We start from the raw sequence: 71,463 nt of genomic DNA, 5'->3' as shown, positions 1-71,463 counted from the left end.
GATTTATTCGGTTTAATCGGTTATATACCAAACCATATCCAAATCCTATGGTTTTTTATAAAATTATATCCATTCGGTTTATATGGTATATACCAAAACCAAACTATATTGTCTATTTTGGTTCGGTTCGGTACGGTTCGGTTCGGTACGGTTCGGTTCGGTACGGTTCGGTTTTATCATATTGAACAACCCTAATTATGAGGAATTAACAGGGACTCACTTGAGCTGATCAGATACGCAGAAGGATAATGTCAAGCTTGGTTCTCAGTAAACGCAACAACATATATTGCAACACAACCACCAAATATTATTGTTTCACAAGCCATATGCTTACAAAACATATGTTTGGTGGATAGCTCTTGGACTTTAACATTGCAATTTATTGGTTGTGGATGGGTTTGGAAAGACGTGTCGGGATTAATCCAACTAATAGGTAGAGGAAATCAAAGATGAAGAGAGTCCTCTTTGAACTTGGAGGTCGAAACACTTGTTTGGCAATGAAACGTATGCCACATCACTCTACCTACCAAAATTTGGATACAACTGTAAAGACTTGATCGCCATGATTAGGGAGCCACAAGCGTGACCAAATTTATCAGCTGAGCTAAAGGAGATATAAGCCTTACAAATAAGATTTCATAGCTTCAATATTTCCTACATCCCTCAAGGCCAAAACGAATTTGATGATGCTTTAGTTAGGGTGCGATAGATTTTCATAGGGAACTCTGTTTTGTTGGTTGTTCTACTATGGTCTGACTCCTTAGACCACCTCTTGTTTGAGTAGTTTTTGTAAAGTAAAAAAAAATTATGACTTGCATGGTTCACTATGAAAATCACTCCATGAGCTGGACTTGTAAGACGTCTAGTAACTACACTTGCTTCTTCTTTTTGGCTGTGGTTTGGCCAATGAATTATAAATGAAACCATCTATTATTTCTTTTCTTACAGATTTACCAAACACTAAGACTGTATGTAACATCCCGAAATCCAAGCCAAAAAATATATTGGATTTAAAAATAAAGACCACTAAGTACATGATCCGTTAGGGTTAAATCTACGGGTATTTTTTTTAATAAATAGACCTCTACCACCTCTCTTCTCTCCCCTTTCAGTGCACCACCAGAGCCCAGCTGTTGGACTACCATTAGCAGCAGCTACCGGCCCTCCTCCTCTCTAGTCGAGCAGCAGCAGCTGTTGTTATTGTTCTTCGTTTTTCTTTGTTTCATTGTTCTTAATATCATTCTCTAGATCTACTTCCATGTGAGGTGGTTCGAAACCAATTTCTTTTCTTCATCTATTATACTATTTGATATATCATAATGGTTGTTAGGCTGATATATCAGAATGGTTGCTAAGTTGTTAGATCCATGTTTAATGGTACATAAGAACCCTCACACTATTTAAAGGACAATTTTTTTTTATGCGAGAGATTGATTGTTTATTGAGCATTTCGTGATTGATTGATGACATGATTGTGATGATGAACTACACTCTTTTTAGCTTTGTAGATGAATAGAATGAAATGGATCTTATGAATGAATGTTGTTGTTAATGACTGGTATTGTACGTGACACCCCGAATGGGTGACTTCTAGAATAAAAAGAATCAATAAGAATGAAAGTCGATAAGATTATTCGGGCGAAAAGAATGCTGTCAATAAGATTGAATTGTGTTTAGAATGCGTCAATGAGAATAAATGTGTTAGAATGCATCGATGAAAAAGGGTGGCAACGATAGAAAGGAAGCCGTGTTTTATAGTATGAGTTTAACAGCGCAAACCGACAAGTGGATACATGTCCACATGTAAATAGGTCTCAGAGGTCTTCGTCGCTTAACTATAATTCTATGCATGAAAAAATGAATGTTTGTTTCTATTAATGATGCTGTAAAGATTCATTTTTGATCGTGTGTAGCTAGTCCATTCTTGTTCTGCATTAGGTTGTATAGTGGCTCATGAGGAAAACTAGTCTATAATTACTTTAGTGAGTAATTTATTTACATTCCTTTGTATGTAATATTACAAGTATAAGTGGTGGATTTGGTTGAATTGATATATCTAAAACTGAAGAAAACACGTTTGGAATTCGTGAAACCATTGTCAAAACACTATGATTTGTCTTACAAAATAGACATGTGCCATAATTTTGCCTTTGAAAACTTCAGGTTGTTATTGGAAAAAAAATGTGTGTTACAAATCGACTCCTTAAACAAGGGAAAACCAAGAGTGACTTTTAGAATTGATTCCAAGAGCGGACGTCCAAATCTTTTGTTGGAAGTTGGCCTTCTTAACTCTTTTATACATTTTTGTTGATATATTTTAATATTTAGACAAAAATCTTGTTTTATCGACATCATCTAATAAATGTTTGAATCCTTGTCGTCTGTGTATACCTGTTCATTCACGATATGTTAAACAATTTAAATTCTAAAAATAAAACTGCATGTGCATTGTACTATTATTTTGCTACTTTTAGAGGATGTCGTATATGGCTCTGAAAATTAATACAGTTACCAAGAATCACATGCAATAAAAAGAGTGCTATGTGAAATTGCATATAACATGTAGCAATACTTTACTTATATGATTTAGCAAAAAAAAAAAATACTTTACTTATATTTTGTTGGTATTTAAAAGCCAAAAATACCGTATTATCAACATAACACTTTATTTGCCCGAGTGTTCAAAGGACGATATTTCAGGAATGCATCACCCCTGGAACCTATTAGATCGTACTCGTCATCTTATGGCTGGCGTAGTATTGTCTCAGCTAGATCTCTGGTTAGCAAAGGACTAATCAAAAGAGTAGGATCAGAATCATCTATTTCAGTATGGAATGACCCTTGGATCCCATCCACTCGTCCGAGACCAGCAAACAAAAATCAACATAACCACATTGGATTCTCTTATTGATGAAACATCGAGAACATGGAATTCACAGGTTATTATGACGTTGGTGGACCCACAAGATGTGCAAATTATTGAGAGTATACCTCTAAGCCGAATTCAGACAGCAGATCGGGATGGATGGCATTTCACGAAAAATGGGAGATACGCGGTTAAAACTGGTTATGAGGTGGAGCGAGTGTATCCAGATAGAGAGAGAACACTGCCAGAGTATGGTCCTTCAGTTTCGTTGTTGAAAGCACACTGCTGGAAAGTGCAATGCCCACCTAAGTTAAAACATTTTCTTTGGCAACTGGTAACAGGTTGCATAGCGGTAAAGAAAAATCTACGATCACGAGGAATCCAAAGGGACATGACTTGTGCACGATGTAGAGCACCTGAAGAATCCATAAACCATGTCTTCTTTGAATGTCCACCGGCAATTCAGGTCTGGGCGCTCTCACGGATCCCGCCAAATCCAGATATTTTTCCATGTCAATCTTTTTTTGCAAATATGGATCATTTATTTTAGAGAGTTTCTCCGGCAATGAAAGATCATCATTTTGCATGGATTCTACGGTATATATGGAAAGGAAGGAACAATAAGGTATTTAGTAATTTGGATATTGATCCCCGAGATACCCTTAAGTTGGCAGAAACAGAGTCGGTGCTCTGGGCCGAGGCGCAAATTGCCCATACACAGCAAGCTGCTCAGGCAAGATCGGTAGTGAATGCGACAGTACCAACTATTCCTGGTAGATGGTGTTATACAGATGGGTCATGGAAAGAAAATGATAGATACTCGGGACAAGGGTGGTACAGTACTTTGGAAGGTTTTGCTGGTTTGATGGGAGCGAGGAACACTACAGTGAGTCGATCACTCCTTCATTCGGAAATAAAGGCACTTATTTAGGGGATGAAATGTATGAGGAATTTAAGACAGTTTACAGTTACTTTTGCGACAGATTGTTCTCAATTGGTAAAGATGGTTTCTGAACCTGAAGAATGGCTTGCATTTGCAAGTTACTTGGAAGACATCAAGGTCATACAAAGCAGTTTCCACAGCTCAGAGCTCATCTATATACCAACGACGCATAATTCAAGGGCGGACAGTCTAGCACGCAGTGCAAGAAAGCAATCCTCTTTTGTTGTCCATATGGATGCGGAGCTACCAGTTTGGTTTACAGAATCTATATGAGTTTGTTTGTTGCTGATAAAAAAAAAAAAAAAAAACCATATTATCATTATTCTATCATAGTAGAGACATCTTTTGAGTAGTACACTACAACCTGAAACTTAAGAATGTAAGAAAAAATCTTCATATCGAAAAACAAATCTTCGAGAGTTCCGTTTCACGTCTTATCATCTTTTCCAAAAGTGATTTTGATAAAAAAAACAAACCTTTCATGTATAAGAATATTATTACTAGGCATGTAATATTAAAACTCTTTAAAAGTAAGTGGAAGATGAAAACACTTTGAGGAAAAAAGAATCGGAGAGAAACGAGACAAATAATAAACTAAAGAAAAAAGTATCAAATAATGCTCAAATAAAATAGTGAACAAGCATGTGGCTACATATTTTGTTCATCTGCACAAAAGTTAAGCATACACATCAAAAAAAATTCATATGTTTACAAAACCTATAAATATGTATATATATTTATATTAAGTACTAAACTCATACAGAAAAACCAAAATACATATGTTGACAAACAGAAAACAATTTTTTTTGATGAAAAAAACAGAAAACAAAATTTTCACAGCTTGAATAGTTATTTTTACACAAGATTTTGATTCACACAGTGGAATTATTTTCTGATTGCCAAATTTTATTCAACTGTATGCATAATTTATGTATTTCTAAAGTTTGTACATAAATAATGTTTACATATTTATGCAAGATTTATTTTTTAAAAAATTGATCCGTTTATTTAATATTTCTTGCATTAGTTTTAATTTGTGACTCGTTATTAATTAGTTTAATAAATTTTAGGAGAAATGTATAGATACTAATATATAGATACTAATATATATAATATTTGATTATATATAATAGAAATATTAAAATATTTAATAAAATGAATTTTATAAATATGTAAGAGTATATTTTAGTTATTCTATTTAAGAAATATTTTTAAAAATATTTGTTGGTAAATAAATTTGAAATAACGAAAAACATTAATAAATAAGATATTACGAAAAATTTAGTAAAATAATAAATAATACACTAGGTGACATAAATATTTTTCCCATACAGTATAACTTCCAAATATTTCAATATGTACATAAAGATTTGATGATATTACATAAATTTTCCAATTAATATATTCCAACATTTCGTTCATTATTATTGATTTTCTAAAAACTCAATTTACGGAATATATGATGTTACAATAACTTTTGTATCCTTTATAAAAAAATTAAGCAAGCTAAACTAGACATCAACTGAATGTTGTCTTATGTTAAAACAAAATGGACCATCATAGTAACGGAATAAGATCAAGTAGAGTTATCGGCAGTGTTTCGAAACCCGACCCAGACCCGCGACTGAACCGGTAAACCCGGTGACTCAGAAAAAATCTGGTTTGGATTTTGTGAAAACTCCAATATTTAGAAACTCGCAAAAACCCACTAAAACTCAGAATCTGATACCGGTTGAACCACCGGTTGAACCAATAAATAAATTTTACTTTTTTAAGTTTTTAATTATGTTTTTATATTATGTTTTATGTTTTAAGTTTCCAATTAAGAAGTTACGTGCTGGCAAAAAAAAGGTTAGGTTTTCTTTTTTCAGTTTTATATTTGTGATTTTTAGATCTCGACGAAAATTTCACTATGCCACTTGAAGTAAATGCAAGTGAACGATGGTAGTGAGAAGCAAAATTAGTTGATGTGATTTGATGTTAGTTTATTTCCGTTATTGATAATTTATTACAATGATCTTTTACTTTTAGTTTATTTTAGATTTGAAGTTCAATTTATTATTCATATTATACATTTAAATATTTATGAATTTTATGTCTTAACTCTTACCTTGTTAAAAAAATTTTTAAATAGTCTAAACTATTTTTTGATATTTTGTATGTCAAATGAAAATAAAAAATATAAAAACTAAAGTTAATTATCTTCTAAAATTTTTTAAACATGAAATATATACTTATCCAAACTATTATTTTATGTTTTAAGAAAAATTTAGAAAATATTAAATTTTAGTTTTTATATTTTTATTTTCATAGCAAATATAATATTATATAATAAAATTAATTAATTTATTAACCCGTGGTCGATCCAGTGACCCAGCCACCCGGTAAGTCATTCGGTTCAGTATTGCCGTTGTTGATAACATAATTAATCAATTAAAAATCATACATAGAATGTAAATTTATAGATTTTTTGGGGTTTTCTGTATTCTAAAACACGTTCTTACGTGGCAATGAATTTTTGATACTTAACAATATATGTGAATGTTTTAAAAGGATTTAGACAGATATAATTTTATATAAAAAATATATATAATATATACACATTAGTTTTAGAAAATTGAGAAAAAATATATTTCAGAAATAGCTTTTATGTATAAAATATAGTTTAATATATATAAATAGTTGCAAATGATATAAAATATATATTAAGATGATGAATTTATAAGTTTAAATTACTTAAAACAATCAAACTACTAGCTATAATTAGGGCTGAGACATTTATCCGAGATCCGGATTCGATCCGAGATTCGATCCGGATCCGATCCGAAAATTTGGATATCCGGAGGGGCCGAATCCGGATACGAATAATAAAATGTTGGATCCGTCAAAACCGGATCCGGATAATAAAATGTTGGATCCGTCAAAGCCGGATCCGGATATTTTAATTTTTTAGTCCGGATATCCGGACCCGTAAGTTTTATTAATAACTATTTCAAAAATAGTAATATCTATATATAAAAATTAATTTTATTTAATATATTTCATTTTTATAATAGTATATATAAATTTTATGTAAATTTTGTAATATTATACATAGAAATAATTAAAAACATTATATATATTTTTATTTTTAAATCATTGTTAATATTTTATATATATTAATATTATTTTTTATTTATTTTAAGGATCCAAATCCGGATCCGGATATCCGCCGGATATTACAATTTTTAGAAGGATATCCGACACCAGGATATCCGAGCACCCCGGATCCGGATAAGGATAGTAAAATTATGGATCCGCCGGATAAAGATCCGGATCCGGATACATTAAAATTGTCCGGATACCCGATTCGTCCCAGACCTAGCTATAATCATATAAATATATAAAATAAATAATAATTAATATAATTAATAATACTAATAAAATTTATAATAATATTAATAACTTAGGTTTTGAATATCTTCAATACTTAAAATCCGTCCAAGTGTCCGTGTACACTGTATAATATCCGCTTTAACACTTTTCATTTGAATTATATAAATCCTCATAAATCAAAACATAATATCTGGATGACAAAGGATTAACTGGTAGAACTATAAATAGCGGATAGTTTTTTAAGAAAGGGTTATGTAATTGATTGTGGATGCAAAAAGAAACAACATGCTGACCATTTTCGTATCTGCTGTAGAAGAAAACAATTAATTAGGTCGGAGTTGTGTTTGGACGTAGAAGGGAACGGCGGATGTCAATTATTCACATAATGTGGAAAGAGATTCGAATTATTTGATTAGACATGAAATGAAAAAGTAGTTTGGTGGTCAGAAAAAATAATTAAAGAGAGAAAAGAACAAACAAAAACAAATGAAAGAAGCTAAGGTCCAATGGGCGAGGAGAGGCTACCAAGGCACAGCAAAGGTCAAGTAGTTTCCAATAATCAAAAGTGTTCTGGGACTTCAATATTCTTAACATAAAAATAATTACAGAATTTTTTTTAAAAAGCAAAATTTTCAGTTGTCCTCCCCATGCACTGAGGAGCTACTTCACTATTTTTTCTTTCCTTCTTTCCTTTTGTAAGGAGGAAAGGAACAAAAAAAAAACACAATAACATAAAGAATCTTTTGTTGGGATGCTATCACCATCCTTGTAATTCTTCGATTGGATATCTAAATACATTCATATAAATTATTTTTTTCTGTTTTGTGATTAACAAGTAATTTTAAATATTAAAAACCAAAATATTATATCGGTTTATTTATATTAAAAACCAAAATACCATTTCTTAAAATCAATAGTATTACAGTAATATAAAATATGCATCTCCGGTATGCACACACCAAAACTCTTCTGGTTAAAGATAAAATGGTTCAAATGCTCCTGGAAATTTTTGTTTTTATTGGACCATTTGAATCTATATGCATTAAATATCAAAAATCTTTTTTAAAAAAATAAAAATAAAAATATCAGTTATCATAATTTGGAAAATACATATATTTTCAGTTTTTTAAAGGTTGCAGATGTTTTTCTAGGCTTTGATACAGTGAACTGTGTGTCTGTGTCTCAATTATTTTTGTTAACCATAGTAAATACGAATTGACTTGAATTTTTTTTTTTTTTGAATACGAAGATTCGAAGAAGTTCGGAGCTCAATCTTACAATCTTTATAAACCCACCACGTCTTATAATATTAACTGAAGATTTCTTCCTTTCTAGTTAGACTAACGATCTCGCGTAATTTGGAAAAAGTATCAGCTGAACATATCAAATCATGATGCACGTAAATGCAGCGGCAGGAAATAACCTGCCAACTTCTGCCTCAAAAAAAAAGATTAAAAATCACTTCAAACATCTTAGAAAGAATAGTTGACTTGTTAAAGAAGGAATCTAAACCCTACATCTACTATACTCCAAAACCTTCCGATTCTCTATTTAGAAATTTCACATGAAACTACGTACGCCTTATGAACAATTAATAAAGTTGACGAATTATTTGTGTAAAGAGAATATAATAATTGATGTATCGGACAAGAACATACGTAGCTAGTAGAGACTGCGAAAAAAACAATGGAACTAGTTGTCGTGGTCCTACATGGATATGCTTTCTGTGTAGTGATGATACTCACTTCAACTCTGGACGATTATCTTTTACTTCTTTTTTGTGGACTCTTATCTTATACTTGCGGACAGCTCCCAGTCAGTAATCTCACCTCTCACATCAATGTCCCGAATAGGATACACACTTTTTTTTTACTAAGAAGGATACAAAACTTATACATAGCATTTCGCAATTTGAAAGAGAATTTTACTTTTTGTATAATATTTGTTAGCGTTTACATATTTTAGAAAATTTTATCTTGTAGACTGTAAACGTTAACGTAAAAAACAATACCATCAACTTTTACGAATTTTGATTACTTGTTTTGGAAAGTGTCTACTGAGATCAAAATAAAATAAAATAAAAGTGTCTTCTAAGATATTGCAGAAGCAAGAAATCCCCTATATATTATTTGAGAAGCATTACAACTTCTTTTTGTAGTCACGTGTCATCACTAGAATGATTCTTAGAATCATTAGAGAAATATGTTGGTCCATCTAATTATATAATAAGTTTTTTATTAAACTAACAATAAATTCATCATTAATGTACTTTATTATTTCCTTAAATAAAATTTACGGAATTTCCTAATGTGGCTAAAGTATATATGGCAATTAATGATTTTGAATAATAAAGATTTGATAAAAAATAGTGTATCTTCTATCATATTTGTTTAATTTTAAGCTATTAAATAAATTAAATAACCACAATAACCATATAATAAAAATATAGATTTTTATGTATATGTTATATTTTGAATTTTTACAAACGGCTATAAATTACTAAAACTGTTAAAAGTCTTACATTCAAATTTTATGATCCATGGTTTAAAATTTTTGTTATGACAAAATACAAACGATTACAAAAATTATATAAGTAAAAAGTCTAATTTAATTAATTAATAAGATTAATATATATATCGTTTTAAATTAAACTATAAACCTTATAAAATACAATATTTTAGTTTCAAAATTTGCTTTGAACAATTTTTTTGAACGATCATTGACAACTTATTTTTTTTTAATTATAAATTACTAAAACTATTAATCCCACAATGAAAATTTTGTTATCAGTAATTTAAATTGTTTACTATAAAAGATACAAATGATCAAAAAACTATATGAGTATAAATCAGTATTTAATAGACATTAATATTAAAAATATACTAAAATATATTATCTATGTTAGTATCATTTAAATTTAATAACATATCCTATCAAATAAAAAAAAATTTGGATTAATACAATTGATTTATATGTTTGCACCAATTTAATTATATTTTTAATAGTTACTGACTTTTAATTATTTAATATATATTTATTATTTTATAATATGTAAAAATATTTAATACATAAAATAATTTATATATATAATGTTGATCCCGCGCAAAGCGCGGATCTTAACCTAGTTTATCATTATTTTCCGTGAATTCTCTGATTTAAGTCATTCAATTCGGCATAGTTATGACGATGAGTTAATTCTAACATATTTTATGTCATTCAACTCAGCGAATTATACCGGGATGCTGCTATATACTCCATTTGTTTTTAAAAGATGCATATTCTAGATTTTTCACATATATTAAGAAAACTCATTAAATATACATTGTTTTTTGTGAATAACAATTTTTCATAACTTTTAGCCAATAGAAATTCAATAAACACCATTATTTTTTTTGAAACTTACAATTTTTCATAAAATCATACATTGAAAAAGTAAAAAATGTATCTTTTTGAAACAATTTTTTTTTCCAGAACATACATCTTTTAGGAACGGAGGGAGTACTATTTTAACTCGGCCTCGAACGAACGTGACACGTGTGTATCATTCAATTCGGCGAGGTTGTTGTGATGCTGCTGCGTCTTTATAAATTTCCATCTCGTCGGACAGAAGTTATTTTGAAAATATATTGGAGCATTTATCGCTTAGATGAATCATAAACGAACATGTCAATTAAGTGTTTGATTAGGACATAGTCGACATGTTGTGAACACAAGTTTATCCAAAACATTTTTTGGTATTTGTCTTAGCTTAGCATGACACCTAACTTTTGTTTAGTAGAACATGCTTTATATTCACCGTCTGACTGAGTTTACTATATCAGATGTATAAGTCATTCAATTCGGCATAAATTTATAAATGGGTTAAACGTGGAAATGAATGTCACTCAACTCGAAAAGCTTACTGTGTCATTGTCAAGATTTTTTTTCAACTCGGCTTTCACGACTAGTAAGACTGTGAAATTGAGATGAGTTATTCATCTCGGCGAGTTTACCATGACATGAAAAATATCTTTAAACACGAGTTTTTAGCCAATGAAACAGCTTACATATTACTTTTTTTGCATAATTGAACTTGTTAAAGCTGCCTACGTACTCCCGAAAAGGATCAAACCTTATGTAGTTTTTTTTCCTTGAAATAACGTTTGAGGTTCATAGAGTTCTATGATCTCGTCTACCCAGTAAACTTTCTTAAGATTAATTAATATGTTTCTTGATTCTATCTATGATGATTTTCTTGGTGGCTTTTTCCTTTTCGTTCCCTTAAATATATTTTGGTATGAATGTCCTTAGGCGGATCTGCCATCTCTCGCAGAAACCGCAAAAAATGTTAGAAGTGAACTGAAAATCGTTGTCGGTGACAATATAGTAGCGAAGCCTGTGTCGGAATATGATGTATTTTCAGACAAAGTTATGTACTTTGGGATCAGTGATTTGAATAAATGTATTTTCCTCCACCCATTTTGTGTAGTCTGTAATCATAAGTAAGAAGTGTCGCTTCCATGAACTCAGCAGATGGTGAACAATATCCATTGCCCAATGCATGACAGGATACAAAGTGGTGATCATTCTTAGCAACTTGATAGGACAGTGAATGTTTGGAACATGTCTCTAGCATCTCTTTCACTTTGCTGCACACTCTTTGCAATCTGTTTCATTTTGCTGCACACTCTTTGCAATCTGCTACCGTCGTTGGCCAAAAATGTCCATGGCCTTTGATTTTTAGAGCAACTGCTCGTTCGCCGGAATGGTTCCCTTCTTCTCCTTCATGTGTCTAAGCCATGATTATTCTAGTTTCTTTGTTGTGGACGCATGGTAACATGAACTTATTAGCCGTCCATCCGTAAAGGTTTCCACCCATCGGGATGTAATGGATGCTTTGGTATTTGAGCATGCGTGCTTCCCATCTATCATCTGGTAACTTTCTGTCGGGGATCAGGTAGCTATGATGGGGGACAACATCTTCAGAAGCCAATGGATGCTCGGTATCTTTATCTTTTGAACCGGGACTGTCCTCTTTACTTGATCTTTAGGATTACTCCCCCAACGCAGTGATTACATCTGCACGTGTATTCTCTCCCTTGGTAACCTTTGTTAATTTGAAAAATCTGAATTCTTTAAGATCTTGGACGACTTTCATATAGGTGTCCATTCTTTTGTTCTTTGCATAGTAGTCTTTGCTATACTACACAATAGGCTTGGATATGTTTTTCTCTAGTTGTCTTTGCCATTAAGAGTCTGGTAATGAGAGCTTCATATTCAGCTTTGTATTCAACTTCGTTGTTAGATGCTGTGAATCTTAACCGGATTGACTAGTAAACCGGAGACTGTTGAGAAGGGGACCATATCTGTATGAATCGGAGAAGATTCAGATGAAGCTGGGGAAGGCCAAACCGAAAAGGTCTGGATTGTGAAGACTAATGAGCTCCATCCTGGAGAAGATGTGCAATAAACAGGCCGTTCACCTCTCTTTTGTTTTTATGCTTCTATTTAGTTTGTGTTTTAAACTTTCTCATTGAGATTTTTGCCATTGGCTGGCTTTAATATATTTCGTAAGTTTATGTTATCATCTCGTCAATAATAGTTTAACTTAGACGTATATTAAAATTATATAAAATTTAAAATTTTCATAATTAAATTAATTTATTAAAATTAGTTAGCACATAAAATTAATATACAATTTCACTTTTCTCCATTGTTTCATTATTTAAATACACTAATATTAATTCTAATACATTTATATTCGTTTTTTATTTTTCTAATAAATGTCTCCACTCTTTATAAAAAATAGTAATAACCTTGTAATTATTCTGTTATCATAGGAATATTGATTAAAGTTTTGCATATTAATTAAAGAAGTTCAAATAACTTACTGTCAGTAACTAACATATATATTTGTTGTGCCGGCCGAAGTTAAAGCATTTTCTATGGCAACTCCTTTCAGGTTGTATAGCGGTAATGAAGAATCTTCGGGGGAGAGGAGTACAAGGAGCTATTTGTTGTGCTCGATGTGGAGATCCAGAGGAATCAATAAATCATGTGTTTTTTGAATGCCCTCCAGCACGTCAAGTGTGGGCATTATCTAAGAAACCATCGAATCCGAACTATTTTCCTACTTGTTTGTTTTTTGGTAACATGGATCATCTCTTTTGGAGAGTTATTCCAAAGATGGATGACCACTAATTCGCATGGATATTATGGTATATATGGAAAGGTCAGAATAATAAAGTGTTTAGTAATCTTGATATTGATCCAAGTGAAACACTTAGATTAGCAGAACTGGAATCGGCACTTTGGGCTGAAGCACAGGTAATCACTCATTAAAGAAAGGAGAGGCAAGTACAGACCAGACCTACATTAGAAACTACATGACGATGGTGTTTCATAGATGGTTCGTGGAAAGAGAAGAAACTATTTTTGGGACAAGGATGGTATAGTACCTTACCGGGTTTTGATGGTTTATTAGGAGCAAAGAATGTAAGGGCGTGTCTATCACCTCTTCACTCGGAGGTGGAGGCGTTGATTTGGGCAATGGAATGTATGAAGAACTTACGATAGTTCCAGGTTACGTTTGCAACAGATTGTTCTCAATTGGTGAAGATGGTTTCGGAACCAGAAGAATTGCCAGCATTTGAAAGCTACCTGGAAGATATCAAGCTTTTACGAAGAAGCTTCCTCAACTTAGACATCATCTATGTACCCCGAACGGAGAACCTAATGGTGGATAGTTTGGCACGTAGTGCTAGGAAACAACTGTCTTTCGTCGTTTATATGGATGTGAAGTTGCCGATTTGGTTTAAAGGGTCAATATGAGTCTGTGAATGTCTTGCTGTTAAAAAAAAAAAAAGTAACTAACATATATAAATAAAAAATAATTATATTATGGAGAGTACAATAAGAATAAGAGTTTGAATAGAGAGAAAGAAAAATATGGAGGAGACACATGGGTGTACGAACTGCACCTTAGTTGCCATTCAACATTTTTTGTTTAGTTGTAAGTTAATTAACTTTATTTAATATTGCACTGCAAGTGTTCGAAATCTCTAAACAAATATCATGAACCTCTAGCTACAGTTGATACTCTTTAATATTTGAGTGTTCTTAGTTCTTGTTTTTATTTTTCTTTAAAATAAATTATTCTTTTATTTAAATATGTAAACATGATGCTTTTCGTTTTAAAATGGTTTCAATCATATAAATGTCTACAAAAATTTAGTCTTAGACAAAATAGAAATTCATAGGAAAACTATTCATCAAATTTTATGTCTTTTATTTTTAATTCTAAAATTTACGTGTACCAAACCAACCAAATTTTTTAGTTTTTAATTGAATTTTAGTTATGAATTTATTTCAGTTTGTCGGATTCAAAATTCAGTTATTGGCTTGGTTCGTCATTCCATTTATTTTGTATTTTGACATCTTAAGGTATATTTTTAATTTTTGAATGATTTAGATGGTATTGAACCTAAATCGCAAAAAAAAAATCGAACAGAAATTTATAAATATTTGAATGAGTCTTAAATCCCTAACTGCAAATTTGGTGTGTGTTTTACGTCTTCTTTCTTTTTCTTTGATTTATATTTTAGAAAATAAAATATATGGTTATAATTTAATGTGTTTGGATAATATAGTTGACAAATTTTATTTTGTGAGTTTGGATAGTTTCTTACTTACATATATACAAATAATTTATTTTTCAATATTTAAACTACTTATTCTTATATTATATTGTATTTAGTTGACAATGTGTATTTTTCAGAAATTCGAATAGATTTGAACCAAATCCGAACAGATACTAGAATATCCACTCCTAATCATATTGGCAATATACATGCAGATCAAAACTATATATTTTAATATATTTAATATAGAAACACATTTGTAGTTAAAATAAGTTAAATGGAAATTTTCATGCGGTCGTTATAGTGTGTATCGCTATTGTTTTCTTCTCTTTCCATTCAAAATCCTAGATATTACATTTGAACTCGAATGCTATTATAAATGATTTTTTTCTAATCCACTTATGTTTCACCCTCTAAAATAAAGATTGTTATTTTTTCTTTTATATTTAGAGAAAATATATTTATTATTTTAAAAGTATAATTGGAAAATCACATTTTATTTTAGTATAAAAATAAAAGAATACATTTAACGATGGTCTAACGTGTATGAAATTATTTGTTTTCACATTTTCTTTACTCAATAATTCTCTTGAGTATCCTTTAATTTCGATATCCTCATTCAATTGTCTTACATAATTTATCAAATCTTGTAAATGCGTCACCATCAACTTATGTTTTTATACTGAGAAAAATTATGACTTCTAATTTGAAATCTTTTTTACTTCGAGAGATACTAAATGTGATGAATCAAAAGAGTATTAACTCAGGCAGCAATTCCTCTCTTATTTCCTCTCAAAAAGCAATTCAATTCCTCTCTTCGAGAACGGTCATCTTAAGGATTAACTCAAAAAGTAATCCTTAAGGTGACCGTTCTCCTCTGGCGCGGTGCTCGACGAGCCGAAGCAGGTCGCACTTCCTCTCTCTTCCTTCGTTTTTCTCTTTGCCTCTTCCTTTGTTTTCCCCTCTCTGAGATGTCAAAACCCTAGAGACGCCATTGATATCTCGCTCTTATTCGGGGCCCCGGTGAACACTCGGCTTGATGGTGACTAACTCCGGTGTAGAGTCGAGGTCAGGGAGGCTTGGAAGCGGCGGAGGTCAAATTTTAGAGTGGTGATTTTTGAGATGAAAATTTTCAAATTACTTCTTGCCAATGCGGTTCCAATCTCAGCTCGTCTTCAACTTGGTCAGGGGTGGTTGCGACTTCGTTCTTAGATATGGAGTTTCCATGTCCACTCGATCGAGCTTCAAAGCATGTGGTGGATTTAGTTGTGGAGGAAAGTGTGAAGCCTATATATAGCTCCTTTCATGGATTAACATCAATCGAGAAGTGATGAACATGTGTAATCCGAGGTTGCTAATAACAACTCGTCAGTGTAGTCTATCAGATTTAAACATTTAAGTTGTATGTTTTACCGATTTTGTTTCTCTCGGTTGTAAATTGCTTCTATCCCCATTTTTGGATTGAAAGTAATAACAAGTAAATATTTTTAAAATGTGATGAATCAGTAGATGGTAAAACATTTTCCTTTAAAGTGTAAGAGCACCCCCATTAGTGAACTTATGGGGGGGGGTTCACACAGATTCCAAAAAAAAAAAATATTAAAATAATGAATAGTGATGAACTTGTCTCTCTCCACCTCTTTCCAATGAACCGGGTTCATCACTGTAGCGCGGGCCCCACGGCACGTGGCGGTCCGCGATTGATCCGATTAATTTTTTTTTTTTTTTTTTTAAACAAAAATCAAACAGAAAAAAAAATATAATAAAAAAATACTTTGTGAACCCCTTTCATGGGATTCAGTAACGGGGGTGCTCTAACATCTTGGAATTGAACTCAGATCCCATGATACTAAAGCAACACTAATCTAATTGGCCAGAGATTGGCCGCACTTGACTGCCAACTTTCACCTTTAACAGAGTTTTAATTAATAAGTTAAAGAGTTATGGACCCCGAGTATGAAACCAATTGAACCAACACATACATACACAATGAATTATTATAAAAATCATAAGAAAAATTAAAAAATTAAAGAAAATTATTCCAAAAAATATTTTTTTTTTTTTAACTCTAGTCTGACTTAAGTGTGAGACGTCCCACCATTGTCCCCTCCACTCCCACTCACAGCAACCTTAGCTTTTCCCATCATAATAAAAATCATCTTACACTATATCAATCCCACTTCTTTCCTCTCTTTTGTGCTCCCAAACCGAACAAAACATTCACAAACCCAATTAACTCATCTTTCTCCCATCTCTCATCTCTTCTTCTCTCTCATATCAAAAACCTACAAAAACTCTCGAGACAGATGCAGACAAAGCTGATCATAACTCTCAGTTCTTCCTTCAAATCCCAAGCCTTTGTCTCTTCATCATTTTAAGAGGTAGGAATATTCTTTGTTTTCTTTTGAAAATCTGAATCCCTCAATGTTCTTGGATTAACTTTTGTCTCAAAACTGTTGCATCTAAGGTTGATGAAGTTTTGATGATCAATCAACAATTATTAGTATGGTTTGTAACACTTTTATTAAAGGTTTGGGTCAGTAAAATATTGTCATTTAGTTCCAACTCGTTCTTTCTTTTCGTTTTGCACGAAACATTGAATACCCAAAAATATTACTTTTCTTTATCCCTCAATTTTTGTAAAAATAATCCTTCTATTTACACATCTTTTCATATCCAATTTAGAATTACAGTTAACGATGTAATTTAAAGTTTAAAGAAATTTCATTGGGTATTGTTTAGGTATTCCGTCCCACAAATGTCAGCTGATATTGGGAGAGGATCTTTAGAAAAAAAAAAACTGAATTCGGATAAGATCTTACTGAAAAAAACACACACACAGATAATGATTTAAATGATGGATCTTGCTTCATATGTAATTTGATTTTGCTGTCGGTGATATTTTCGCTACATATGTCTTTTTGTCTTTTTGTTTGTTGCTTAGTGTCTGTGCGTCTGTTTTCTGTTTGTCTAGTTGTGGATATGTCAGTGTTTTATTTTTCGATTTTGACTGTCAATGACGCAGAATCAAAAAAATAAAATAGAAAATCATTTGGATCTATTTCTGTTTAACATTTTACCCAATTATTTGGATTTTTTTATTTAGATTATAATCAAGCAAATGAAGTAGAAAACGATTTGGATAAAATTCAATCTACTAGCTTGTTTGAGTTACTGCTAAAAATGGAATTCGATTAATTATAAATTTTGATTTATTAAGAAATAGAAGAATATAATTGGTTTGGAGTTGACTGCACGATGGATGTGTCAGCACTAAATTTGGCACTTCTGATGTTGTCTACTCATTGACTCACTAGGACCATTTATAATCACACCAATGTTTCCTCCCACTTGTTTTTCTTGATTATTATTAATTTTATTACAATACTTTGAAGACGTTATCGACTTTGTTTGGCCAGAAGTGATCCATCTAAGTTCTTAAAGTTATTACTTCCTATATAATTCTCAATTATCACTCATCTAGACATTCTTAACATTCTTTCCAGATAAAATCATTGCAGAAAAAGATAAAACAACCGTCAGGTTCTGCCAAAATGATGAGACCGATCTTAGACCTCGAGATTGAAGCTTCATCGAAACATGATCATTCAGACAGTACCAGTAGCCAAGTTGCCTCGAACTTGTCTCCCGTTGGAGACGATTACAAGCCCATCTCTCTGGATCTTAGCCTCTGTTTCAATAACAACAACAACAACAACAACAACTTGGATCTTGAATCATCTTCTTTGACGCTGCCAATTTCGAGCACCAGCGAAATTAGCAATCCGGAGCAACAACAACCATCAGTATCGAAGAGGGTTTTCTCTTGCAACTATTGTCAACGGAAGTTTTACAGCTCTCAGGCTCTTGGCGGTCACCAAAACGCTCATAAACGCGAGAGAACGCTTGCCAAACGCGCTATGCGTATGGGTCTCGCTGGAGTTTTCCCTGGCAGAGGATCTAGTAGCTCCTACGCCGCTGCTGCCACAGCAGCTGCTCTCTCGTGCCTCCCGCTGCATGGAAGCGGAAACGGTAACATGACGTCGTTCAGGACTTTGGGAATCAGAGCGCATGCCTCCCCCCACGACCTCGGCATTACAAGGCCAACACAAGAAACAATCATTAGAAACATTGCCAGGTTTAACCAGGGGTATTTCAGTAATTTCGCACCTTTTCTCGTTGAGGACGACGAGGCCGAGCTGCTATGGCCGGGGAGCTTCAGGCAACGGGCGGATGTGGTTGCGGCTGCGGCTGAAGCAGGTAATGGTGATTTAGGTGAACGAAAAATGGATTACTTGGAGGTCAAACATGCAGTGGACATGAAGAGTTCTCTTCCAGATCTAACCTTGAAGCTTTGAGCTATCTTCCTTTTTCCTCTTTTTGAATTTGGATTCTTAATTTGCTTTCGCGAGATTTATAAGTCTATTATGTACAGTGAGCGTTTTACAAACCATTTCTAATATGTTTTCGCTATGTGGTCACTTTCAATTGATGGACTTATAAGGCAATTCTAGTGTTTGCTTATGTGTATTAACGAAAGGGGATATGTATTTGATATAAAGTATATAAGTGTGCACTTGTGAATAATCACTAGGTAAAAATCTATGAAACCTTTTATTTTAAGTATGATTATGAATTTGTTGATCAGTTTTGCTACGTCTCCTCTGGGTAACGATCCTATAACATTCGGAAATTGTGTTTTGCCTTTGTTTTAGAACTGGAAAATGTTTTTGTCTGTTGGCGAATGTAGGTTTGCGACCTATATTGTATGCTGTATCTGGAGTTGTAAGGTGTCTTTTTGAATTGTGTTCTCTTCCCAAAAAGAAATTTGTTGTCGATTGTGTAAATCAAATTAGATTATGTAAAATCATCTCTAATCCAAACCTATTTTTTCCTCTATAATTTCCACTAAAATAGATGGATTTCACTAAAATAGTGAAAAAGTAAAATCCATCTATTTTCTTCTCTATAATAAAATAAATATATTATAGAATAAATCATTCGAGCAAAATTTATTCTATAATAGAAGTACTCTGTTTTACTAGGAATTATAGAGGAAAAAATAAGTTTGGGTTGGAGATGTCCTAAACACGAAGAAGAATATATATATACATAGAACTTAACTTAATCTACATGGACCCCTAACATGTTAATTTACTTTTAAAATGAATAAGATTAATTAAGGCTCCGATTAGTAAAGACTTTCGCTTTAGACTTTAGCTTTAGAACTTTTGGCTGTAGAGATTTTGGCTTTAAAGATTATAGATGTTACTTTAAAAAATTTATAAGTTTGATTGGTATCGAAAGCTTTAATTGTTTTATTATTATAAAAATATATTAATATTTATGAACTATGTTCAAAAGATAATATAAAATCTGTAAAAATACAAAAATATTAAAATAAAATATGAAAGGAATATTTAGAAGAAAAAGTTCATATTTATTATTTTATTTATCGGTTTGATAATCAAAAACTGTATTAAGGAATTGAATATCATAAAAATAATTTGCAGAATTTTGAGTTTCCAATGCTTATTATATAAATCATCTTTAGATCATCAAAATTTAATTTTTCTTTTTCTTTTAACTCAAATTTGTTCTAAATTGGTTGTTGACATTCTGAAGTTTTGGTAATATTTAAGTTTAGTTTTTAGTTAATAAATATTAGAAAATAAGACTGATTTCTAATCAACATAAAGATATTTAAAATTATCTAACTGACTTGTAGGCTTTAGTTTATTTACTAGGAAAATTATAAATAGTAAAAAAAAATTATTACAAATTAATCATTCATTTTCTTACAGCATAGTCCATTTAAAAAAATTATCCAGATTTTATTGGATTTTATTGTAATTATTTAGATATTTCATTCTCTTTTAGTTGTTATTATCCAGCATAGGCCATGTGTTTTCCTATTCAAGTCATCTCCGTCATCGTCGTGAACTCAGATCCCTCGCCGCCGAATCCATTAATCTTTTATTTCAATCTGTCATGGATGATCTATCGATCGAATGTCAGCGAGCACTCGATCGATTCCGGTGACAAACTTTTCATTATTGCATCTTTGGTCTTTTAATTTATTACTTCTTTTAATTTGACCTAAACTTTCTAATATACCAGGTTTCTTTCTGATTTCCCTCAAACTTTTCAATTATGCACTATAGACCTCGATATATGAAAATTGACACATAAATGCTACTATATTTGTGTATTGTACAACAATTTTTTTTTCAATTCCACATCCAAAATACAATTACGTTCAATTAAAAAACTTTGTTGTACCAGTTATACCAATACTTATTTTTCTCATTGTTGTACTAGTTGTATCAGTTATATCAATCATACATAATCCATTTTTCTTCTAATTTTAGGCTTTATATGTTTTCATCATTCTCTCCATGAAGGTATATTTCTATTAATAACCTTAAATCTTTTTCAAGTATGTGCAACATCTCATACAAAATCATATATATCATCATCACTTTTCAATGCTTGTTTATGCAGATATATCTTGTTATGATAAACTGAGTGAACCTTGATAATTTGCAAAATAGAATAAAAAGCTGTTTGAAATCAAATATGGAGATACCACAAACACTGGTATGTCATTTTTTAAAACAATCAAATAAGCAAGTTTCACCATATTCTACTTGTATATGTGTATTTACAGTTGTTTTGTCTTTTATCTAATTTTCATCTCCGTATCGATAAAATGCACCTTGGGGAGATAAGCAGGGGCGAATTTAGAAGTCTTCTTAACTGGGTGCATCACTAGTAATAAAAAATTAAATATACATGACACGAGAATTGAACTTGTGATATTATGGGTGCACAGGTTTACTTTTACCATCTGAGCCACTGAAAATTTACTGTGTTTTACATGTAAAATGTTTAATATCAAAATAACTATGGGTGCACGTGCCACCACACTCCCTAAAGTAGCTTCGTCCCTGGAGATAAGCCCATCACCCAAAGTTAAAACAAGATAACTCAAATGTTATCACATTTAAATTAGTAATAACTACTACTGTAGTAACATCAGTTCTACCAGTCAGACTATAATTGTCATAGTCAAAACAACAAACATTTTTTTAGTCTATTCGTCTAATTTTTTTCTGCTGCATTTTTTCCTGGCTCGGCAATTACTATTTTCGGCTTCAAGATCAAGAAAATGAAAAAGATTATTTTTCGAAATCAGGACAACTATTACTTGTTGATCTAAATTGGGATTTGACCGATTCTGATTGGATATGTAAATAATTGAAAAGGAAGAAAATTATATTTTAAGAGAGGTCAAATTTAGATTTTTTTTGATGCTTCTAGGGCATTTCGAACCCTATTCTAAAACCCACTCCAAACTCCATTTTGGAGTAAAATCATCTACAATCCTACTCAAAAACCCACTCCAAAATAGAGTATATGATTACTCTAAATGTGGAGTAAACCAACTCATTACTCCAAAATGGAGTTGAACTTTTTTTATTTAAAATGGTCCTCTATATATTTAAATATTTTTTATTTTTAATAAAATGTTATTATAAATAAATATATAAATATTATTTTACTACATATATTATAAAAATTACTGCTAATATTTCTTAATTATATAAATATCCATCTAATGAACTATTTTATGCAACAAAATATATATAATATAAACCACAAAAGACCATATATATAAAAACTAAAAGATAAGCACCATACAAAAAATATATAATACTCCTTCCGTATCACTTTAAGTGGTGTTTTGAGAAAAAAAATTATTTCATTTTAAGTGATGTTTTCAAATTTCTATGCAAAAAGTAAATGCAATTTTATATTTTTGACTATTTGTATTTTGCAGTATGATTTTTAATTAGTTGAACTATATGTACTTATTGTTGTTTTTATACAAACGATCAAAATTGAATAGAATTTTGTAATTCATTAATCCGTGTGCAGGAACCTTAAAACTCATTTATTGTGGTACAGAGTGATTATAAAATATAAAATATCATACATAATAGGAAAATGAACTATTTTGTGAATAGTATAAATGAAAAGTGATATTATTAATTTTTTAATAAACATAAAATATAATATATTAAAATATTCTATTTTAGAATAGAAAAGGAAGAAATAGATCAGAGCAAAATTCAACTACTCAGCTCCACGTTGGAGTTACGGTAACAATCGTAGGTGTTTCCAGAATCATCTCGACACTCTTTTTTCTTCTTCCTTCAGCAGTCGATCACCGCAAAAACTCAAAATCAACAGGTAACAAAACAAATGTTCGGCGTCGTGTTCCCCAATCGAAGCTTCCCAATCGACATCTCAACCTTCACCCAAATCGACACTTTCCACTGGGTTCTCGACATGAACCACTTCGTCGGTAAGTTTCCTCATCATCATCCTCCTCTTCCCCTCCCCACAAAAAAAAAACCCTAACTAATCTAACCGACTCTCTTCAGGCGAAGCATTCGATCAAATCGGAGAGATGTGTATCTTCCTCCTCAACAACTTCACCCTCCCACCTGACAAAGCCTTAGCCGTCTACGTCCAGTCTCCCGGTTCCGCGTTCGCTTTCTGCGGCGCCGTAACCCTAGCTCGACCCTCTGCGGTCTTGTCTCTCCAGTGGCCGGAGGCGGGGAGCGCGGCTCAGATGCAGCTCACGGCGGGGGATTCCGCTCCTTTATCGGCCAAAATCGGTATCTCGGTGGAGGATGCGGCGGCGCTTCCGTCGTTGGACGTGGCGGCGGAGAGGAAGATCGAGCGGTTAGCGATGAAGGTCGGGGAGAATCTGTTCAACTTCATGCAGTCGTTTTGCGGCGTGGACGGGAGCAAGTTGGTTGTTCCGATGGATATATTGGATCGGTGGTTTAAGAAGTTTCAGGAGAGAGCTAAACGCGATCCTGGGTTTCTCAAAAGCTTCGCTTTGTAATGTTTGTAAACCTCAAATGTTGGGCGACATTTGATTGTGTGTTCTAGTCCTGGGCGTTCGGTGTACCATTCGGGTTCGGGTCGGGTGAAACGGGTTATCGGTTTTTCGGATGTGGGGATTGAAACACCATTCGGTATATTTGATTTTTCGGTACGGTATCGGTTCGGAACTCGTCGGTATCGGTTCGGATCGGAGGAACATTGCAAGATCCATGTAAATCCGAAGTATAAATGGATTTGGTTCGAGTTCGGTTAATTGTAACCAAAGTAACCGAAATTCAAAAAAAAAAACCTGCAAGTACAAATGGATTCGGTTCGAGTTCGGTTAATTGTAACCAAAGTAACCGAAATTCAAAAAAAAACCCTGAAAGTACTACAATATAACTTAAGAATCCAAAAGTGAAAACAAGTGAACACACCAGAACATAAGAAAACAAAGGATCCCGAAAACAACCAAATTCAAACATACTCAAAGTTTTGAACACACCATAACATAATAAAACAAAGGATTCCGAAAACAAATGCATAATAAAGTACTAAAAACAAGTGCAAAATGAAAGTCTTTCTTAATCAAGTCTATTAATCTCTTACTCCACGACTGCTGCATCTTCATTCTCTGCAAAATTAAAGTCACAAACAATGTTTAAACTGTACATTTTTATTGTAAGACATTAAAAAAAATATATAGAACTAAGAACTAAGAACTAAGATTCTTACCTCTTTCAAGCTTGTCATCCTCTTCAAGATCAACAAGAACTTGTGCATTTGTAGGCGGTCGTGTCTCTATCTCAAGATCTTGTTTCATCCACTGCTCTGAAGACATCAAAGCCTCAACCATAAAATGAGTGAGGCAGCTCCTATGTGGTTCGAGAATCCTACCACTAGTGCTAAAAGCACTCTCTGAAGCAACTGATGATACTTGCATTGCTAAAACATCCCTGGCAATCTCAGACAACACTGGAAATCTGCTTGAATTCGTCCTCCACCAAGACAGCACATCAAATTCCATACCAATCATCAACTCTGGGTTTTCCACACTTTTTCTGAGGTAAGTCTCCAATTCATCCCTTTTCTCTCTAACCCCAATCTCGTTGAGCTTCTTCTTGTACCTCACATCAATTCTCTTATAACCAGCACAATCATCCACTAGCTCCATGTTGCAAGGCTGCTCCCGAGAAGACTGAGATTTGGTGGTAAGCTGAGATGATTGGTCATCCGGATCAAAACCATTCCCATGTCTTGCACTGTACTCTTTGAACAAACTTCTCAAGACACTTATCAAAGACTCGTACACCTCCTTGTACTCGACAGTGTCTAGCCCATACAATTCCTCAAAGCACATCTTCGCAAGCTCCAACTTCTTGGTGGGATCAAAGACAGTGGCAACCATCAACATCTTGTTCATATTCTTGAGCCCATCCCAATACTTGTCAAGCTTTTTGAACATTTCTGTTGCCTTCGAACTCAACTCAGGATCATAGTTCGCGATGAGGTCCATCAGATTTGCAGCAATGGTTACTATCTCCCCATAACACTTATGCGCATTAAGAGAAGTTGAAGCTGAGACCACCAGTGTTGAGTTGTAAAATATGAGAAGAAACCGACACAATTTCTCAACTGCATCCCAATCCTTATGCTGAGGAGGACCAACCCTTTTAGAACCGTTCTCCAACTCACTGAAGTAGTCGTTGTACAACCTGTCTTCTGCCTCCATCTTGTCGAATGCTACCTTGAATTTCAGAGCTGTTGACAACATCAGATACGTTGAATTCCACCTTGTCTTGACATCCAGAGGCAAGCTTCCTCTTGTGATCTTACCCGAGTCAACCTTCAGCTCAAAAGACGTCAACCTATTTGTATGTGATCTAACATACGAGATACCATTACGGATAGCAGCCACAGTCTGATCTATTTCTGCCATTCCGTCCCTCACAATCAAGTTTATGATATGAGCACTACATCTCATGTGCAAGAACTCACCATCTAAGACAAGAGACTGATCAGACACTAATGCAAATGCAGTGTGAAACTTCCTTAACGCTGAACTATTAGCAGTAGCATTGTCAACAGTTATGCAAAAAACCTTACGAATTCCCCATTCCGCCAAGCAGTCTAGCAAAGCAGTTGCAATGGTCTGACCTTTGTGACTTGTGATGTGTTTGAATCCTATGATCAGTTTCTTCAAGCGCCATAAAGCATCAATGTAATGCACCGTGATGACCATGTAACTAGCACCTACAAAGATAAATTAAAAAATGTGAGTAAGTTGTACTTGTTAATCAATAAGAAATAGAAAGAATCAGTCACAAACCTGTTGTTTGTGAAACCCAAATATCTGTAGTGATGGACACACGTTGCTTATTGCATAAGAACCATCTTTTCAATGCCTCTTTCTTCTCCACGTACATCTTTACGATGTCTTTAGTTAAAGTCCTTCTTGAATGAGGAGTGTACCCTAGCATTGCCTACAAAGATATAAGAAAGAGACATAAATCGTCAGACAAATATTGTAAAAGCAACAAACGATAAAGGCAAACATTCAAATAAAACATACCTTTTTACAGAAATGCTTCCATGCCACACTATCAACAAACGCTAAAGGCAATTGTCCCAACAGAATCATCTCATTTGTTGCTTCTCGAAACACAGTTTCAGTAAGTTTACACGTCTTGAGCTTTCCATCCTCAGCGATACCTTTTTGTTTCTCTTTTTTGCTAGCTAACCACGCTTGATGGTTTTTGCAAATTTCAAGATGCTTCTTCAGGTTTGTGGTCCCTGATGTGGTGAGACACGAGTATTCCTTCTGGCAATAGTTGCATAAACACCTGTCTCTGTCCTCCTTAGTTCTTGTATAATGATCCCACACTTCTGATCTTGTTGGGAGGAGCCGCTTCACTTTAGATGGTTGAGAAGTCACTTTAGATCGTTCAGAACTCTCGCCACATTCTTTCCTTTTGCCTCTGTTTCTATCCGGAGTTTGAAGGTTACTCTCATCATCGTTATGGGTTTCTCGATCAATAGATGATGTCGAGTCCATCTGCTTCAACGAAATCAAGATGAACAAATCAGTTTAACATATCAATTTAATCAATATAAACAAATCAATTTAACCAATTTCTCTTTTTTTTTTGAAAGAACAATTTAACCAATTTCAATGAAATCAATATGAATAAATCAATTTAACAAATCAATTTAACCAATTTCAATTTCAAATTCAAACTGTAACCAATTCTATACAAAGATTTAACATATTTAAACCATAAAAAAATATCGACATGCAATCGATCGGATTCGAAACAAGAAGAAGATAGAAAGAAGATGAACATGTGATTGATTGCTGGAAAATTTTGATAGTGACGAATGGAGAGAATCATGTTTATTTATAGTGACCATTTTGCTTTGATTTCTTGGTTTAATCGAGGAAGCTTTTGTGGGAACTAGGGTTCAAGCCGAAGAGAAGAGGAAACGATGAGATGAAATCGAGGAAAAGACGATATGGAACCGAGGAGTCGACATATGCCTATATGCTTTGCATTAAAGTCGGTTATGTCCGGTTTTGATTCGGATAACGGTTTAAAACCGAACCGGCCCGACCTCCGAACGATTGGCAATATAAAAACCAATAGGTTTTTTTCTGAAAACCGTTACCGATCCGACACCGGTTTTTCGGTTCGGTTAGAGGTTCGGTTTTCGGTTTTGGTTAATTACGCCCAGGACTAGTGTGTTCTGTATGATGAACTGAAGAAGAGATTGTAGTGTACTTTAGTTTGGCAATGAGAAAGTGTTTGCTTTTAGTGTTTTCGTTAACTTGATGCTGTTTCAGATTTGGTTATGCTCATCAGCTCAACGTTTCTTATCTTAGAAATTGAAGTGTTAATCCATTACAGGGAAGCTTCACTTGTACTACTACTATGTCGGTTTTGCTCATTTTATCATGGGTTCTATACGCTGAGTTGAAGAAGAGATTGTAGTTTTACTTTAGTTTGCCAATGAGAAACTGTGAGGGATATGAATTATGAAGTTTTTGGCTTCTACTGTTCTTGGTTGCATACAGTTTCAGCAAGTCAGATGGCGTTTCAGATATGATCTTGTTTCATAAGCTCACAAACAATTAAAAACTGTTCTTATCTAATTTTCTAAGGGCATGATTAATCTCGATTTCTTAGCCGGGGTTCTTAACTCATGATTTGCATCTTTTCGCTTTTTTTTTGTATAATTTTCGGCTAAGAGACGGCTCTTAGAGCATGATTATCAATGAGACTTATTTGAGAGTTCTTAGAGTTTTATATTGTTATTTGTAGATTAGGACTTTGTTAAGAACTTTTAATGAAAATGGTGATTATAGGTGGGACTTTTTGTTGGTCCTTAGGTAATTTTTTTTTTTTGAAATAATAGTAACATATATAAGATAAAACATATTACCATTTTAAGTTGAATAACTATTAAGAAAAACAAATTTATTCATTTAATAGAAAATTACAAACATTTTATTACATTTCATAAAAAAAAAACTTCCAAACTTCTGAAATAAAAAGAAACAAACAACTTATTCAAATCATTGAAAATGTCCAAATTTGGCCCATATATTTTCAATCAGATCATTTTTTAATTGTTCATGGGCTTGTTTATTACGAAGGCTCGTTCGACGATCCATTGTACTGCCGAGATTCGAAGGCATGTTGACGGAATATGTATCCACTTCTTCTCTTTCTTGAAACTCAAATTTGTTAAACTGACTGAATGATGACCGTTCATTTTCGACAATCATATTATGGAGTATGATACATGCTCTCATAATATTTTCTATTTTCTCTTTATCCCATAACTTAGACGGATTTCTGACAACGGCAAATCTAGCTTGCAGGACTCCGAAGGCACGCTCAACATCTTTACGAACTGATTCTTGGGTTTGAGCAAATAATGAATGTTTCTGAGTTTGTGGTAGTCGGATAGATTGAATAAAAGTCGTTCATTTCGGATAAATACCATCCATGAGATAATATGCGTAATGGTATGGATTACCATTAACATAGAAGATTACTTGTGGCGCGATGCCGTTAATAACGTCATCAAAAACAGGTGATCGATCAAGAATATTAAGATCGTTCATAGTACCTGGAGCTCCAAAAAACGCGTGTCATATCCAGAGGTCATAGGAAGCTACGGCCTCCAACACAATTGTTGGTTTTCCGGTTCCTCGTGAATACATTCCTTTCCAAGCGGTGGGGCAATTCTTCCACTCCCAATGCATACAGTCGATGCTTCCAATCATCCCCGAAAATCCACGTTCTTCTCCGATATGTAGTAGTCTTTCTAGATCCTCCGGTGTGGGCCGTCTTAGGTATTCATCGCCAAACAAGGTGATTATTCCCGCGGCAAAATTGTGCAAACATTTTCGAGCTGTTGTTTCACCAATTCAGACATATTCGTCTATTGTATCAGCCGCACCACCGTATGCCAATTGCCGAATTGCTGCGGTACATTTTTGGAGCGGAGTTAGACTCGACCGTCCGGTTGCATATTTTGATTGTTGAAAATACGGTATTTCTGTGGAGAGACGATGCACAATACGCTGGAACAAAGATTTGTTCATTCGAAACCGTCGCCGGGATAAACTGCGAGAGTATGTTGGATTCTCGCTAAAATAATCATTCCAAAGGTGGTTGTGGCCTTCTTCCCGGTTTCTCTCTATCACAATACGTTTTTTTCTCTCTTTTGGTTCTGGAATAGGAGCATAGTTATCAAAAAAATCTTCAAAAGGGGTATCAAGATCAATATCATCATCATCATCTTTGTGGTAATGATAATGGGATGAAGATGCCATTACAAATATATCGAGAAGGGAGAAATAGTGTAATTGTTAAGGAAATAAGGAGAGGAAAGATTTATGTATTTATAAACACAAGAGAAGCTCATATTTATCGAAATGAATTTGAGAAAGAAACAAGACCCGTGTGAAAGTCCGTGAGGTTGTGATTTAGATGTGTGATACTTTTTCTTTGGTTGGTGATGAAAGAAACAAAGACTTTTGATGGAGGATGTATTCATGGGTTATTAAGAAAAGCGTGCTGGAGATACATGTGATTGATTCGTTTTCATTCACTACAAGAAAACATCAAGGATTCTGAGGGAAAAAATCGTCGGAATTTCGTCGGAATATCGTTATTCCGACGCAATTCCGACGAAATACGTCGTCGGAAATAATTCCTCGGAATTTCTTTTTTCCTCTGAAATCCCTCGGAATTTTCCGACGGAATTCCGAGGAAATAAATTTCCGAGGAAATTCCGAGGATCCCTTGTTTGTCGGAAAAGTCCTCGGAATATACCGAGGTAGAACTTCGTCGGGATAATTCCTCGGAAGTTCATCGATCGATGCGTGTTTGGACATATATACATCGATCGATAGGAGTATACCGACGGACTTTTTCCTCGGTTTATTCCGAGGAACTGTTCCCTCGCTATATTCCGAGGGATCCGTTCCTCGGAATTTTCCGAGGGAGTTGTCCCTCGGAAAATTCCGAGGGAAATGTCCCTCGCTATGTTTTTTAAAAAAAACGGATCGATCGATGCGTTTTTGTTCAAAAACGCATCGATCGATGTAGTGAAAAATATAATTAATTTCCTCGAAATGTAAAAAATATTAATTTTTTTGAAAAAATAAAATTTCTGAAATTTAAATTCGAAAATATGAAATTAAAAGTAAAATTGAAATCATACTAATTAATATTCAAAGTTTCACAAATAAAAATAAAACATTCCGAGATTGGGGAAAAAAAAACTACGGGTCTGGCACGTCCGGGAACACCTCGTTCGGGTACATCCTCTGCATCATCTCCATCATTTGCTGGTTCAGCCTCCTCTGTGCCTCATAGCCCGCCTGTTGAGCCGCCATCTGGGTCTCCAACAAAGATATTCGATCATCTTTGTCCTTCAACTGAGCCGTAAGTACTTCTGGATCAACAAAGGGCGGTGGTGCAGAAGAAGGAGGAACCGACCGGGTGCGACGACCCAAACCGAACAAACGTCCCTTCTTCTTTGGAACCGACTGAATAGAAAAAAGCCAAATTTAGAAATTTAAACCAAGAAATAAATGAATTGAACTTAAAAAAAAAAAAACTTACGGATTCAACGATTTCGTTGATTCGAAACCGGGACAAGTTGGTCGAAGCCGTCGAAGCGTCATCCTCGGTTTGAAGCTGAGACACTTCGTCTACCACCTGAGTTTGGACCAGGTCGACCACGTCCCTCACAAGACCGTCATCAATCTGGCCGGTCTTCTTGTTGGTATACGCCCTCCTCATTAGGGCGAGATCATCGACCGGCTCGCCATCATTTTCTTCCGCCTTGAAAAAAAACATAAAATTAAAGAAACATTAGAAATTAGAAGAAATGCACAATAAATTTAAATTCTGAAACTCAAATAATTGAAGAAAAAGCGGTTGAAGTTACCATGCGATCTCCGAGAGTGGCAATAGATTGAGCACCCAAGTTATGCTTGTAGATGCCCTTCCCTTTACGGTCGCTCCTGCGGTTGGTGGAGTTGGTGGAAGAAGTTTCTTTCGTCTCCTCCTTATCCCAATGCGCACACAACTCCTTCCAGACCGTGTCGTTCATCGACTTTGGGACCTTTTAATTAAAAAAAAAAGAAAAAGTTTAATAATTAAAAAATAGTTTAATAAATTAAAAAATTGTTTAATAAATTAAATCGAACCTTATTGATTTCCCACTTCTTCTTCCACTCGTGGATCTGCTTCCCATAGTTGTCCATTACTTTATGGACGAAGTGGTGATAGATAAAGAGCGTCTCATCGGAATTCCAGTTGAACTCTTGCTGAAAAAAAAACACAATTAGTAGAAAATTTATATTAAAGATTAAAAATATAAGTAAAAAATTAGAATACTTACCGCAAACTGACGAAACCACAGAACCTGCTTGTCGGTTGGGAAGTGAGTGAAAGTCGGATGTCCACTGTCGAGGGCCGAGTACATCATACGGTTGATCCATGCGCTGATCCCGTTCCCGGATCGGTTGAACCTTATTAAAAGAACAAACGGTTAATAATGAATCCAAATTTAAAGAAAAAAAAATGTTTAATTACCATGTTTGACCCCGTCCATGTGGATACGGAGTGAGATACGGAAGATGGTCACGACCGGGCTGTTGAACCAACTCCGCAACCCTCATCACTCCCGGAGGACCCGGAGGAACAGGAGCGGATGCAGCAGCGGGAGCGAGAGGAGCATGAGCGGGTGCAGCAGAGGGAGATGTATGGTTGGAGCTGTGGGGCGAAGGGGAATCCTGAAAATGGCTGGAATCCCGAGACTGGCTCCCCGTACCACCACGACCACGACGCTGTCGAGGCCGGGTCTGATCATCATGAGACCTGTAAATTAAAAAAATATATTTAATAAATACAGAAATATATAAATTAATTTTTTTTATTAAAAAAAAATCCCAAATAATTTAATCACAGAAAAAGATTTATATATATTAAATTTTTTTAATAAATATATAAAAATAGTTCTAATAAACAAAAAATAGTTTTAATAAATAAAAATTGTTTAATAATTACAAAAAATAGTTTTAATATATATATATATATGAAAAATATTTTTAAATCCCAAATAATAGTATTTAATCACAAAAAAGTTTTATAGATATTTAAAATGTTTTGTAAAATCCAAAAAATCGAATTTATATAGAATTTTTTTTTGTAAAATCCAAAAAATCGAATTTATATAGAAAAATCGTTTTGTAAAATACAAAAATCGATTTTATATACAAAAATCGATTTTATAAATACAAAAAATAAAAAAATTATAAAAAAATTCTAAATCAATTCAACAAAACAAATTATTCAACCAAATCACAATTCTAAACCTATTATACAACCAAATCACAATCCTAACCAATCACCCTAACAAAAATCTATCAAAACTACACAAAAACCTAACAAATAGAACCTAAGAGAGTGGGATAGGGTCCTTACATGATTTGTGTAAGAGAAGAGGGAGATCGCCGGAGATATCGTCGGATTTCAGGGGGAAATCGCCGGAGAGGAGGGAGAGGAGGCGCAGAGGAAGAAGAGAGAAATGGGGAAGAAGAAGGGGCTCGTGGTTATAAAACCTAGGGTCCGACGGACATTATCCGTCGGAATTCCGTCGGAATTCTAATTTCAATTTTCGCGAAATATTTGCCCGGTAAAATGAAAATATTCCGAGGAAATTCCGAGAGATAGTAAAATATCCGTCGGAATTTCCTCGGAATATTACGAGGAAATACCGAGGAACTAGTGTTTGGGGTTTCAAAACATCAATTTTTTTTGCCGTATTTCATTTCTTATACAATTGTAATGCATACCATTGAGGATTCTTTGTATACATGAGCATAAACCATGAAATAACAAATTTCAAAACTAATTGAAAGTATTCCCTTTACCGTTCGTTAAAAGGTATAAGTGTTTCTCTTATGTTGCGAGATTTCGTTCATACAATCGGAAAAGTGTTAATTATACGGTAAGGAACAAATTTTTGACTTCATAATGAACGTAAGACACTTAATAAGGGTTATATAGGTGTTATTCAAACGGCAAAACGTTGTTTTCGGTTTAAAAACCCTATTTCCTCGGAATTTCCTCGGATTATTCCGAGGGAACTCCGACGAAACCCTCTTCTTCCTCGAAATTTCCTCGGAATATTCCGAGGAAATTCCGACGAACTAGTGTTTGGGGTTTCAAAACGTAATTTTTTTTAAAAAAACGCATCGATCGATGCGTTTTTGAACAAAAACAAATCGATCGATTACTAAGATGGCCCGGGCCGTAAGATTGTGATCGATCGATGAGAGTATCCCATCGATCTATCGACAATCTGAATTGTTCCTCGGAATTTCCTCGGAAAATCTTGTATGTTTTTAAAAAAACGCATCGATCGATGCGTTTTTGAACAAAAACAAATCGATCGATTACTAAGATGGCCCGGGCCGTAAGATTGTGATCGATCGATGAGAGTATCCCATCGATCTATCGACAATCTGAATTGTTCCTCGGAATTTCCTCGGAAAATCTTGTATGTTTTTTTAAAAATGCATCGATCGATGCGTTATAGAACAAAAACGCATCGATCGATTACTAGGATGGACCGGGCCGTAAGATTGTGATCGATCGATGAGATTAACCCATCGATCTATCGACAATCTGAATTGTTCCTCGGAATTTCATCGGAAAATCTTGTATGTTTTTTTAAAAATGCATCGATCGATGCGTTATAGAACAAAAACGCATCGATCGATTACTAGGATTTACGGGGCCGTAAGATTGTGATCGATCGATGAGAGTAACCCATCGATCTATCGACAATCTGAATTGTTCCTCGGAATTTCGTCGGAAAATCTTGTATGTTTTTTTAAAAATGCATCGATCGATGCGTTATAGAACACAAACGCATCGATCGATTACTAGGATGGACCGGGCCGTAAGATTGTGATCGATCGATGAGAGTATCCCATCGATCGATCGACAATCTGAATTGTTCCTCGGAATTTCCTCGGAAAATCTTGTATGTTTTTTTAAAAACGCATCGATCGATGCGTTATAGAACAAAAACGCATCGATCGATTACCAAGATGGCCCGGGCCGTAAGAATGTGATCGATCGATGCGTTATAGAAACAAAACGCATCGATCGATGCGTGTTCGGAAAACAGAATTATAAGGCAAAACCCGACCTTTTTTGGATCTAAACCTTAGAACTCTCATCCCCTCCGATTTCCCCTATAATTCGCCCCCCCCTTTCTCTCTCTATAATCATCCGATTTGAACAATTTTGGGCTCTATTCCACTTGATTTTTCGAGCTCTACCTGATTCCTACACTCGTCTTCACCCTAAGACAGGTATACTCCGCGAATCTCCACATTCTGAAATCGTGTTCTTGAGCAATTTTTGGGTTTTGTGAATTTCTTATTTCCGTGTTGATTCCTTGATCAAATATGCATGAAACAGATGTTTAAACATGGAATAGAACACAATTGTCTGTGATCAACGAGTTTGGAACATGATTTGAGATGATTTAGGGATTGAGAATTTTTTTCAATTTCGTTTTTTTTATCACAACTCGATTTCGCTTTTCATTTTCATGTTGCTTTGAGTTCTTAATTGATTATAACCATGTTGAGAGCAATGATTCTATTTTGTAGAGAATGAAGCGCACGAAAACATCAGCAAAGAAAAACACACAAGAAGAGGGTTCGTCTCAGCGAGAGAAGCAAAGGCCAAAGAAGTGGGATAAGTCTGATACCACCCACTACAACAACATGAAGAAGGTAGCCGTTCCGGCTACACAACTAGCATGTCCTGAGACGATGACAATATTGGGAATCAAAGCAGACATTGAAGGACTGTTCCAGAACATGGGTCTAGGCCAACTATGCAACCTCAAGGAACCCACTTATCCGGAGTTGGTACGCCAGTTCATAGCATCCGCATACGTCACCCGTCCCGATGATAGCCATCAGGAAGGTTTTCTGGCATTCGTAGTGCAGAAAGTATACTATGAGGTATCTTTCACAGACCTCTGCGGACTATTTGGATTGAGTGCGGGGGAGAGGACATATGGTCTTTATTGGACTTCAGAGCTGTTGAACTTCTGGGAAACGATTGGCACAGGGGTTTATAGATCTTCTCAGGCAAAGGAGTCACTTATCCGGAGCCCAGTACTGAGATATGCGACACGCCTCATTGGCTCATTGCTATACGGGACAACCACAGCCGCATCAGTCACGCAATGGGAGTTGTGCCTCCTGTACCAAGGTGTGAGGCATTTGCTACCGGCATTTGGAAACTCTACATTCCCACCTGCTACTGCCTTCAACATGGGAGCGGTGCTGGCCGCAAACTTAGCAGGATACAAGGGGAAAGTAACCAAATCCAAGAGCAATGCATGTGGATTTGGTGCAGTGATTACTCGGATCCTTAGACATGTGGGTGTAGACTGTGAGAACCACCAGGTAGCACTGGACAGATCGAACAACATTGCTTGGAACTACCTGGATGTCATTTCTCTAGTAAGTAAGGAGTTCATAGCTGGTCCCCACTCGAGGATCGATCGGGATGGTCCTTACGTCTACGTATTCCAGGACCGAGCGAAGAAAACACTCTACTGCCACCTGCCTCAGATCGGCCTGACTGCTCTACTTTCAGAGGCTGCAGTTGAGTTTCTACCCCCTGCTACCGCACTAGTAGACAAGCCATCCTTCTTCACGCCAAAATATCAGACCAAAGGCAAGGGCGTGGTTGATGAAGAAGGACAAGATGAGGCTGCACAAGCCATTCCAGATGATTCACAACCCCATCAGCTACTCCCATCAGACTCCAGCCAGTACAAGCTGCAAGAGCTTCCACCGAACGCCACTTCGCGCCAGCAACAACATTGGAGAGATCAGAGCATAAAGACAAACAACGACATGCTACACAAGATCTGGGCTGCCATTTCACGTATCAGGCCGTGTCGTTGCCAAAAGGATGATGTAGTTCATCGGGACAACTCTCCATCCAGCTCTGGTTCGGGTTCGAGTGGTACACACATGGTAAGAAAGAGGTCCAAGAGACCCAACGATGCAGGAACATCTGGAGCAGGAGACGAGGAGTAGGAGCTATCACCGGCTATTTTATTTTCTTTTCTATTCTAACGTTTTATGGTCTTATTTTCTGTTAATTTTGAACTGAGTTTTTTTTTAGGTTTCTTAATTATGAGTTCGTATTTCTTTTACATGGTTTCTTTGTTTTATTTGGTTGTGTTTTGTGTAGCTTTTAATTCGTATTCAGCTTTGCCTTGCTAGATAAACCAAATAACTATTATCCAAGGAAAGAGGTTATATCAAGTGTTCCTCGGAATTTCCTCGGTATTTCTTAAAAAAAAAAAAAATAAGTTCAATGGTAGTCTGTTTCCGAGTCATCATCACCAGATGAATCTGAATCTGGATCTTGGTGAAACTCTCCAATTACTGGTTCATCCTCTACGTGAACGACGGCTTCCTCTCCAAAGTCGGTTAAATCGACTACAAGGCCAACTCCAGCTAAATCTTCTGCTGCACTACAGTTGCCGGATGTGCTTGGTTGTAGTGGGTCTTCCAGCTCAGAACTTCCCTGAACTCGGCCTCTCGGGTTGAGTCTTGTAACAGTAACCCATGGATCATCTCTGTTCCTTACCCGGGGGTACTTGATATAACAAACCTGTAACATTTAGAAAAATTATAAATTAATACACATGATGATGAATCATTCTGAATAATTAACATTTAATTACCTGATCGGCCTGGGAAGCAAGAATGAAAGGATCATAATATTGCAGCTTTCGCCTCGAATTTACTGATATAACACCAAATGCATCTGTTCTCACACCTCGATCTGGGGTGTTGTCGTGCCAATCACAATAGAAAACAGTACAGCGCAATCCAACCATGCCCAAATACTTGATTTCCAAAATCTCATGTATGTGTCCGTAGTATACATCATCTCCTGATGCAGAACAAACGCCAGCATCATAAGTCGTACTCGAACGTCTCCTCTTCTGAGTTGTGAATGCATATCCTCGAGTACAAAATCTCGGATATGACTTCACAACAAAGTTTGGTCCAACGACCATCTCACGTATCCAATCGTCAAATGTTTCACCTCTGGCCAAACCAGCAGACACCTATTAATAGCACATATATATATATTATATCAATAAATGTGAATTAGTATAAATATGTGATAAAATATATTTTAATTTGTTTAAAGCACTCACATAAGTAAACATCCATCCAGTAAATTCTCTCTGCTTCATTTCTTCTAGTTCGTCCTCTGTGGCGTATCTATACTCGAACCGCTTTTCTGCCATGAAAATCCTGTATATGATGACAATAATGTAATTAATTAAGATTTAAATTTCAACTTGTTAAAATAAAAATTTGTAAGCTCATTTATTTACCTCTCATATTGAAGAACGTCTTCGCAGTTGGTGAGCAAATATGTTTGCAAATGACTGCGCTCCTGCTCAGTAAGTCGACGGTCCTTTGGTTTTCCGCTAAGTCGTCCAACGTCTGTGAAAATGTCTGGAACCGTAACATGATATGTTGCCCGTTCGCCTCTATCATCATGCCGAGCAGGTCTTCTGTTTTTGGTCTGAACTTCTGCTGGAAAGTAGTACTCGGCAAAGTTTGAAGTTTCTTCATTGATCATCTGTGCGACTATAGAACCTTCCACCCTACTTAAATTTTTCACCATCTTCTTCAAATGGAACATATACCGCTCATACAGATACATCCATCTATACTGCACAGGACCACCAAGTTCCAATTCTCTTGCCAGGTGAATAACAAGATGCTCCATAACATCAAAAAATGAGGGAGGAAATATCTTCTCAAGGTTGCACTGAATCACGGCTATGTTAGTCTTCAAATTTTCAATACCTTCAAGAGTCACTGATCTCGTGCATAAATCGCGGAAGAAACCACTTATCCCTGCAATTGCTTCATGAACATTTCGTGGTAATATTTCCTTGAAGGCGAACGGAAGGAGGCGCTGCATCATTACATGGCAATCGTGGCTTTTCAAGCCAGTAAACTTTCCTTCCTTTCTGTCGATACAGTTACGCAAATTTGATGCGTAACCGTCTGGAAATTCCACATCGTTTGAAATCCAATCAAAGAACGCATCTTTTCCCGCTGCATCAAGTCGGTATATGGGAAAAGGAGCCCTACCATTCTCATCAACATGAAGTTCTGAACGAGCACATATATCGACTAAATCCAGTCTTGACTTCAAATTATCCTTTGTTTTACCTTGAACATTAAGGATCGTGTTCATGAGATTGTCAAAAAAGTTCTTCTCAATATGCATGACATCTAAATTATGCCTTAGCAGATGATCCTCCCAGTATGGCAGATCCCAGAAAATACTTTTTTTGTGCCAGTTATGTAGTTCTCCAACAGCATCTACCGGAAAACGCTCATGTCCACCGACTTCTGGCGTCCTTTCTGCACCAAAATCTCTTAGTTGTATCTTCAAATCTTTCCCACAAATTTCCGGAGGTGGACTGTCAAACACCCTCTTGTTCTTCGTAAACAAATTCCTACTCCTACGATATGGATGATCAGGTGGTAGGAATCTCCTGTGACAGTCAAACCAACACGTTTTCCTTCCGTGCTTTAGTTGGAAAGCATCAGTGTTATCTTGACAATATGGACATGATAGCCTTCCATGCGTTGTCCATCCAGACAACATACCATATGCTGGAAAATCACTTATTGTCCACATTAGTACTGCCCGCATTTGAAAGTTTTCTTTACACGAAACATCGTATGTTTCAGCACCTTGAGCCCATAGTTGTTGCAACTCATATATTAGTGGCTGAAGAAACACATCAAGTGATCTCTTAGGATGCTCTGGTCCGGGAACGAGAATCGAGAGAAACAAAAACTCTCGTCGCAAGCACAAGTTTGGGGGGAGGTTGTATGGTGTAAGAATGACGGGCCATAGAGAATACTGTCTTCCACTCTTGCCAAACGGACTGAAACCATCAGTACATAATCCAAGGTAGACATTTCTTCTCTCATACGCAAAGTCGGGATACTTTGATTGGAAATGCTTCCACGCTTTTGCATCTGAAGGATGTCTGATCTCACCATCTGTTGAGTGCTCCGCATGCCATCTCATTGGTTGCGCTGTGCGTTCAGACAGATACAACCTCTGCAACCTTTCCGTCAAAGGTAAATACCACATCCTTTTATATGGCACTGGAACTCTTCCAATTGTATCTTTATAACGAGGCTTTCCACAAAATTTGCATGTAACCCGCTGTTCATCCACCCTCCAATAAATCATGCAGTTGTCGCTGCATACATCTATTACCTGATACGATAAACCAAGACCAGCTACGAGTTTCTGAACCTCGTAGTATGAACCAGGAGCTACATTATCCTCGGGTAGAATACCTTTTACAAAATCAGCAATCGCATCCACACAGTCTTCAGCCAAATTATAATCTGTTTTAATGCCCATCAATCTTGTAGCAGATGATAAAGCTGAATGACCATCTCTGCAACCTTCGTACAATGGTTGCTTTCCAGCATCCAACATATCATAAAATCTCCTAGCTTCTGCATTGGGTAAATCTTCCCCTCTAAAATGATCATTTACCATCTGCTCAGTACCTACACCATAATCTACATCCGTTCTAATTGGTTCTTCTAATCTAACCGCTGGCTGAGGTTCACTAGTACTACCATGTTCATAATCAGTTTCCCCATGATGATACCAAATTTTGTAACTTCGTGTAAACCCACTCAAATATAGATGAGTCCAAACATCCCACTCTTTAATAACCTTTCTATTTTTACAATTAGAGCAAGGACATCTTAACATACCTGTTTTTGCTTCCGGTTGTCGGTGAACTAACCCCATGAATTCAGTTATACCTCGTTGGTATTCTTCCGTAAGCAATCTCGTGTTCGGATCCAAATGAGGTCGATCGATCCAAGAACGAAAATAATTTGAAGAAGACATATTTTTTATGAATCAAATTCGTGTGTAAATAGAGTAAGAGGGAGGATGAAGATATGAAGTGAATGAAGAGGAAGAGGAGTGCTTGTATTTATAGTTTAAATCCTGCCGACATACCGAGGAAATTCCGACGGAATTCCGACGGACAAAACTAGTTCGTCGGAATTTCCTCGGAATTTTGTAAAATCCCCCAACGGCTCTCCAACGGCTATAATATTTCCTCGGAATTCATCGGTTTTTTCCGAGGAAACCCAATTTTGTGTTTCCTCGGAATTTCCTCGGAAATTCCTCGATATATTCCGAGGATTTCATTTTCCGTCGGAATGTCCGTCAGAATATCGCTGTTTTCTTGTAGTGATTGGTTGGTGATGAAAGAAACAATTATACTTTCTTGTTTGGTTGATAATAGAATACGATATCACATTAAAATTACAAAACGAGCAGGTAGAACTACAAGAGTTCATATTAAAATACGAATTCAGAAGTGCATATTACAAAACACATGAGTAAATCCTTGCTCAGTTCCACTTAAAAAACACATGAGTAACACCTACAACAAGAACCATAAAACCTACATACGAGCAGCTAGTCCAATGCCTATTAGCACTAAGACAACAACCAAACACAAGCAATTCTGAATAACCTAGATGTATTTATCGCTAAGTCACAACCAATTCTCTCAACCCTTAACAACTTCTGCTCTAAATCAAACTGCAGATCCTTAAACTCGCGCATATGGGTGTCGTCGTCACTTAGAAACGAAAGGTAATTTACCTTATCAGAAAGCTGAGCATACTGTGTACCTAAGGCTTTGATCTCCTCTGTAACCGCGGCATCCCACCACTTGTATACATGGCAGTCTCCGTCGTCGATGTTGTCACAGGTGTATAACCTTCTCCCCGGGTCATTTCTTGTGTAAGAAGTAGCTAAAAGCGGCTCGCGGCCACAGTAGCATTCCTTGGGGAAGCCAAACTCCACTTCAGGCTGCAGAGGGTACTGATTCTGCGCGGCTTCGATCTCTGCTTGGTCTAGCATGATATTCATTTCTGTCGAGCTGTTTCCACTGTCTGCTGAGTTCCGTAAACCATAATCCTCCGAATCAGACGGCTGCGTGTAGCTATAATCCAAACCCATAACCTGTCAATAATAAAAACGGCACACGTAAGTTTTGTATGCCACATAACATCAAGCATACATTATGACAGTGAACAAAGTAAATAGACTCCCATGATTTAAAACAAGGAATATTATTTCATAAACCACAGAAGCAAGTTGCTGAAACAGCAAATTAAAAAAAAAACAAGTTCAAACATCAAATTTAAAACATCAAATGCTTAGTTTAAAAATACAAGGCAAGGAGTTTATTCTTCACGACTTCTTCACTCTCACTAGGTGGTTCCTTCTTAGCTAGGAGAGTATCAAGAATCGCGAGCTTGGATAGCTTCTCCTTCTGTGCCAAATCTTCCATCTTCAGATCCCACATGCTCTTATAATCTCCATAAGCCTTCCCTTTACCACTATTACATTTTCATTAAATTATTAAGAGATTTCGTTACACAATCAGAGATGGCAATGCAGTTTAGTTACAAATCAATATAACTACGAACACATCGTTGTAACTAGGCATTTAAGTAACAACTATTCACAATCAATCATGGCAATGCAAAAGAGTATTTGGTTTCCTTCATTTTACCATTAATACTTACAGTTCCCTGACATGACAAGTAACCATAACCTACAATTGTCAATGCAAAAGAGTATTTGCTAAGACAATAACAACTACTCTAATTGGAAATGAATCTACAGAGGTTCGTCGGCCATATTACAATAAGAACTACTCTTTCATCAACAATTTTATAATGATTCATCAAAATTCATCGGCCAATCTAAGAAAGCACAACTAAAAATGGCTATAATCTCCTTCAATCATGCAATAACAACAAACAACAACAACAACCAGACAACGACATAAACCTCTAACGCATTCTTGTTTAGGGTAGAGAAAGACATACCTTTCTGATTCTAATCGGCGGAGAAGCTTTCGGTCGGACAATAGATCGGTCTCGAGATCGCGAAATAATCGATCGGCTCTTTAAATCAGGGGAGGATCGCCGTCTACCTCTATCGCCGTCGAGAGAGTTTCGTGAGAGAAGGAGAGAAAGAGAGAGAGTTGTGATGAGACGAAACCGTGTGTTGCCCTACACCGCACTTCTCCAATCCTTTTTCGCCACGTATGACGAAGGACGAGCCCAGGACGAGCCCACAAACTTCTTATTATGGGACTTTCAGACACAATCCTTAACAATTAACTCCTTTTTTCATTTTCTTTTTGGGCCTAAATTAATAAGGACGTCCATAAGGACGCCCTATACTGATGCTCTTATATCTCTTATTTAAAAGACGTTTCTTAGTTTTTCATAATTAAAAACTAAAAAAAAGCTAAGAACCCAGTTAAAAGGTGATTGAACCTATGGTCAATGATGGTCTAAGGTACATGAAAGGTGAAAAACAACCCGAATGATTGAACCTATGGTTCTCTAGGGCCGTTCTCTAGATCTTCTGAATATACTTTGTTTCTCCTTTATTAGTCTATCTTCGTATGGTTTTTATGAAGCTGTTAATCATGAGTTAGGACAAATTACCATACGGTCTCTACTTGAATGTACCGGGCTATCTGCATTTATATTTTTTGGAAGCTTTATGGTCTCTACAGTTCATTTTGAACCCGTCTCTGCATTTGCTTGATTGGGAAAATTATGCTACTTTGAGTTTCCCATATTACGAAGTTGCGACTGATTTATCTCAAAAGTGTAAATTGAAGAACACTTACCAATGCGTTTTGCTCTGGAGAGAAGAAGTAATAAATATATTTGGCTTGGATAGCATGGACTTGCCATTACCTGTTGCGCTATAACTCTTTTGGGGTCAAAGAGGGATGGATGGGTTATTGGATTTGATAAAAGCTTTATAAGGCCCAAGGACAAAACTGTCGGTTTTCTCAGGTTTGGTCATATGATGGAGAGCTGATCTTTTTGCTTGATGGTTGGCTACAGTTAGAAAGGTTAACAGACATCACAGAAGAATCTGGTACGAGATCATTGGGTGTTAAATGTTCAGATATGGTTTCAGTTGCACCATCTTGAACTTCTTGGCGCATTACTGTTTTTGGCGCATTGAGACATGTCAAGGATCTTTGACCGAATCCTTACTGTTCCAGTTCCAAGTAATGGTGCATGTGATATACACTCCCTCATAAAAACCAGGCCTGGTCCAGAGCACAAACAAAGGAAACGGTCGCTAGGGCATCCCAATTATTTTGCAAAAATTTATTATAAAAAAATTATATGAAGAATGAGGGCAAAAATTTGTATTTTTGAGTAGGGCATTACAAGTTTTTTCTATAAGTTAGACCGGCCCTACATGCCGATGCCGAAGCCAATGAAAACCATTCTTATCTGCTACCAAGACATGGAAACTGGTTTGAATACATCGTGAACAGGTTCAATGGTCAATATTGGTCTTGTTTGCTCAAAAGATACCATCATGTTTGAGAACTGAAGCAGCAAATGTGTACTTTGTGGAGATAATGAGGGATCATTTTTTGAACTGAAAAAAAATACCACTAATTTGATATTTATATTATTAAAATATAAGTACAAATATAAATTTATCCTTAATTTTTCAAATTATTTACAATCATATGCCACTGAAATAATAAATTTATCTACCTTTTAGTATTCTTGTCTTTTATAGTTCAATTAATGCATTTTCCTAAAATAGCGTATAACAAATTATGTTTACTTATTTAAAAAAATATTTCCTATAATCTAACTAAACAATAAATTATACTTAATCAATGTCAAAAATGTAACAAGATTTTATTATTACGGGGTGGTTATTTTTTATTTTGGTATATGAACTATGTCTAAAAAACATAAAAGTGTTATAAAAATACATAATATAAACCACAAAATTGTAAATAATATATTGAATTATTTAATCGTATAAATCAAATATAAAAATACATAACTATTTTATTTTGCATTAAACTTTTGATCAGTAAAAAATACATTTGCAAAAACACACGGGTTATATTTTAAAAATATGGTTGTACCAGTTGACGGATCAAAAAATAAAATATAATTATTCATTATAAATTATAAAATGATTGTGTTTAGAAATATATTAAATAATTATTTAATATATATAAATTTTAAAAATGTATATTACCATTTATATAAGATAAATATTTTTTTTTGCTAAGCAAAAACGAATATCCGCGCGGATGCGCGGATCAAGCTCTAGTAGGTATTACATTAGTAGTCATTATTTTTTCATTTTTTTAACTGTGTAAGACTATTTATTTGATTTATTTTCGAAAATACTAAAGGGCATTATAGAAAAAAATGGTACAAAATAGAAATTAGCCTAATAGAACAATGTTATCATTTTTTGATCTGAAAAAACAATTTCCTCAATTTTAAAAGGTCAAAGACATTTCCAATCCATAACAGTATTTTCTTTTGCTTAGAACTTTAAAATGTCAAAGACATTTCCAATCCATAACAGTATACTATGTTTTTCCTTAAATTTTAAAAGGTCAGTGACATTTTCAATTCATAACATTACTCGATACTAAAATTATTTTTCTTCTCCAATCACAACACCAAACATCATACCAAAACTATTTTTACAGTCTTATTCTATTATATTATTAATATTTAAAATATAATTAATAATTATTATATAATTATACTAGGACCGGCCCGCCCTACGGGCGGGATGATAATTTGAAAATAATGTAAGCCAGATTTTGATCCGCGTTTTGCAAGCGCTGAATATTTTATGATGATAAATTCTACATCTTAATAAATATTTTATTAATTTTTAAGAATTTTTGTATTTAAAATATTTTTGCATTTAAATCAGTGTTTTTAAATTTGATTCGAACCCACGGTCAAACCGATTAATCCGGTGGTTCGATAATTCAATTTAGGTTTTTAAAAATATCCATATTTAGAAAATCACGAAAACCCGAAACTAAATCGATTGGACCGATAGATGGCCAATATGTAATATAATTTGATTTAAATTGTAATAGTTTCATAATTTGTCATCTTTTAATCCAAAAGATTATATGTATTTTCGTTTTTTTATAAATTATTTGAATTTTTCCATTATTTAATTTATCTAAATAATTTGAGAGAAAATTGTTAGAAATTATAAAAAAAGATGAAATATTAGTTAAACATAAATATTAACATCTAATTAACACACTAAATACATATTAGGGACTCTGTATTTGAAACCAATTATTAAATAACAGAGTAAAGGGTCTCAAACTATTAGTATTTGTATTTCTGAAAACGATGTCTTCGTATAAAGCTCAGAAGGGTTGGACATCAGATTGGTTGTTGTTCCTGCGATGAAAGTGATTTAGTCAATGTATTTTTTTTTTTAAATCGGACCAGAGATAGCAGAAGAACGTATCCAAATTGATACTAACCCTATGTGTCTCCGCGGCCCTGTATATACGCTGGTTGCTGTCACTGTGAGTCATGAGGTGTTCTAAGTCAGCAGTGCAGAACAATGGTGTGGTTAGTTTCTGTAAACGAAATCAGAATGATATTTAGTGAATTTATGACTGATATCTAACTCTGAAACTCCGCATAAAGCATTAGCAGATGCTGCATATCCTAACTTCCTCCAGAACTACCGAAGCAAGTAGTACTTAAAAGAGAGAGTTTTCTTGATACCTACAAATAATACTGTGCATGAGGTGAACACCTATCTCCTCTCCAAAGTCCCATCAAATGCTAAAGTGTATTTAAGCTCTGATTCCATTGAGTTAGAAGTTACACAAGATGATGACAAAACACTAAAGATGATGAATCTTGAAATCTCAGTTAAAAATATAACTCACTAATCAGTGTCATATTGCTCATATATCCTATAAAACTGGTACCCGAAGCAAAAACCTTGGGTAACCAAATAAAAAACTGTTAAAAATAAATTAATTCGTAAATTACATTTAAAATGTTAATTAGTTTATTATATCTATAATGAAAGTTAGACTACATTGACTACTTTGTTACTCCATTACGTCTTTTCTTTTGTTTTTGAATGAATTGAGACTTTTAGTTTCTCGTATAGATTTTCTTTTAAACATATTGATTTAAAACTAACAAATCCCATTGTGCTAAACTTTAAACAAATCATTTAATCTACAATATATTTTTTGTCATATAAACATATAGTATACATGCAAACTTTGTATTATACGTATATATTAAATAGCACAACAAATTTCTTCCTGCTTACTTTTTTTTTTGTTAAAGTACTTTTTATTCCTTTTGTGTTTTTAATAACTCGTTAGATTTTGGTATGCCACATACCTTAGCGAATAGTGAGTTTCCTACAAACTAAAATAAAATGAATTGGTTTACAAAATATTTGGTATTAGTATAGATTATATTATTACATTTCATTATTTAGATGTGATAAAATCATAATGAAAACATTTATAAATTTATAGATCTTATGTTTTACTGCTATATAAAAATTTATAACGGTTAAAAGATATATGATGTGTTATACTGCTAATTCATTTTAAAAGTTAATATTATTCTCTTAGCAAAGATTACTATTTGTGTGTGTTAGTTAGAGACTTTTTTTTGGGCCACTGAGACAATATTCACTGAGACGATATTTGTTCACCAATCCCTCGACATACAAAACCTATGAAAGATGACACGTAGTTCGTTTCATAAAATACTCGATTTAATATTTTCTTATAAAATATTATTAGTTTTATAAAATATTTGTTATAAAGTGGTTTTATTGTATGATATATTTATTCCAGTTACCAAAAAAGAATAGGAAAAGATAGATTTATTCATCAAATCGTTCTTTTTCCTTAATTTTTTTTTATTTTCTTCTTCGCTTTCTTTTCGACTCCTGCAATTTTCTTTTTTCAATTTCTTTAGATCTTTTCTTAACTTCTTCAGATCTTTTTTTTTTGAAAAAAATCAGATTTTTCTTTATGCTTTGACGTTTACTTTAATTTCTTTTAATATATTGTTTCTTTTCTTTCATTGATCATACATCTTTTGCTTTTAAATCCAATAGTTGCATTAACTTTTGGGATCTTTGACTTCTTTTCTTCCCAACACACTCATTTTCTTGTCTTCGCCTTTTTTCTATCCTTGACTTATTTTTTCCTTTTCATTTGCATGTTTCAGATCTGACTTCTTGGAGAAGAACGTGGAGAACCATTTACACATCATCACCGACGCTGTTTACATTTACCATATTTGCAACTGAGCACTGTCATTTGTTCCGGCCACCACCGTTTTCATTTCTTCCACCATCGCCATTATTGTCATATCTTCTTCTACCGACATAAGTATTCTATATTTAGATTTATTATAATTTCTGTTTATTTTCGTCTGTAATATTTTAATGATTTAAAATCATTTTATATTTTCTACTTTATTATTTTGTTAAGATTAGAATTTGGCACAATTTAACAAAGTAGTCCAATATGTATAAGTCTCGAATATACATTTGGAGTTAATTCTTAGTGGACTGGACTTTATAAACTAAAATAATGACAACAGAAAAAACGAAAACCCAGACGGAACACAAACAAAAATAAATGAAACGCATCGTTTTTGTGAAAGGGGACAGGTGTCGCTTCTAGGATGTACGACTTTCCACGTGGCATCACAGGAGGGTCACCAACATCTTTATATATATATAGATTACATAAATATGTATTACAATAAAATATATTTAAAAAGAATATTTACTATTTCAATATATAAATAACATTTTTTAACTAAATTATTTTAATAAATGTAATATTTTATTATAAATATTTAAATTACTATTATGTATTATATTTTATTTATCATTTAGTTAATTAATAAAATAAATGAATGGTGTAATGTAGTGAATAGTATAACACCAAATTTGATGTGATATAGTATTGCAGTAAAATAATGTAAATTTTAAATGTTTAATCGGAGATGTTTTATATCAAAATTACACTAAAATAAAATTTTGGAGTTGAGTTAAAGATAATTTAATAGAAATTGTCAATAAGTTAAAGAAAAAAAAGAAAAAAAAAACTTGACAGAAAAGGAGGGTGAATATCGAATAAAGAAATTAAAAATAGAGAAAAAGACAAAAATAGCACTAAATCAAGTTTTTGTTCCCAAACTAGCACTCAAAGTCAAAAGTCACAAAAATAGCACTTAATGTTTTATCAAAAGTCATAAACTTAGGGTTTATAGTTAAAGGGTGGGGTTTAGGATTTAGGGTTTAGGGTTTAGAGTTTAGGGTTTAGGGTTTAGGGTTTAGGGTTTATAATTTAGGGTTTAGGGTTTAGAGTTTAGGGTTTAGGGTTTAGAGTTTAGGGTTTAGGGTTTAGGGTTTAGGATTTAGGATTTAGAGTTTAGGGTTTAGGGTTTAAGGTTTAGAATTGAGAAATGAGGTTTTGGGGATAAGATATAAACTTAGAAATGTGCTATTTTGGTCATTTTAGTTTTTGAGTGCTATTTTTGTGATATAAACTTAGAAATGTGTTATTTTGGACATTTGCCCTTAAAAATAGGTAGTAAATCTAAGGGAAAAAGGAAAGAGAAAAAGACGAAAATAACACTAAATCAAGTTTATGTTCTCAAACTAGCATTCAAGATCAAAAGTCACAAAATAGCATTTAATGTTTTATCAAAAGTGACAAACTTAGGGTTTAGAGTTAAAGGGTGCGGTTTAGGATTTAGGGTTTAGGGTTTAGGGTTTAGAGTTTAGGGTTTAGATTTTAGGGCTTAGAGTTTAGGGTTTAGGGTTTAGAGTTTAGGGTTTAGGGTTTATGGTTTATGGTTTAGGGTTTAAAGTTTAGGGTTTAGAGTTTAGAGTTTAGGGTTTAGGGTTTAGAGTTGAGAAATGAGGTTTTGGGGATAAGATTTCAATTTTTAAAAAATAAAAAAATTAAAATTTTCAAAGGATAAACTTAGAAAGATGTTATTTTGGTCATTTTAGTTTTTGAGTGCTATTTTTGTGATATAAACTTACAAATTTGATATTTTGGAGATTTGGCCAAAAGGAAACCTCTAAATCCAACAAAACCACGCGGAGACTAGCCTTTCCTTTTGATCCCAACGAAAACGCGTCTTCATCATCTTCCTCCTCCTTTCTTTTCTGTCGATTTTGGCTGAAAGGTATGTTTCTGCTTTCGCAACGCTCCTAGATCTCAACGTTTCTTCTTTCTAAATGATTGTTCTCTGGTTGGGTTTCTCGGATTAGCTCTGCATGATTAGATTCAAAGATCTCCTGTTAATTGCGCTACAGAAATTACCATTAAATGTTGTTGTAATGTCGTATTAACATTCGATGAGCTTGGTTATTCGTGTGTTAAGTTGTATGGATTTGATTGTTACTATTTGGCTGATTCTGCTGCTTTGCAGTTGGATTTGTGATAGCAGCTTTGTCTTTTTTACTACAACCAAATATGGATGACTGGGGTAAGACTAACAACTCTCCTGTCTTTTATATGTTTCTGAGTTGGTTTTGTGGAATTTAATGAGCTGTGCTGCTTTTTCAGAGGATGAACAAATTGCACCACTTCCAGCAAAAGTTGTGCTTAAAAGCAACTGGGATGATGAAGATGTAGATGAGAATGAGATTAAGGACTCCTGGGAGGATGATGATGACGACCAACCTGCTCCCGTATTTAAACTCTTCATTCTCATCTCTGGTTTGTTCTTGTTCCTTTAAAGTTTCTGAAACTTGAATTTACTTTTGTGTAGCCGCCTCCGGTAAAGCCTGCTCCACAAAAGGCTCCTCCCAAGAAAGCTGTTGAGAAAAAGGGCAAAGCAGCTGAAGCTCCAAAAGAAGAACCTTTAAATCCTCTCTCTGAGAAACTTCGCATGCAGAGGTATGTAAAATTAAGAGACAGATGACCAAAGGCTGTGACGTGTTCTTCTTATACATTATGTTAATTTACTTTGACAGGCTTGTTGAAGAAGCGGACTACAGGGCAACTGCCGAACTCTTTGGAACGAAGGGTGAAGAGAAAAGCCTTGACGTGTTCATCCCCAAGTCTGAAACTGACTTTTTGGAATATGCTGAAATGATTTCTCATAGGCTTAGACCATATGAGGTATGGTTGCATTCCGTGTTTCTTCTCTCGGCTTTTGGGCGAGTGGCATCTTAGAATCATATACTTGTATTGCAGAAAAGTTATCACTATATCGCATTGCTCAAAGCAGTCATGAGACTTTCGGTGACCAACATGAAGGCGGCAGATGTTAAAGATGTTGCTTCGTCCGTTACAGCAATAGCAAATGAAAAGCTTAAGGCTGAGAAAGAAGCTGCTGCTGGTAGAAAGAAGACGGGTACATGCACTGAAAAATCACTTTCTAAACTCACTCTTGATTCTTGGAGTAGTTATTTCTTTTTATATATTTCTGTTCATGCCTCTGCTTATAGCACTATAGCAGTTTATATTTGGCTTAAATTAGTTACTGTGGATAAACTTTTTGTGATCATTAAATGGGTTTTTTTTATTTATTTCATCAGGTGGCAAGAAGAAACAACTTATTGTAGATAAGGCCGATGACGATCTAGTAGCTGGTCCTTATGATGCCATGGACGACTTTGACTTCATGTAGATTACAAGAGCTTTGTGATTGTGAGGGAATACAGTTTCGATTGCCTGGCGTCTGTTTCATCATTATCTCTCGGGAAGAAGAGCAAAAGTTTCTTAATTCTGGGATATATATAGTTGGAACAAAGAAGTCTTGCTTTATGGGTTTTGGTCTGTGTGGTCTGGAGACATTCTCTACAGAGTCATGTTTTGTTTCTTTTCTGTTGGTTAAAAAGCTAATACTTTAATCAATTCTCGTATAATGGTAATACAAATGTCTTATCTTTGCTCATGGTTCTCTCTATCATAGCTTCCCACTTATATAGAGGGTCTGTTGTTACAGAGTCTTAATAGCTTACCACTTATATACCATTGTTCTTGGAGGTAGGCATTTCATGGGAATTGTATGCGCTTATGGTCTCTCATCTCTCGCTGACATTATGGAACACTGTCACCATTACGCAAATCTGAATTGGATTGATGGGATGCGCCAGATTGCTCGCTAGGTCTCCCCACCGTCACCAATACGCTAATCCGAATTGGAGTAATAAGATGAGCCGAGATAGCTCGCTAGGTCTCTGTGAAGGAACATATGCGTAAATATAAGTATAAAGGCGAGAAATGAAAAACACAGTGATTAATGTGGTTCGCTAAGTTGCATACCCCCACATGCAATGCAAGGAGAAATTTTATTATTTAGAGGCTATGTATAACTCATATGAGGGTTACAAGAATACAAACCCCACATTAGACTTGTAGATATTAAGTCCAATAATACCATGCAACTTCCAACAACTTATGCAATACACTTGATGAAGAGCACTTGATGCAATCCATTAACTAGATTCAACATCAAGATTCAAAGCACATCAACGAATCTCCTTCTGGACCAGATGCCTCTTCAGGTAAGATATCCTTTCAGACCATATGGCCGTTCGTACCAGACTAACGTGTCGAGATGTTCAACAAGTCCAAGCAATTATTAAACTTGCTTTGAGGAACAAACTTAGTGAAAATGCAAGTAGGATTATATGCAGTTCTCACTTTCTTCATAGTTCACTTCTCATCTGGCAAAACGGGATACCACACATCAATATGTTTGGTTCTCTTATGATGAATATGATCCTTGGCTAAGCATATCACTCAAATCTGTCGCAATACACAATAGCTTGATTGTGATGTAAACCGATATCACTAATCAATCGTCTCAGCAATTTTTCCTTCCCTTGCAGCTTCTGTTAGCACTGTTGAATATAGAGTCGCCTTCCAGCTAACCACATAACTGCCCAAGGTGAACAAATTACCTTTCAAAGATTTTTTGTTGTCCACATCTCCAGCATAATCAGAATCAGAATAGCATATAATCAGTCGTGGAGTCTCTCCTCCACAGACAAGACTAACATCAGATGTATCCTTCAGGTACCAATAAATTTACTTCACAATTGTCAAGTTTTTCTTCCCATGTTATCCGAAAAATAAAGAAGGTAACTTTTGTAAGGGTTTGACTAGGCCTCAACAAAAACGGAACCAAAGATCCGAAGCGGAACCGAACCGAAATATCTGAAACCGGAATCTAACCGAAACTCTCAAATACCCAAATGGTTTATATATTTCTATATCCGAAACAATAGAATCGAATTGGAACCAAAACGAGAATGGAACGGATACTCGAATATATAAAAATATTAATTATATATACATATAACATAACTAAATATATATATATATATATAATTTAAAAATCTATTAAAAGTATCAAAAATATTTTAAGAAAACTTACTATTATAAAATATCCGAACTACCCGAAAGTATCCAGATATTTCTATGTGAAATATCCAAAGTAATCCGAAATATTTGAGATTTTTATCTAAATCATCCTAATTATTCGATATTTACCCAAACTACCCGATATTTAACTTGAGTTACCCGAACTACCTGAAATAACTGAACCAAAACCAAATGAGAGCTTATTTTTCCGGCTATTTTCCGGTTCATAGTGTACTACTCGAACCGAACCTGAGCCGAAAATATGTGAGGTGGTAAATAAATTCTTTAGTCCCCTATCGGACTATCCGATATCCAAAATATTCAAATCGAACTGATACCCGAAATGCCTAGACCTAGGTTTGACTACCAAGAACTTATTGTTGTATTTTTGGAATAGTATTTAATTTTGAGTACTGGTCAAGAATCATAAAGTAACAGCCAATAGAATTTTACGTGACAGTCAATGGTTAAATTTAATTACGGATGGGCACATTAACTATCCAAACTCCTATATATTCATTTTCTCTCAAGTCCAACTCTTCAGACAGCGTTTCATTATCACTTCCGACAAAACTCTTTATACTTTTCTGCGCTTCCTTTCCGCCGACCTCCTCCATGGCTCCGATTGCTGTCGGCGATGTTGTACCTGAAGGATCTATCTCCTTCTTCGACGAGAACGATCAGCTCCAGACTGTCTCCGTTCACTCCCTCGCCGCCGGTAAGAAGGTCATCCTCTTCGGTGTCCCTGGTGCTTTCACCCCCACCTGCAGGTAAACTCCTCCACACACTACGTAATAGATCTGGGAGACTTATTCGATTTTGAGATCTTGTCTCTGAGATTAGGGTTTTCAGATCTATGAGTTGTGTATGTCAGTGGAGATCTGGGTTTTGATTCTAAGCTGATGAATCTTGTTGACTTGTGTTTTGTTTTTCCTGGATTAGCATGAAGCATGTGCCTGGATTCATTGAGAAAGCAGAGGAGCTTAAGTCAAAGGGCGTTGACGAGATCATTTGCTTTAGTGGTGAGTGTTGATAAAATAGTGTGTGTATTCTTATCATATTCAAAAGTATATGATGTTTGGTCTGATTGTAACGATAACATCATTTTGCATTGATTTGTTTGCAGTTAATGATCCGTTTGTGATGAAGGCATGGGGGAAGACGTACCCGGAGAACAAGCATGTGAAGTTTGTGGCAGACGGTTCAGGAGAATACACGAAGCTTCTTGGACTCGAGCTCGACCTCAAGGACAAGGGTCTTGGTGTTAGGTCAAGGAGATTTGCTCTGTTGATTGATAACCTCAAGGTCACTGTTGCCAACGTTGAATCTGGCGGCGAGTTCACAATTTCCAGCGCCGATGATATCCTCAAGGCTCTCTAAGAAACTCTTTATCGTTTGTGTGTATGAAGAACCGCTGCATGTGATAGTAGTAAAGAGTGTATCTCTGGCCTGATTTCTGACGATAAATTAGGAATAATAATAAAGCGGTTTAAGTTGCTTATTTAATATTTAAACTATTGGCTCTTCTTGTTGTCGAATTTATGAATGAAGTTTTGAGTAATTCATAAATTTGAAGGATACATACCAAATATTTGCATTCTGGTCGAGACTATATGAGATGGACATGTACTTTAAACTTACCTACAAGTTAGGCTACCCGAGATTTGTGATAGAATGGTTGGTATCATGCTTTTTATTACTTGGCAGTCTACTTGTCCGTAATACTCGCCAAGTAAAGAATAGTTGGTGTCATGCTCTGCATCTGCATTAGAGAAGTCATGTGTTTTGTGTTATTGTGTTTTACATTCCCTTCACTCGCTGAAACTCCTAAAAATTCACATAAATATTCTTCCCAAAATTGCATTCACAATATTTTACAAAACCAACTTTGAAGGAGAAAAGCTAAAATCTATGGAACTGTGTTCTTAAAACTGCAAAAAGAAAAAAAAAATAATAAAAACCCAAAAGACTATTGCATTTCTTCACCTTACAAAAATAATGGATATTTGTTTTGACAAAAAAGTAATAAATAAAGTTCTAAAATCCTTGAAATCACCCACAGATAAATATATTCCCACTTATCTGGTATCTGGCTTAATAATAGAGTACTAGATCTCGATCCGCGCAACCGCGCAGATTTTTGTTTTCATTTATTTTTATATAAATATTTTGTTTTGAATTCTAAATTAGTATATATTATAATATATGTGTCTATCAATTTTTAAAACATAATAAGTTTACGGCATATTTTTTTTATTGAATAAATTATTTTAAACTTTCACATGTATTTGTATCTTCTTCTATATATATATATATATTTTCGGATTATTATTTCATTATTAAAATCGTAACTATATATATAAAAATTAGTAAAATATTGTTTTATTGTCATACTCAAAGATATTGTAACATTTCACAAATTTAGAAAGTTTTTTAAAAATTAAACTTCACTTCATAGATTTATATTATCAAGTAAATAATTAAACATTTTATTGATAGCCCAATAAATCCAATGGATCATCTATTGTTTAAATCCAGTTATTGATAGTCCAATAAAATTTTTTGGTAGGTCCAAAATTTAAATGATAAGATTAGAGATTAAATGTTACATGATTTTTTAAGAATAAGTCCATTAGATCCATTTTTTAAAAAATCACACATGAATCAAGGCCGGTTGTCACTTCTGTTTTAATATATAAGATTGGTCCATGTTGTTTTTTTTTTTTTTTTTTATTGGTTTATGGAAAGATTATAAAAGTACTTAGCTCTGTAGACGCAAAATGCGGATTCGGAAGAATCCTCCGGCTCTGTTTTGAAATCAAAGCTAAATCCGAGGTCTCGTCTTCTCGTTTTCCCAGGATTTGTAATTTTATCCCATGCAATTCCTTCCAGGTCAGATTATGTTTCTCCTTATCAGAAGACCACCGCCGTTACCTTCTTATCACGACATACAGCAATATATAGGCAATGCACTAAGGAATAACATCAACTCGAATCAATGGAAAGAGTCACGAAAATCAAAGACAACTAAAAAAAAGGAAGCATGTCACAATGTTTGGAAAATATTATAGGAGATGAAACAAATCGTTCTCATTATTCCCATTAAGTAAACGTTCTCTCTTTTATTTCTTTCTTCCACTCTCACAAACCCACCAAATAAGACACTTATGACTGAGGTAACTGACCCAAACTTCTTAAGCTTTGACGCCAAGTCTTGTCTTGAGCTCATCTGCAACTGCATCGATGAACTCCTCTGTGTTCAAGTAAGTGTCCCTTGAGAGCCTGAAAAAAAAAAGAAAACAAATCATAAATCATTTGAAGCAACCTTGGTGAGAAACGTGGAATGAACAAGTCTTTGTGACTTACTTCGAGCCGTGAATGATGAGTGCAAGATCTTTTGTCATTTTTCCAGACTCCACAGTACCCACACAAGCAGCTTCAAGCTTCTCGGTAAATTCCAAGAGTTTTGAGTTGTCATCTAACTTAGCCCTGTTCAAACAGCAGATATTTTCATTCGTTTTATATATAATCATCATCTTCCTTTAGAAGCATGAAGGATGCTTTTCTCGTTACCTGTGTGCAAGTCCACGAGTCCAAGCAAAGATGGAGGCTATGCTGTTTGTGCTGGTCTCCCCACCTTTCTGGTGTACCCTGTAGTGACGAGTTACCGTTCCATGAGCTGCTTCAGCTTCAATCGTCTTTCCATCCGGGCAGACCTAACACAACCGTGGTAAGAGCACAAACTTAGAATCAGCAACTCAAAGGGAACATGTGTCATGTTATTTACCAGAACAGATGTCATCAATCCAAGTGACCCGAATCCTACACATTTTAAGAAATTATTAGCTAACAAGTAACCTAACAAAATTTTATGTGAATACCAAAAAAATTACAGCTCAAGGCATGTTCAATTATCAGCATCACACAAACCTTGTGCCAGGAAATCACTTTGGACATCACCATCATAGTTTTTGCATGCCCACACATAGCCTCCCTCACTCTTCAGAGCGTAAGCCACCATATCATCAATGAGACGGTGTTCATACCTGACCAGTTCGATCATTTAGATCCTCCTCGATCAAAGCCAACATACACAAGACAAGGATGAAAAAAAAAGTAATCGACTCACCATATTCCAGCAGCCTCATACTTTGATTTCCAGCTGGCTTCATATACTTCCTGGAAGATGTCTTTGAATCTTCATAGTAAAGCACAAATGCAACCAACATCAAATATGGATATGGATAGAGCAAAAAGTATATATGGTAAAAAATAACGGAAACGAACTTTCACATACCTGCCATCGTATTTCTTAAGAATGGTGTTCTTTGTGCTGAGATAAAGTGGCCACTTTTTCTCATAAGCAGTGTTCATCGATGCCTCAGCAAAAGCACGGATGGACTGTATTTTAAAGGAAACATAAATATATAACGATGTTAAAAAAAAACAAAACATAAATATAAAATTAGATCTTTAGAGGACAATCTCCAAAAGAACAAGTTTGACTGTAGTTGGAAGAGAGTGTAAAGTGTTAGTATACCTCATCAGTGTTGTACATGGCCATAGCAACACCGCCTTCACCGGTAAATGTGAACACTTCAGTTTCAGTTTTCCCATCTTTTCCCTCTGAAAATCAAAGACATTACAGAATTTATCAGAACCAATGAATATGAAAGAAAAAACAGAATGATATTTTCAAAATTATACAGTACCATCCCAAATGAGAGGTAGTAAGTTTTACCAAAAGTCATAGTCAGTTTTCCTGGACCCTTGATAACAGCATCAGTGGCACGGTACTGATCACCAAAAGCATGCCTTCCAATGCAGATGGGCTTCGTCCAGCCTGGAGAAAACAAGACACATTCTCAGAACCCTTTGGCAATATAATTGCTAATGTGCAACTAGGCCATTATCAATAATTTACCTGGGACAAGCTTGGGAACATTTTTGCAGATAATTGGTTCTCTAAAAACAGTTCCTGCGAGGAACAAACGAAGTGTAAGGCAACGGAGAATGATACTGGACAGGGTAAACATACAACTTTGAATTTCTTACCATTCAGAATATTCCTGATGGTTCCATTTGGACTTCTCCACATCTGCTTCAAGCCAAATTCAGTGACACGGCCTTCATCTGCGGTGGAGAAGATCAATAATTAGTAAAACGAAACTCAACAGCTAAACAAATATATTTGTTAAAGCAGACCTGGAGTGATGGTGGCACACTTGATTGCAACATTATACCTAAAACGAAATTACAAGCATCAAAGATTAATAAATATTCCACACAGTATAGCAGAGATTCAACATAAGGTAGAGTAAGAAACACATACTTCTTAGTGGCTTCAGCGCTTTCGATAGTAACTTTGTCATCGGTAGTATCACGGTGAGGAAGGCCAAGGTCGAAGTACTTGATATCCAACTCCACGAAAGGGGTAATAAGCTGAAAAACATTTAAGCAAACGAAATTAAAAAAAAAATAAATGCGAAAATAAAATGAAGGCGTGGGTAGAGAGAGCTCTTGTACCTTATCCTTGATGGACTTCCAGATAACTCGGGTCATTTCATCACCTAATTATTACACAAGACCAAGGAGAAGAATAAAGTGTGTGTGTGAGTAAAAGATACAAAACGTTTTTAATCAAAGGACTAAGCAACTAGCACAAGAAGCGTCAACAAGTCAACAGCTAAATTAAATAAAAGAAAAAAAAAACAATAGCTGAAAAATCAGCATTCTTTGATATTACGAAGAGACAGAGCAATGAACACACCGGTCTAATTTTCTGAGAGTGTTCGAAACAAACATCGAAGCTATTTCTCGATGTCGATCAAATAGTTCAGCAATATAAAAATCTCCTGACACTGAAACGTAAGGCACGTTCGAAACAAACACAAAAACCAAATCTAGCATGGAAGTAAAAACTAGTTTACACATGCTTGTACTCTAGCTAGCAGATCAGAACGAAAGAACGGAACTTCGATAAAAACGAGGCAAGTGAAATGTAATACGTTTTTTTTTCATTTTCGCATCGAAAAGATCTGAACTAAGAAAATCTAGAGAGAGAGAGGGAGAGAGAGATCTCATCTCACCATCCATCTCGACGATGGGATTTGCAACCTTGATCTTCTCAAAGGCCATGGTTTTTCGTTAGATATACGGATCCAGACGACCGGATTGGACGTTCTAATCTTCGGCGATCTACAAACGAGAGAAGTGGTTCCGGCGGGAGACAGAGATGGTCGATGGTGGTGAGTGGAGTAGGTGAAAAAGGGTGTGCAGGGGGAGAGGGAGGTTCTATTTATGCTTCTCTTTTTTAGGATTTTGGAAATTTATTTTTGGACCCCATTAATTATTACTTTATTCCAGTTTTGTCCCCTCTTTCATTTCTTCGATCTACTGCCCACTTGTTCTAGAATGGAAGGAGGGGAGTGTGATGTGGATACGAAATTGTGCATTTAGGAATGTATTTCTCCTGAATTTTTTCGGTAGAATATGTTTAATCACAATATCAAATTATATTATTACAATAATGTTGGATTTTAAAACAAATATGTTCATTTTACTTCTGCAAAACTAATTTTGAAAAGATTTTATATAAAAATCTATCGCAAAACGAAACAACTAACCATCAACGCAGAACGAAAAAAACAAAACAAAAGATGAGACTGAGCCGTTCACCCACGTCGTCACTTCCTGTTTTTGGACTACATCGCCCACTTCCTCTCATTCGAACCACATTGCCCATTCCTAGGGCTTGGATCACATCGCCCATTTCTTCTCTCTCAGTGATCTTCACCCGCTCGGAGCATGTTGCATACTTCCTCTCCTTTGGAACACGTCACCCATTCCTCGAACTTGGAGCATCTCGCAAACTTCTCCATGATTAGAGCACGTCACCAAATTCTCAGAAAAATCAAATCACATATTATGAGTATTTAAATGTTATGTTTTTTTTTTGGAATGAATGTTTAATTGTATTCATCAAAAGCTCTGTTTTACGAGTGCAACGATGGTGATAAAATTTTAATATTTACAGAAACTCATTTCTTAAACACATGTGTTTTACCAAAGACGAAGTATCCCCTCGTACTTCTTCTCTCGAGAGTTCACCAGTAGAGAGAGGCGATTGTGAATGTTCTTGTCAGCTGTCTTGTGGATCGAGGAAAGCGAGGAAAGGGGGGGAAAGCGAGGAAAGGGGGGGGGGGTCTCCATGGTTATGCATATTCCTTTCCATCTAGACAGAGTGAATTGTGATATGAAATGCATAGCGTATAAGGAAAAACCGTTGGCAGTCCAATTCGTTTTTTGCAAGTTCCTAGACAGTATTCAATCAATCAGAGGTGTGGTGGTGTCCAAACATGCCTTTCGTGAGATTACTCCGATTTTTTCCAGAGAATCGCACTGGAAGAACATATGATTTGTTGACTCTGCACCATTGTTACAAAGACAACGTGTTGAACAAGTATTTTTATCCCACAGTACCTTACGATCATATATTCATGTTTTAAATACTACTATTCATGTTTCTAAACAATATAATAGTTAAAATTCTGTATTTTTGTCATCAGAATAAACAGACTCGATTAAGACTCTGCTAACCAAACATGGGACTCTGTGTCAATGTAAACAATTTGAGACGGTTAGATACGAGCACCACGTGCAAGGCTATTCACCTTTTTGTTTTGAGTCTGGGTACATGTGTGATCATGAATGTTATGAAACTCTCCTTCATCTATTGTATTTCTTCGAGGTAGGATGCAAAAGTTGTCATTCTTCTAGTTCCAAAACCATCTTCACCAGTTGCGAATAATCTGGCGCAAATGTTACGTGAAATTATCGTAGATTTCGCATACATTCCATTGGCCATATATATAAAGGCTTCATATTTCGTGTGAAGTGCAGATATACTATTTCTTATGTTTCTGGCCTCCATCAATCCATCAAAACATTCAAGTGTACTATACCAACCATGACCAGAAAAAATTCTTTATTTTTCAAGACCCATTTGTAAAACACCATCTCCCTATTCTCATACGTTCATCTTGGATATCTCCCAAACTCACATGCGAACCATTTTGTACTTGTTGTAATTGGCCTAGTTCCATAGTGTAACTTTTGTTTCTGCTAATCTTAGAGTATCTTTAGGATCTTTGTCAATAACATAAAAAATCTTGTTGTTTTGTCCTTTGCAAATATACAATATGATCCAAGCATATTAAGCATCCTCTATGTATGATGAAATCTTCCAAAACAAATAATCCATGTTTGCAAAGACTGATCTCATAGGAAACATATCTAGTGATGTCGGAATTCTTGATAAATACATGAATCGCTGGAGGGCATTCAAATATAACATGGTTTATAGATTCTTCTTCCGCACCACATCTCTCACAGCTAGTGTCACATTGAATCCCACGATTCAACAAAATTTTCCTCACCGATAAACATCCTGCAATAATCTGGTAGAGAAAATGTTTCAACTTGTGTCAAAGCAATATTAAAATTAGGTCTCACATTTTAATTAAATCTTAATACAAATTATTTGATAAAATAAAAATTGATTAAAACACTCAAATAATTTATAAAAATTAACTATTTGAAGGTTAAATGCTAAAATATTTTTATTAATATAAAATAACTTAATTAACAGATTATAGTGTATTTGTATTTTTTTATTTGAAACACATTCGTTTAGACAAAACAAATTTTCATTTAAAATTTAAAACTGTATATAAATATATAAGATGTTAAATCAATAAATTTACAATAAATAAATTTAATAATAAAAGTTTTATATATCAAAATTATTTTAAATAAATTCATATATATATAACAGTTCATTACAGGAATTCTTAATCCAGGTTAAAAAAATAAAATGAAATAGTATTTAATATATACGTTTTATATTTAATATACTTATGAAGCAATAAAATTATATTTTTATTTCTTTTTATTAAATTATATTTTGTTAAAAAAATTTCCTACTTGTTTTCCTTACATATCTATATTATTATTTGCGAAGTGATTTTTCGAATCCGATCTTTCACGTTAAAAGTTCGAGTGGTTAATATCGTTTATACCATTAATGAATAAAATATATAAATTACCTATAAAATAAAAAAGAATTTAAATTATTTTGATTAGACAAGTGATTAAAACTAATAATTATTATTATTATTATCCAAAATCCAAATATATATATTTTAAAATAAAAAGATAATATATACTATGTTGTTATCTGGAAATATATTTAATAATTGTTTTAAAAAAAGAAAACACATATAACTAAATATTAATGAAGTAAAATTCTTAATTTTATATAATTGAAAAGAGAATATATTGAATGATGTTAAAGATTGACCTATTAATAATAAATATAGTGTACAAAGAAATTTTCAAAAAAATATACGTAAAAATGTTCAAATGAAAATATAAATAATAATTGGTTGAAAAAAGAAAACATATATAATAATGTATTATTATAGTCTTTTAGTTAGTAAATAATGTATTAATAAGTAATTACAAAATGTTCATGTCTGCATCTATGGGTGAAACACCTAGTTAACACATGTATAAACAACAAAAAAACTATTTATATGTTAACATTTTTTTAATTTTGAAACTTATGTTAACGTGTTTTTCTAATATGTTTAACATCTAACCGAAAAAGCTTAATGAGAATCAAATTTACGGGGAAAAGATATAAAATAATGGATAAAATAAACACATTAAAGTAAAAGAAAAGATAAAGTGCAAAAGATGTTGTGGGGTTTGCAATTGGCAACCGACTCAAAATGCTTTTTCAGCTTCTTTACATAGTTTTAATCTCTTTTTGTCTTTCTTACAGTTCCATCGTTGATCGATCGAATTCAAACCCTTATATTACGCTTCTCTTTCTTATATAACTCTCTTTACAATCCCAACTCTCCTTCTCCTTTGCTCTCTCAACTCGCAAGTTCTATATATGTTCACATTTATCTCTTTAATATATTTCTTTATCATTAGCTTCTAGCCAGGAAGTAGATATGGCTCCTGTTTCAATGCCTCCTGGTTTCCGGTTTCATCCAACAGACGAAGAGCTTGTCATCTACTACCTCAAACGAAAGATTAATGGCCGGACGATCGAATTAGAAATAATTCCCGAGATTGATCTCTACAAATGCGAGCCCTGGGATTTACCCGGTATTTATCTCTCTTTCCCCTTATTAATTTATTATTGTTCTCTTAAGATGCAAATCATTGTTATCATCGGGATCAAGAAAAATACCAATTAAAAGTCTACATCGTTTATACATGGACATGTTTTGTATCTCATTCTAAAAAGGAATATTTGAGGCAATATAGCATAGCAAAAGGAAAAAAAAAAACTCTGTCTCGTTGCTTTTCATATATATCATTAATCATCTAATTGATAATTATTGCAAGATCGGTTTTTTGGACTTCAAAATAACTTCATTTTATAAAAACTACATAGTGTGATTGTGTGAACATATCTATTGATAAGAATAGCCCTAGGATCAGAAGAGACATTTCGTGTACGTTATTTTCAAAGATATATATATATATATATATATATATATATATGTTTTTTTCTCTTCCAACACTAGTTTCTAGTTTTTAAAAAATGTTTACGTGTAAGTGGGGTCCCCCGCCACATTTTCACAATATCTTTATTGAAGACCAGGATGAGTGTTTCTCTCTAGAAACACCAAGTTATGTATTTCCAGACACGCATCGAACTTGAAGGCTTTATTAACTAAAAATAATAAACAATGCCTACTTTATAGTTCATAAAAAAAAAAACAATGCCAACTTTATATTGGACCCACCCTTAGACCCAATGGGTTTCTTAGTTTTTAAAAAAAAAAAAAAAAAAAAATTAAAAAGCAAACTAATCGCGGGCCGTCACGAGTTAGTGGGGCCCGCGAACAGTGTAAGAAACTCACTAAGATCCGTTCTTAATTAGTAGTTTTTGTAACCGATCCTTAGGAGTTTTGTGGGGAGCCACGCACTAAAAAAACCCAGTAAGAATTCCTGATAATCATGTTCTTACATTTATTCTTTAAGAGGATTGTAATAAAACCGAGAGATGCGGTGGATAGTGAGACAAATTCGGAAGACCGAGTCAAAAAGGTAAGAAGATACAAAAAAAGGAAAAAAAAGTAACACAATTACGATTTGGCATGTGCTTTAGGGTTTCGGAAGCTTCTCATTCACCCTCAACTTTTGTTTTATAAAAAAGTGTTCTCCTTTTGTCTTTTATTTAATCTTTTTGATTCTCATATTAAGAACCTATTCAAAGTAATTGTTGAATAGACCTAATTCATATGTTCTCTTAATATGATTTGTAAAATTTGCAGGGAAGTCCTTGCTCCCAAGTAAAGACCTAGAATGGTTTTTCTTCAGTCCCCGAGACCGGAAATATCCCAATGGATCCAGAACTAACCGGGCGACAAAAGCAGGTTACTGGAAAGCCACAGGAAAAGATCGTAAAGTTACTTCCCATTTGCGGACTGTCGGAACAAAGAAAACGCTAGTTTATTATCGAGGACGAGCGCCTCACGGCTCTCGTACCGATTGGGTCATGCATGAGTACCGTCTTGAAGAGCAAGAATGCGACTCCAAGTCCGGCATACAGGTAGATAACAAAACATCATAAAGATGATATTCTCTTACAATTTTATTGATTTATTATAATTTAAATGAATGCATAAACATTTCAGGATGCGTATGCACTTTGTCGAGTATTCAAGAAGAGTGCTTTAGCCAACAAGTTAGAAGAACAACATCATGGCATGAAGAGGAAGAAAGCAACGACTAATAGTGAACAATCTACTTCTAGTACTTGTTTGTATTCTGATGGAATGTATGAAAACCTAGAAAACTCGGGATATCCGGTCTCACCCGATCACGGATTAACTCAACTGGGTAACATTTCTTCGTCCGATATGGAAACGATAGAGAACAAATGGAGTCATTTTATGTCGCATGACACGTCTTTTAACTTCCCAGCACAGTCACAGTTTTGTTCTCAATATGGAACAATCACATATCCTCCCTCGAAGGTAACAAGATCATTTACTTATATTATCTTAAAGAATGTAAAATCTAACGTAAATTTTAATTCGTTTCAAACTAATCTTTAATTGATCTAATTCTCTGCACAAAATAGGCCGAGATAGCGTTCGAGTGTGGAAGACTAAAAAATCGTATGTTGCCGCCAGCGCCACCACTCCACGTTGAAGATCTCGCACATAGCGAACATTTGGGAACCAATGTAGCTAATGACACGGATCAAATGTTGAGCAAGATCATAGCATTAGCTCAAGCTTCTCACGAGCCACACAACAGTCTAGGCTCATGGGAATTTGCTTCTGCTTCCGGAAACTTTCAGGGAGACGTTTGCTATCCCGGAGAAAAAGCCTCAGGTTCATGGGTAGAGGCGAACATGAAGGCTGTTGATATGCAAGCGCATGATGGGAGGTTTAAGGAAGAGAGAATTGTCGAGAACTTGAGATGGGTAGGAGTATCAAACAAGGAACTAGAAAAGGTAGTGGTGCTCATAGGTATTCTAATACTTGCAAAATACTTTATACATAATATATATTTTTCCTTTTTTCTAACTTATTAATTCTTGAATAAAACTCATAATAAAAACATGATAGAGTGCGTTATCTAAATTTAATCTTGTACTCCAATTTCCAGAGCTTCATTGAAGAACACTCCACAGTAGTTCCTATAGAAGATATTTGGAGTTATCGTAAGGATAGTCATGAACATCAAGGTAACTTCTGCTCATCAAATATGTTCCGCATTTGACTTTTGCTGTTTTGAGTTAGTCTCGTCTGGCTTGGGACCATAGCAAGTTAATTTAGTTCCTCGTCCTAGAACCAGACTTGCCTCGTAACTTTGAGTTGCATTTTCCGTGGAAAGCTTCTCTTATAGCTGTAGAGCTCCATGCAGTAGGTATAGCTATTGAATTTGTCTTACTAATAATTTTTATATTTGTTTAATTGGAGATGGTGAGGGAGTTAACAACAATGGAGATGTGGATGATGTTTACACACTTGAGTTCTCCGAAAACGAACTCAACGCCAATAATTCGGACAAGATAAACAACAATGATCATGACGCAACGAGTTCACCTCGTTTTGAGATGGTTAACAAAGTTGAGGTTAGCCATGGATTGTCTGTTACAACTCGTCAGGTAACCAATACATGCTTTCAACAGATTGTACCATCTCAAACCGTAATTGTTTACATAAATCCAACGGGTACCGTAAACTGTGGACATGAGAAGAAACTAACAGAGGAGGTTCATGTCGTTAAGCAGATTAATCCGCGAATTGACAGCTTTGTCTCCAAAATTCTTGGACCGTGGAGAAGATTTGCGTATTTATTGGTTTCGTTCATATCCTCTTATTAATATACTGTGCTAATCAAGGAGGTAACTCCAATGAAAACCAACGCAGTGAAGGAGATTGTAACGATCGGGGAAAAATACTAATTACGAAATGCTGTAGTGAGAAAAATATTTGGAAGAAGAAGAAGGAGAAAAACATAGTTGATGAAAAAGTTTTCAGCGTTCAAGATAGTTTTATGTTGAAGAAATTGGGGCTTTCTGTTGCTGTTAGCTGTTTCAACCATATGTCTTATATTTAATGTGAAGTTCAATATGGATTTGCACTTTTTTTATTGTACTACGGACTATATGTGTTTAGGAGGGCTTTCCTCTCCTTTGCTTTCTTTTTTACTTTTTCATTTTTCTACACCTGTCTGAAATCTACGTATTATGTGCTACTTTACATCATGTGATGTAGTTTTTCTTCCTTCGTTAGTAACCAATATGACCTCTCGGTAATCAACCTTTTAAAATTTGATTTTTATGTGAACATACATTGGAATATATATCGACTTTATCCATACTAGAAGATCCTCAGATAACCACAGAATAAACCACACTAATTTATTATGATGAACCTCCAAATGAAGCTGAGAATTTCAGGGAGACGCTTCATTGAGGTGCTTCATAACCTGTGAGGTTAATTGGGTTGATAACCCGAAAGATCTGAACTATTAATTTGAAATGACTGAGTCAAATATGCGAGCACTTTTCTTAAAAAATATTTTGATCCTATTCCGAATCTTGAATTACAAAACTTTTTTTTGTAGGATAAGATAATCAAACTCTCACTCTTGTTATGAACTAAGATACGATATCAAAAAATAGTTTTTTTGTTCTCCTTTGTTATTGTCCACAACTCCTTAGATATAGAGAGCTAAGGGTTACATTGGTTAATGCCAACAGTTGCAATAATTAGCCAAAGAGTTGTAATAGTTTTTTTTTAACGTCTGTGAATAATCATAACCAACAATGTTCGGGAACAAAAAGATAGAGATAGAAAAACTTGCAACACTCGCAAGGCATGAGAGGAAAACAACATCATTTTTAAGGGAAAGAATACACTAGTTGTTTCCATTTGATTCTCTGAGAAGACGATCATGTAGCCACACCGGCCCTCCAAACGCCAAATATGACTGATAACGACCACCCCACAATACACTTTTTGGCTATGTCTCTGGCAATTGAATTATTTCTCATACCCTCTACCACAAACATTACATTACTGAAGCCAGTTCTGAGCAGTGTTACTTGTTGGAGAAGTGATCCATATCTCGGCCAATGCAACGGATTATTAATAGCCTCAATTACCTCCCTGTAATCTTATGCTAGGATCACATGCTCCACCCCAAGGTCTCTGTTGCTCTGAAGAGTCCAGATCACACATTTTAGTTCTGCTATGAATCGATTCGGTGAGCGAATGGTTGCATCTCTAGCATGATGACAAACCATCCCATTCAAATCCCTAGATATCCACGCTATGTCACTATGTAAGAAAGCGTTCCTCCAATTTGCATGGATATTGCATTTATTGATTGAACCATTCACATGCGTTGTTCATGTTTCAGTAAGACTCCTTGTACAGCCGGGGGCCCTTTGTTGTGTCTCAGACTTATTCAGCCTAAACCATAACTCCGTTTCTTCCAGTGCTTCTTTCACTAGTCGGTCAATTGAATCTTGTGAGTTCGCATACAAGATGCCATTCCGATTCTTCCAAATCAGCCATAATAGCCAAGGTATAGCTCTTCTCTTGCTTAACTCAGACCATCATGACTCTAGGAGATCCAACAATATTCCAATATTCTCCTCTAAAGTCATAGAGAAGTTAAGTAATTGCTCTGGGACAGCAGCTTTCCTCCATACTTCTTGTGCCATAGGACAACGAAACATGACGTGGTTAATTGTTTCATCTCCTGCTTGGCATAATCTGCATATACTCGCTACATTCATACTCCGCGTATTCAGGCGATCTGCAACTGCCAGCGCCCCAGAGAGAGCCCGCCAAAGAAACATTTTAATTTTTGAAAGGGTCTGAATCTTCCAAATTCGTGACTTAAGACCATTGGTAGCAACATCATTCCAGTTAGATTGTTGGGTTTCGGTGACTGTATGATTTGCTACCAACCAGTACCCACTCTTTACCGTGTAGGATCCATGTCTTGTGAAGGCCCATATTTGTCTGTCTGGTGTTCTTCCAGTAGCATCAGAATTCTAGCCACTTCATTCACCGGAAATAAGTCTTCAAGCAAGTCATGTCTCCAGTCCCCAGCATTGTCTATTAGATGAGAAAGTCTCAACTTTAAATCAATGAGACTTTGTTTGTTAACAGGGCGTCGAGGCAGAGGATCTAAAATCCATTTTTCAGACCAAACTCGAGTTTTTTGGCCATCGCCTACTGATTTGATCAGTCCTTTCTTCAAGAGTTCACAGCCAAAGAGTATGCTGCACCATGCATACGATGGTCTGTAACCTTTCCCACAGTCTAGGAAGTCTTTCGTTGCATAGTAGCGCCCTTTGTAGACTCTTCCAAACAGCTGTCTGGTTCATTCAATAGTTTCCCGGCCTGTTTAGCCAAAAGTGGTTGGTTGAAGCCAAAAGTGCTTGGTTCATTCAGGAGTTGTAATAGTTAACACCAAGAGTTGTAATGATTAGCCAATAATTACAAATGTGAATACTAGCTGTTGCAATGGTTGAACGAGTTGTAATGGTTGATCACCTAAAATTTAAATGATTGATAATAGAAAGTTACAAAGTATTTTTTCTCTCTAAATAGGTGTATTCAATCTGAAATTTGAAGTGATTTGATTTTAATGAGCTTTTAGATGATTTTAGGTAATTTTGAGAATTTTGTGTGATTTTTGTTAAACCGCTGTAGAATTTTATCTAAAATCATGAGATTTGAATTTTTATTTTATAGCTAAGAAACTCCTCTGAAACATTCTAGGAACACTTAAAGCACTCTAAAATATACAACTTAAATTTTGTTCAGTAACAAAGGGATTTAAAGTACTTTATGAAATGACAAGTTCAATAGAAGCTGATTTTAAAGCTTTTTTTTTAAAAAATCACATTTCAATAAAAGTGGATTGTCATTTTAATACAACTCACTAGTTGAATATATCCTCATAAGTGTTTAAACACTTGTTCTCGTAAAAGGTTGGAGTGAAGATGCTGGAGTTTGACTAAGTGTCGGATGTTCCATAAACACTAAAACCTAATTGGCTTGGGATAAGTGACGGTAAAATGATCATGCAACGATCAGGTATAAGTAAAGAAAGAACAATACCGGAAAGCTGATTAAGGAAAGTTTTACTATCATACAATGTGGGTAAAGTAAAGCAAGTTTGACTAGCTCTAGTTGCAGAAATTAGCTAAGAAGACTATTGTAGAGAATGAGTCAGAACATTGATGGTGAGATGTGAACAAACAAAATAAGGAAACAACATCAAATACCCGACTAGGTAAGGAAGGCCATGTAATACTATAAAAAGGAACATACATCTCTAATTCTTTCCACAACTCAAAACGAGTCTTAGAGAGAAGTCAAAGCAAGAACAAAGTTCTAGAGAGAGAAATTTGAGAAGAAGGATCGAACGAGGACGATCAAAGGAGTTCTTGGCCGGAAAACGCTAGAAAGTTTATAGTTTTTGAATCCTTGAGATTCAGCTAAGGTGAGAACCAAATTTGAGGCAATCCGAGAGTTTATGTTATAACGCATGTTATGGAAAGTTCATTCTTTGTAGGTAGTTCTCAATGATCAAAGGATGTGCTTTAGTTCTTATATTTTTCGTAGTATATTATGTACGACGAATGTATGTTTCGTTTTGTTATGTGAGAAACGTGAAACTGATCTTAAATAGAAGTGGCCACTACAAGAAAACAAATTTCTCCAACAAAAAAATTCATCAGGAATTCCCGAGGAAAGCCCGACAAAACTCCGATGGAATGTCACATGGGGAATGTTGTCGGAAATTCCCAAAGAATTCCTGACGGAGACCAAATATTTGACTTCCATCAAGAATCCATCAGAAATTTTTGGTAGACTCCCGACAGAGACAAAAAAATTTGACATCCATTAGGAATCTGTCGAGAACGAAAACCAAAAAAAAATTGACTTCCATCAGGAATTCCTGATGGGTACCCAATGGATAACAATTTAGTGTCTTAAGAATATAAAAATTTTGGGGTTAACGGTCTCAAAAGATTACCGGGTCATATGACATGTGTAAAAATAATTTTGGACGTAGTAAACACTCCATTGTTAAAAAAATATCACTTAAGGATAACTCAATAGAACCATAAATTTCAAGGTAATATTATGTATACTTATACAAGCGATTAACGGAATTTGTTGATAATTTTCTTTAAATTTTTATTAATTGTTTTTGATAGTGTGGGATGATAATAAAGTTTGTATACTAATGGTATAACATAATCGAATATTATCGATAGTTGTTTTTCTATTTTCTTGACCTGAAACCACAATCCATCTAGAAGATGTCGGGAATTTTCGACGATAACAATTTAGGAATTTGAAAATATAACAATTTTGGGGTTAACAGTCTCAAAATGATTACCAAATCATATGATAAGTGTATAAACAAGTTTGGACATGGTAAACACTAAATAATTTTTAAATAACATCAACTTAGGGTGGGTAACTTGACTGATTCATATACTTATACAAATGGTTAACAGAATTCGTCGATAATTTTTCTTAAAATTGTTTTAATTTTTTTTATTATGTGAGATAATAATAAAATTTTGTATACTAATGGTGTACCGCGACTGGATATTCTCGACAGTTTTTCTATTTTTCTTGACCCGAAACCACAATTGTTGGAAATCCATTTTGAATTTAATCGGAAATCCATCGGGAACAAGAAAAAGATCTGGGAAAGTAAACCACCAAAAATTTTGGTTACTGCGAGAAAGTAAAATTCCCGACAAATTTGTGAAATTTGTTGGATATTTTCTGTCGGGAATTTTAATAAATTTTACTTCAAATTTTCTTCTTCCACATTAAAGTCTCTCCCTCTTAAAAAATATAAATCAACCCTTTCTCACCATTCCAAATCATGTGAGCTTTCATTTTAATAGAAATTGTTATATTAATTTCTTTTTAGGTTGTTGGTTTAATTTATCTGGAAGTTATTTTTAAATATTTTAAAGTTAAGTTTAAGATTGAATGGCGGTTTAAGGATTTTGTTGTTTGTGTTTGATTTTTTTAGTTTTAGGATTAATATATAATGTTATTGTTAGGATTTGTTAGTTTTAGATTTTCTTGTTTATCAAATCTTTAAACTTTTATTTTTCTATAGAAAACCTAATTTATATTTATATTAATTATGATATACTAAAAATAGTTTGGGAAAATTGG

General features: G+C 34.6%; 7 protein-coding genes and 1 pseudogene across 13 annotated transcripts; 5 read left to right on the top strand and 3 right to left on the bottom strand.

Annotated features, from left to right (window-relative positions):
- Positions 1-16,923: 16,923 nt before the first annotated feature.
- LOC111213949 (zinc finger protein 4) lies at positions 16,924-19,432 on the top strand. Of its 2 annotated transcripts, none has more exons than XM_022715792.2 (2): positions 16,924-17,184; positions 18,310-19,432. In XM_022715792.2, the coding sequence occupies exon 2, from the start codon at positions 18,358-18,360 to the stop codon at positions 19,159-19,161; it is 804 nt and encodes a 267-aa protein (XP_022571513.1). In that variant the 5' UTR covers positions 16,924-17,184; positions 18,310-18,357; the 3' UTR covers positions 19,162-19,432. The 2 variants fall into 2 exon arrangements, with proteins under 2 accessions (XP_022571513.1, XP_022571514.1); XM_022715793.2 differs by having other exon boundaries at positions 16,933-17,184; positions 18,325-19,432.
- Positions 19,433-22,912: 3,480 nt separating this feature from the next.
- On the top strand, positions 22,913-23,881 carry LOC125581954 (protein OPI10 homolog). Its single transcript, XM_048748235.1, has 2 exons — positions 22,913-23,174; positions 23,254-23,881. Exons 1-2 carry the CDS (start codon positions 23,072-23,074, stop codon positions 23,721-23,723), a joined length of 573 nt encoding a protein of 190 aa, XP_048604192.1. The 5' UTR covers positions 22,913-23,071; the 3' UTR covers positions 23,724-23,881.
- Positions 23,882-28,262: 4,381 nt separating this feature from the next.
- LOC125581953 lies at positions 28,263-31,907 on the bottom strand. The gene is made up of 7 exons (XM_048748234.1): positions 31,822-31,907; positions 31,628-31,757; positions 31,434-31,553; positions 31,172-31,348; positions 30,844-31,065; positions 30,505-30,767; positions 28,263-30,228 (listed from the first exon to the last, which is right to left on the bottom strand). The coding sequence occupies exons 1-7, from the start codon at positions 31,905-31,907 to the stop codon at positions 29,838-29,840; spliced, it is 1,389 nt and encodes a 462-aa protein (XP_048604191.1). The 3' UTR covers positions 28,263-29,837.
- An 8,652-nt stretch (positions 31,908-40,559) lies between these two features.
- Positions 40,560-43,506, bottom strand: LOC106444863 (uncharacterized protein At4g04775-like). Its single transcript, XM_048748233.1, has one exon. It carries the CDS (start codon positions 41,395-41,397, stop codon positions 40,870-40,872), a length of 528 nt encoding a protein of 175 aa, XP_048604190.1. The 5' UTR covers positions 41,398-43,506; the 3' UTR covers positions 40,560-40,869.
- Positions 43,507-49,337: 5,831 nt separating this feature from the next.
- Positions 49,338-51,206, top strand: LOC106441212 (eukaryotic translation initiation factor 3 subunit J). 6 transcript variants are annotated; one of them, XM_013883034.3, is made up of 7 exons: positions 49,338-49,487; positions 49,734-49,790; positions 49,871-49,995; positions 50,076-50,203; positions 50,281-50,428; positions 50,504-50,663; positions 50,848-51,206. In XM_013883034.3, exons 2-7 carry the CDS (start codon positions 49,778-49,780, stop codon positions 50,937-50,939), a joined length of 666 nt encoding a protein of 221 aa, XP_013738488.1. In that variant the 5' UTR covers positions 49,338-49,487; positions 49,734-49,777; the 3' UTR covers positions 50,940-51,206. The 6 variants fall into 6 exon arrangements, with proteins under 6 accessions (XP_013738488.1, XP_013738490.1, XP_048604188.1 ...); XM_013883036.3 differs by having other exon boundaries at positions 49,384-49,487; positions 49,752-49,790; XM_048748231.1 differs by having other exon boundaries at positions 49,452-49,553.
- A 1,916-nt stretch (positions 51,207-53,122) lies between these two features.
- Positions 53,123-54,187, top strand: LOC106441213 (peroxiredoxin-2B). The gene is made up of 3 exons (XM_013883037.3): positions 53,123-53,451; positions 53,624-53,703; positions 53,808-54,187. Exons 1-3 carry the CDS (start codon positions 53,165-53,167, stop codon positions 54,059-54,061), a joined length of 621 nt encoding a protein of 206 aa, XP_013738491.2. The 5' UTR covers positions 53,123-53,164; the 3' UTR covers positions 54,062-54,187.
- Positions 54,188-55,654: 1,467 nt separating this feature from the next.
- Positions 55,655-59,020, bottom strand: LOC106381331 (cytosolic isocitrate dehydrogenase [NADP]). The gene is made up of 15 exons (XM_013821233.3): positions 58,771-59,020; positions 58,208-58,251; positions 58,014-58,123; positions 57,887-57,924; positions 57,737-57,814; positions 57,606-57,659; positions 57,423-57,524; positions 57,222-57,307; positions 56,979-57,082; positions 56,811-56,879; positions 56,612-56,727; positions 56,469-56,503; positions 56,255-56,397; positions 56,048-56,170; positions 55,655-55,963 (listed from the first exon to the last, which is right to left on the bottom strand). Exons 1-15 carry the CDS (start codon positions 58,817-58,819, stop codon positions 55,876-55,878), a joined length of 1,239 nt encoding a protein of 412 aa, XP_013676687.2. The 5' UTR covers positions 58,820-59,020; the 3' UTR covers positions 55,655-55,875.
- A 3,116-nt stretch (positions 59,021-62,136) lies between these two features.
- Positions 62,137-66,587, top strand: LOC106441214 (annotated as a pseudogene).
- Positions 66,588-71,463: the final 4,876 nt, after the last annotated feature.

This window comes from Brassica napus, chromosome C2 (assembly GCF_020379485.1).
Source record: "Brassica napus cultivar Da-Ae chromosome C2, Da-Ae, whole genome shotgun sequence".
NCBI classification, from domain to species: Eukaryota; Viridiplantae; Streptophyta; class Magnoliopsida; order Brassicales; family Brassicaceae; genus Brassica; species Brassica napus.
Note: the sequence above shows the minus strand (reverse complement) of the source record. Positions and strands in the feature narration are given on the sequence as shown.

Coding starts and splice junctions, on each gene's coding strand:
- LOC111213949 (XM_022715792.2), top strand. CDS start 18,358: ATGATGAGACCGATCTTAGACCTCGAGATTGAAGCTTCATCGAAACAT.
- LOC125581954 (XM_048748235.1), top strand. CDS start 23,072: ATGTTCGGCGTCGTGTTCCCCAATCGAAGCTTCCCAATCGACATCTCA. Junction 23,175..23,253: donor CGACATGAACCACTTCGTCG/GTAAGTTTCCTC, acceptor GACTCTCTTCAG/GCGAAGCATTCGATCAAATC.
- LOC125581953 (XM_048748234.1), bottom strand. CDS start 31,907: ATGAGGGTTGCGGAGTTGGTTCAACAGCCCGGTCGTGACCATCTTCCG. Junction 31,066..31,171: donor CCACTCTCGGAGATCGCATG/GTAACTTCAACC, acceptor TTTTTTTTCAAG/GCGGAAGAAAATGATGGCGA. Junction 30,229..30,504: donor TTCCCGGACGTGCCAGACCC/GTAGTTTTTTTT, acceptor GAATTTTCCGAG/GGACAACTCCCTCGGAAAAT.
- LOC106444863 (XM_048748233.1), bottom strand. CDS start 41,397: ATGGGTTTGGATTATAGCTACACGCAGCCGTCTGATTCGGAGGATTAT.
- LOC106441212 (XM_013883034.3), top strand. Junction 50,204..50,280: donor GAGAAACTTCGCATGCAGAG/GTATGTAAAATT, acceptor TTACTTTGACAG/GCTTGTTGAAGAAGCGGACT. Junction 50,429..50,503: donor ATAGGCTTAGACCATATGAG/GTATGGTTGCAT, acceptor CTTGTATTGCAG/AAAAGTTATCACTATATCGC.
- LOC106441213 (XM_013883037.3), top strand. CDS start 53,165: ATGGGCACATTAACTATCCAAACTCCTATATATTCATTTTCTCTCAAG. Junction 53,452..53,623: donor GCTTTCACCCCCACCTGCAG/GTAAACTCCTCC, acceptor TTCCTGGATTAG/CATGAAGCATGTGCCTGGAT. Junction 53,704..53,807: donor CGAGATCATTTGCTTTAGTG/GTGAGTGTTGAT, acceptor ATTTGTTTGCAG/TTAATGATCCGTTTGTGATG.
- LOC106381331 (XM_013821233.3), bottom strand. CDS start 58,819: ATGGCCTTTGAGAAGATCAAGGTTGCAAATCCCATCGTCGAGATGGAT. Junction 58,124..58,207: donor GGAAGTCCATCAAGGATAAG/GTACAAGAGCTC, acceptor AATGTTTTTCAG/CTTATTACCCCTTTCGTGGA. Junction 57,308..57,422: donor AAAACTGACTATGACTTTTG/GTAAAACTTACT, acceptor TTTGATTTTCAG/AGGGAAAAGATGGGAAAACT.